The following is a 72,089-nucleotide window of genomic DNA, read 5'->3' as shown; positions in this document are numbered from 1 at the left end:
CACTTTCCTACACCAAAGGTTACTTGATCACTATCAATCCCAGACTGAATCTGGTCACATTAGAAAGAGAGGTAAGCAATCACAACAGCTCATGATGTGACACCAAGGATGAGGTTGGCAGCAGAATGCAGGTTATCACCCAACCATCCAAACCTAATAGGCAGCTGCTAGAACCCCAGTGAGCATAGGGGCTGTCCTGGGGATACAGCAGCACCTGGAAAGGTTTCAGAGGAGCTGGAGCAGGAAAGGAGGAGAGGAGCAGCATCCTGCAAAAGCAGGACCGCTGAGAAATTTACCCTCCGTCTCCCTCTGGTGGCTCAGCGCAGCTCGGTGACACGGAGTGTGAGGCTCGTACAGAATGCAGGTTGTCATCCAACTGTCCAAACCTTACAGGCAGCTGCTGGAACCCAACCGACCTTTTCACTTGCTTTTAGGGATCACAATTCCCAGCACTTCTACTCATCAATAAGCTTCAGGATGAAACTTGGGATCCTTAAGTGATTGCCTAATTAGTTTAGCTGGATGGTTTGTCCAGAGAGGCGGTGGATGCCCCGTACCTGGCGACACCCAAGGTCAGGCAGGACGGGGCTCCGAGCACCTGACCTAGTGTGGGTGTCCCTGCTCACTGCAGAGGAGATGGACCAAGACAGCCTTTAAGGGTCCCCTTCCAACTCAAACGATTCTAGGACTCTATGGAACTCTTAGGGGGAAATACCAAATAGGATGCAAGAACTGACAGGCTAGGGCCCAGCATTTAATTATGACTTTTGCTTATGGAAACAGCCCTCAAAGTGGATGAAAGAGGTTTGCAGTCTACTTGATTAGAGCCCATAATCCTGAATCCTCACAGTTTTGGGTCACAATCAAATCTCCAGGACTTAGACCAAAGCACAAACTAAACAGGAGATGGATTGACATAATTTGTCTAGAAGAGATTAATCTTATTCTAGGACTACAGGAATGATATATACTGGCACTAGAAAAGAAGTATGCCACAGGCCTATGCAAACACAAACAATATGGAGGGTATGGAGAACATTTGCTATTTCTCACGATGGAAGAGCCAATGGGAAAGGAGGTAGCAGGGGTTAAATTGCCAGGCAAACACATCTGAGACAAGCTGTGGGAAATATGGCTTTTTGTGTGGATAGCACGTACATTGAGGAACCAATTAGAGCAGTGGGGTCTGCTTAACATGATGATATAGATGCAGCCTCCAGTTCAGGAAGTTTTTAAAGCACTGATTGCTGAAAGCTGTGACAGTCTTATGGAATAAACACATTCATGAATAGCTTTCCCTATTCATTACTGATCAGCATGAGACACTTGATACTGGGCTGAACTGTTCCATGTGACCTCCTATTAAGGAATTTTTCTACAGTTACAGGTCTCATCATTACCTTCGCAGAATTTTAACCTCTTCCATGTCTCACAATTACCCAAAATGTAAGCTAGTCAAAGGAAAATGAATAACACTGACAGCCTGGGAATTACAGTGCCAGTCAAGACTGTGCCTAGACTGACCAGTTGCCTAACACAGGCACCAGCCAGATGACCAGAGAATCATACCAAGCTTCTGTTACTCAAGAGGCCAGGTGAGAAGGCTGCAGGAGTCTTTCCTGGCCTCATTATTCCAGTCCATGTGGAACAAAACGCTCACCTCTGAGCTTCTCACAGCTCTCTCTTCCACTTTGCAGTGCTGAACTCCTAACTAATCACAGAGGACACAGTGTTTGTGGCAGGGCCCACCTTTCATGCATTCAGTACATATGTTTGACCATATTAACGGCACAGATTGACAACAAAAGCAGCATGGGACCTGTTCTGCACAAGGATGTTTTAGGCCATGTTCCACTTACTCTCACTTTTGATCTTACTCCTTCAGAAAGGAACGCACAAGACTCACTCAGGCATGCTCCCTCTCCTCCAGCAGCCTCCAGTTCCACAGGATCAGCGATAGATTGTTTCTGGCACAGGTTTCTTCCCCAGGTTGGCAACTGAGGTTCTTGTAGCTAACAATCTATTAGCTGTAATTAAATACCAGATGCTGCCTCAGGAATAGGCCACCATAATCCATTGTAGCAAAATAATGAAACCACGTCACGCTTTGGAGATCTAAGCTAGATAGTGCAGGGTGGGTTACAAGTCAAGGGATAAGATTACAGAGCAACCTTCAGTAGATTCAATCGTATGGACGCACTGTTTTAGGGCTTGATTCAGATTGCAGAAGGCCGAATTAACACTAATTCACTATCAGCAGTACCAGACCAGATCGTGGTTGCTCTGCATTAAAATGAGAGCTGGGCACTGCCTGAACCCATGGCAATTTACAGCCCCTGACCTTCGGACATGATAGGCAAAGCACAGCCAAGAGCAGACCAGCCCAGAGGAAGACACTGGTGAGGCCAGCCTTAGCAACCCTGTCCCGTCACTTTCCCTCTGCTCAGTGAGACCAAGCTCCGTACTGAATCCTCCTCATTCAGAAAGATGGATCTCAAGAACTGCCAGCACATGCCTTTGGCAATAACGCTCTAACCTCTTACACCAGAACAAATTGATGGGCATCTGTAGTCACCAACAGCTGTAAACACAGTCCCTCTCACCACTGCTGCATTCACTTAATTGCATCATGCTGCCCCTCGGAGTGCACACGCTGTCTGCTCATTGAGCACAGGAAGGATGTGGTTCACCAAGAATCTTTTTCCAAATACATCCCAATTGCTCAATTAATTACCCTTCGGCTTTGACATGAGGAACCAGTTTCAACCTTCTGCAGCAAGTCTATTTTTAGTAAAGCATCAATTTTCTCTGTTTTGTTATCCCTTGCTGTGTTAGTCCTGCCCACACAACAAATCTGGCATTGATCGCTTGTGGTAGACAAATATTTTGGCTTAGGCAATGAAAGAGGCAAGACGAGGAGGGTAGAGAAAAGGAATCCGCATAACCAGAAAGAGCATTGCTGTGAATCAGAGTTCACATAGAGAAAGCAAACCTAATGGAAAAAAAATGGGGTGAAAAAAATTTACTATTAATATGTAGAAATGAATGTGTTTGAACATACAGCTACACAAGTGGCAATCAGCTCTCAAGCTTCTGCCAGTGCAAATTAAGATTAGTAAAATCCATGGGCATAGAAGGGATAGTTCAGTTGTGGGTGGTGTCCACAGTGTGGCAGAGACAGCTCTGTGTGCTAACTCAAATCATCCCTTCCTACCAAACTGTGGACCTCGATCAACAGGGGAGGGAACACCGATGGGTCGTTCTGTGAGCACTTTGCATCCTCATAACAACTGCAGACTCTGAACAGTTGCCAGAAAAGGGATTGATCTTATCAGAGATCTCACCTCTGTGCTAATTGCTTTCCTGCTTGCCTGAAATGAAAATAAGCACTGGGGGTACTAATGGCTCCCAGACGTGTTCAGGAAAATACTGCTCTGAATGCTGGTCCTGCTACTTGCACAGCAGAAGGGAGGAATTCAAAATGAGATGCCCTCCATACCAACATCCATCCAGCTTGCAATGACATTAACACCCAAAGTGATTTGAAGTGAACGGCTTTAAGGCACAATCCAGCTCTGCTTGTCACACTCCATGGGTGGCACCAGGTATCACACAGCTCCACCTTTTGCCACCCACCTTGCCATGAGTCTTTCAGGAATTGAGACTCATCTCTCAGAGCACACCCTCTTTCCTTTAGAGAAGGTCATAACACGAACCCAGAGCTAGACTAACACCTCCTGCTGTTTACTCTGCACCCATTTCCATGGCTGGAAGATGCAAGTGATGAAGCAGTCTGAATTGCTCAGTACCACAGTGACTCTGCTCCATCACCAGTTTCATCTTCACATCCCACCATCTGAGTCAGCTGAGGCTGCCTGAGCTGGGCAAGGCAAAATAAAGCCGTGTGATCTTGGAACTGAATGCCCCACAATGGCAAAGGGCAAATAATCTTGAAAACCATAAAAAGAGCTGGAAAGCGCAAAGCCTTATAAATCAAGGCCAAATTAGCAGCCAAGCCCAGCTTCCAGGGCTGCTGTCAGCAGTGGGAGGAACAGCCACAGAAGGATGTTGTGCTCCACCTCGAAGCCTGCCCCGCAGCCCCGGGCCAAGCTCTGTGCCATCCCCTCCCTAGGTGCGGCCCAACTGCGGTATCACCGACCCTCGCCAGCTCTGGGAAAGGTTGCTGTGCTCTGTGGGAGTCAAATAAATAAACAAAAAAATAAATCCAAGATAACAGCAGCACATTTTCAGTCTGGATTCTCAAGTTCCCAGGCTAGGAAATATCAGTTTGGCAGTTCTGTTTGTTTTTTTTTTTCCTCCACTTTAAGCAGAGAAAGACTGATCTGTACGGGATTCTGCAAAGAACTCAAGCCCACAGAAGGCAAGAGCAAAACTGCTCTGAGGAGCTCCACCCAGAGGATGAGTAAGTCTTCACAGGACAGAAGGAGGATTCTTTGTTTAAAGAAGGTTGTTCTGAAGCCTTCAATTGAAGTTCTCAACTATGGCCTCCCTAGGACTGTTGCCAGTTCCTCTTAGGTCCTGCTTTTCCCCACTCAAACACCTCATTCCTCCACACCCCTTTTGCCTGGCCAGACTGTACGCTCCACAGTTTGGATCTAGTAATGGCCTCAGTTAAGACTAGAGGAGGCTATGGGTTCACAGCAGAGCTGAGTTTAACCCAAGATAGCAAGAGAGGCAAAGAGTCCACTTGCAACTTGTTCATATTTGCACTTTGCTTGTTCCCAAAGAATGGCACCTATGCAGAGCTACTGCTGCGCTACCAACCGTTCACATGGTGCAATTTTCCCCTTGGATAATGAAGGTAAGGTTCTGGAAATGAGCCCCCCACCCCGCCCTGTGCTAATCAGCCCATCTCAGTGAGGCAGAGGCTCTGGCCTTTGCTTCCTCCACAGGCACCACACCTAGAATATAATTTCTATTTCAGAAGGTGGGGAATTTCTTTTATTTTTTTTTTCCTTTCTTTTTCCCCATTTTAATCTTTTGCAAGGGTGTGGAAAGAGAATAATTCCAGCTGAGCATTCCTTACCTAACACACTTACAGTTGGCTTCTTAATTAGGAATTTAATAAATGTAACTTAATTATCTCTTAACAAGATTACTTTATTAATGCTCACGGCCATAACCCTTCAGGGCTCTTGATCTTGTCAGATCCCAAAAACCAGGCTGAGTCAACATTTGAATAAGCAGCTGCCAATAACATATCTTGCACTGCCAGAGCTGGCATTTGCATTTGCAGATGATTCCCTTCCCAGGTTGAGCTCTGCATCTTCTAACACTACTCAGCTCTAGGAGGCTTCTTTTCTATGAGAGGTGCAAAGTGAAGAACTATCCAATTTCGACAAAGCTTGTAGCAGACTAGAAGTCTATTGGTCATGCCATAATCCTGCTGGACTAATTATAGTTCCTTTCACATACTCAAAAGAAACTTCAGTTTTCAGTAAGAACCATCTTTCTCCGCTTCTGAAGAGCTGTTGTGTAATGCTGCCATATATTGTTAAGACCTGTCTGCATGAGAGACTCTTGTACTCTTCCTAGGTACCCAAGGTACCTATAAAATGCTGCTTGGCCATCTAGCACCTCTATGCCATTAGTATATATTAGAAGAAAAACATGTATGGACAACTCTTTCTAAGGTCACCTAATCACATCTGTTCTCAAGCAGTTTTTTCCAGGCATGAGCAGCTTCATTAGACTTTAACCTTTTCAGCTGGAATTCTGCCCTTGGGTTGCTGTCTCATATTTTTGGAAGGTTTGGTTCAACTGTTTTTCAGTTTAAGGCAGTAAGTAGGCAAGGAAAATGCAACTGTTGCCATCATTTAAATGTTAAAATAAATATTCTGTCACCTCATCTTGAGCAATGCTTTACTTCATAGAGAGAACTTCTCACGTTGGCTCAGACAAGCACTTGTTAATTTTCCAGCAAAAACACATCTCAAATTAGCTGAATCACATCAATGCCTACTGAGCTAATCTACCCAGAATCTGCTATTTAAAATCCAGGAACAAATCCAGAGATGAGTCTCTTAGGCAATAACCACTCAATAGAAGCAGTGGTGATAGAGGTCCTGACCCCTTCAATGCTAGGAAAGACTCTGCAGAGCCTGCTCTTCTGAAAAGAGGAAGGCACTTTAAACGAAAGGTTGCATCCAACATCAGAAGAGAAAATGAGGGTGTCAGAGAACAGTCTGATCCTGGGAGCTCACCCATGGGTGTGGGGAAGCAACACAGTGAAGTTCCCTTCCTTGGTCCCAGGAAGAGATCTGCCTGTAGCAGATGGGCTTCACATGGACAGAGTAACGGGGATAGGGAGGAGCGGGTTACTGGAAACTGCTGTAGGGAAACTAAGGTGGTTCTTGGATCATCCCAAACCAGGAATAGGAAAAAGCAATGTTAGGATAAAGCAATATTCAGCTTTCTATCCAGATAGCTGATAGGGCCAAAGCACTTCTCAGCAATGGCTGCACCATGAAGGAAAAAAACATTTCCTTTCCCATAGTCTCCTCTTACTGCTAATGATCCCACTGGGGTCAGCTCAGCTGTAACACTTATGTGTGAAATGAACAATTTCCAACTTAAATATTTTGCTGTAGTTGAAAAACTGAAAAGCAAACAAGTTGGGCTATCAACTGAGTACAGAGCACTGCAGCAGAAGTAGCTGAATCAGCACAACAGAAAGCTGAATGAAGTGGATGCCCTTGTCATGGAGGACAACAAGAAGGTGGAGTTGCTGAACACTTTCATTGCTTCAGTCTTTACTGCTAAGACCGTCTCTTGGGAATTCCAGAGCCTGGAGATGAGAAAGAGTCTGGGGAATGGAATGCTCCTCCTTAATTAAGGAGGATCTGTTCGGAGAGTGTCTGGACAAATCCCCCCCACACAAATCCATGGGTCCCAATGGGATGCACCCATGTGTGCTGAGGGAGGTGGCAGAAGTGACTGCTCAACTACCCACCGTCATCTTTGAAAGGTCACAAAGAACAGGAGAGGTGCCTGAAGACTGAAGGATAGCCAACGTCACTCCAGTCTTTAAAAAGCACAAGGAGGACAAACTGGGTAACCACAGGCCAGTCACCTCGTTCCATCACCTTCCTGGGTGATCACCTATTCTGGATGTCATCTCCAAGCATTTGTAAGAGACGAAGGTTATCAGCAGTAGTCAACACAGATCCACCAAACAGAAATCATGCTTGACCAGTCCAGTAGCCTTCTATAATGCCATTACCTGCTTGGTAGAGGAGGGGAGAGCATTTGTGTACCTTGACTTCAGCAAGGAGATATTCAAAACCCACCTGGACACCTTCCTGTGTAATTTACTGTAGGGAACCTGCTTTAGCAGTAGGGTTTAACAAGATGATCTACAGAGGTCCTTTCCAACCCCTCTGATTCTGTGAAGCCACAGTATCCTCTGGAGAGGCAAAGCCAGAAAATTATTTGTATGAAAATCCACATATTCTCAGATCTTCTAGTCAGAATACCATCTATTGACTGTCCCTTCAAGGTATGCTGAGCCTCATATCACGTTCTCCCTCCTGTGATTCAAAATACCCAGCATTTCTTACACGCAAAAGAACTGGAGCCTTGTACACATTTTCTCCTGGCCTGCCACAAAATGAAGGCGTGTTTCCTGGCAGTGGGTTTGTTGTTCTTCCAAACCGCTCTGCAGGGTCTGTTCAGTGTCACAGCCAACGCAGCCTGCTGCGGAGCAGCAAACTGAGGAAATGTCCTGGAACGGTTTTATTTGGAGCTGACATCTCCAATGGGGAGCTGATGCCTTGTGGAAAGATGCGAAGCAAAACTAATGCTGCCTCCAGAGCACAGAAGCTTCTGTTCTCCCTCTTCCCCATCATGGATCGTTCTTCTTCTACAAAATTAACAGAAACCACATTGCTAGGGGAAGACAGAGGAGAGCAATAGTCTGGAAACCAGAGGCCCAGGCACTTCTCTAGACTTCCCCACGCTTGTCCTCCTCCTAAGTCAATTGCCACTTCATTCTGTGCACCATCTTTCCTTTCTAGCCCCAGTCCACCTACTCTGTACTGGTCACAAGCAAGCCCTTCAAGCAACGTGTATCCTCCCAATATATGTCAGCTTCCAGCCTGGTGCAATGGGGAGCACAGCTACGATATTTAAATATAACTGAAGATCAGCTAGTGAAAGCCACACTGTGCAGAAGGGGCTTGGCCAGCTTCTCTTCTTATCTATTTAAAGATTAAGTACTTCCTAGCACATTCAGTGTCAGCAATATTAAGGAAGTACCTCTTGTTCTTCTGTCCCAAGACCTCAAAAGCATGCATGGTTTGTCAGTGACAGACACAGAAGGATGAAAATTGAACCCTCACTGTTAAGGTGTTCCAGAGCACGGGCAGCACAGCTAGTGCTTGTCACACATCTTCAGCCACCTGCACTGAAGGAAAACAGTGGCCAGTGCTTCATCAGGAAGCAAGTTTCACTAGTGCACTTGACCCCTCTGTACCGCACCTGGGATGAATAAGATGCAGCCCTGCTCCCACCACCCTACAGCACTGCTTTGCCAGCTGCCTAGGCTCCTGCCTCCAAGCAGTCTTACAGGCAGGAAGAGAACCTGGTGCTCACCATCCCCCTGGCCTCATTCCCTGCCTATGCCCTCAGTACTCTTAAAGCTACAACACCATCCACTCACCCTCCCTTCAGCCACATGCTCAGAACAGCCCCAAGGGCAGGCAGCAGTGAAGACCTCACAAGCATCCAACCACTGGTGCACACAGGGAAGAGGAAGCTGTTATCAGACCCCAGTAATACAAAACAGCTGGTGCCGGGCTGGGGCAGCACTGCTCAGCCCTGCTGGAAGCAGAGCAGCAACTGTGGTCACAAAATTTTTAGCTCAGGCCCCCAGTGAATGAGGAGTCATTTCAGAGGAGGTTCAGTACAAGCAGTACTCAAAACCTTCCTTTTCCCAAACTGTTTCAGTAAGTCAGGCCAGACCCTAACCAGACTTCTTCTCAGCACACCCATATCTCTCTAGGTTCTGCTGGCTCAGTTACAGGTGATCCTGTAGCATATCCCCAACATAATGGCTGCAGCTAAAGCACAATGGTCAGTGTAATGTGATGAAAAATGCAGCAATAATAGAAGAGTAGCAAAGTCCCAGGCTGCAGCAAGTGAGGATAGGCTCAAGTACAGCAGCCATGAGCACAGAAACAAAGGAAAAACATCTGTTTACCTGTGGAAGGCCTCAGGTAGGTAGGGATCTCCAGCAAGACCCTTCTGGTCACTCAGGTGCACTGCATACACCTGAGCTCCCCTGGGTTGGCCCTGCCTTACCACCAGCTGCTCAATCACTGCCTCAGGGCATGACTTGCATTTCTGCTATAGTCAGGCACTTTGGAAACCGTGCAAGATACGTGGCTTCACAGCAGTGGACTTCTAGCTGAGGCACTTCAACTCCTGTTTGTCACATGGGCTGCTCCATGTGTCCCACGCCTGTTCCCAGCTCTACTATCACCAATCCTAGCTGGCATCACATGAAGGTAAGGGTCTCTAGTAAAGCCTGTATAAACACAAGGGAAAGAAAAAAGAGAGTAATCTGCACTGGGAAAGAAAAAAAAAAAATAGCCCTAGGCAAGGCTACTGCATCACTGGGAAGAGTAAAGAAAATGGGAGAGAGCTTGAAAACCACTTGCCCCAGAAGTAGTCCTGCACTTGCTCTTACAAGTGTGTCCCTGTGACCTCCTATCTCCCATGGGTTGTGTGTGGCCCAAGCCAAAGGCTGCTCAGAAATAGTTTTCGTGTTGTCAGAGTCTAAAATTGTCTATGTAAATATTTCAGGGGTAAGTTAACAATGCAGACTCAATCTCCACCCAACCCACACAGTATCTCAAGGCAGGCAGGTCAGTTCCAGCCTAGGTTTCAATTAAAGAGTACTTTGCGGTTAAAACTGTCCCTGCCTGCTTTTCCTTCAGGTTTAAAGTTCTTTTACAATACAGCTGCTTCTAATGTAGGCTTATTATTAGTCTCCATCTACATCACAACCTCCTCAGCTCACTGGAATGACCAGAAAACCCAACGAGAAAACAAACAGCACATGGCAGCCCTGGGAAAGGTAAACGGCCATTTGATAAGCAGAGTTTAGTTTTAATTAGTGGTGCTAAAGGGGTTTGGGAGTGCAATAACAGCTCAGAATAAGGAGTAGCCCTCCTGTAGCACCCTAGTAAGAAGAGGTCATCCCACTTGCAGCCACAGTGGGACCAAAGTCAGAATAACCCAGAAAAAGCCTTAAAACAGAGCTAGGAAAAGGACAACTTGATGAAGTGAGCCTTTACATGGCCCTATGACCACAAACTGGCTCTGTGACACTGCTACATGAACAATCAGAAAACCCCAGTATCTCCAGCTAGCAGCTTAAGTCAGCCAGGTAAGCTCTCTCCAGCACTAACATCGGGTACCTCAAATGCTTCTCTTCTGGATGTTAATCCCCTCTGCTGACACACAGCACGGCTGTGCACAAATGCCTGCAGAGGTGTGTTCTCTTTCATCTGGCCAGCAATCTTGTGCACCCTGAAGCACGAAGACTAATAGCCCTGCACAGTTGAAAAGATACTGTTATTCAAGGAAACACCTGGTCTTTCTTGTCCTTTACCATGCCCACAGTTCTCTTCAGCTGATCTGATCTCTCTCATCATTCAATACTTCTTTACAAGAGTTCTCAGGTCATCTTTCCAGCAGCCTTTCAGTACCCAAAGAGGGGCTGTAAAAAGGAAGGGGACAGACTCTTTAGCAGGGGCTGTCGTGACAGGACAAGGGGAAATGGTTTCAAACTAAAAGAGGGAAGATGTTGATTGGATATAAGAGAAAAGTTTTTAAAATAAGGGTGGGAACTGACACAAGTTGCCCATGGAGGCAGTAGGTGCCTCATCCTTGGAGATACTGACGGTGAGGCTGGACAGGCTCTGAGCATCTGATGTAGTGTAGGTGTCCCTGTTTGTTGCAAGGAAGTTGGACCAGATGGCCCTTAAAGGTCTATTCCAACTCAAACTACTCCACGATCCTATTCATCCTTAGGATTTGTCCTGTGCTGCAATAGCCCTTCAAAGCTTTGAACTCCCCTGGGCTGTTGCTCATTCCCTTGGGAGCTCATTACAGCCTGACAGCTCTCACTAACATTTTCCAGAACTCCCTGCTGATTAACAAAACTGCAAACACTCAAAGAAAAGGACACTCTCCTCTGCTCCATGCATGCTGATGGCAGAACTGAGGCTTATGGTGAAACACACAGGTTGTCCCCATGCAAGCCACATACATGTGCTGTCCATGTGGAGCCCTCCATCCCTTCCAGCCACTGCTCCCCTTCCCAATTTGGTTCACATGCGTGTGGTTTTAAAGCAATGAGATCATCTTTTGAAAAAGCTTTCTGCTTGGCTACAAACAAACCCCAGGGCTGCGTGTGATCTAGGAGAGGCGCAGAGGCTGTGTTAATGAGGTTTACCATTTCCTCCAAAACGGGATGCTCACTGCATGTCACAAATGGTGGGGGACCAGACTCCTCTCTTACAGAAGAGACCCTCATTTAGAAACATGTCAAATCAACAAGACAACAGCAATATAACTGCCTTCAACCCTTACAACATCCTTGCAATACACTTTGACCCAACAAATAGAACAGCGAGATAGAAGAACTGACTTTTATCCTACAGACTGGACAGCTTTCCCCTCTGAAATCTCTAGACATTGGTTTATAATGCACAGCAGTACTGCTGTCTCTCACTGTTGGGAATATTCACTGAGAGGCACATGGAGAGAACTAGTTCAAAGCCACCTTCTCCCAGGAACACGATAATGGCACTCTGTCCCAGGATTTTCTCATTCCATCTTATCTGCTCTTCCGAGTGAAGCATTCCACCACTGCAGTGGTACAGCACAAGAGGTACTTGAGCATCGGAATCACGAGTGCTTAAATCTTTACTGCTTCTGAGGTTGGAAAAAGGCAAACAAATAAATTAAAATGGCAACATGAGCCTCAGGAGAAAAAAATCAATACAAGACTTGTGCTTTCTTTCAATGGGAAAAACTCACACACAAGTACACGTACTTTTGCTCAAAATCAAAAGGTGGTAATGCTCAGTAAGAAAAGTTTTTAGGGCCCTGTCTGTGTGGTACGTGAACACAGCTTAGCTGCACTGACCGAAGGTGAGGCAAATTTCTCCAGAAGTGCACCTACAGCAAGGGGAGGCACGTGTGAGAAATCACAGCAGAACTTTGGGATTTTAATGCCCCTTTCTAGGTACCTTTGAAAACTCTCACCATGGAACTGTCGGTGTCCTTATTCATAGCAGGGGAGACAGCCTTTGAGGGTCCCTTCCCATTGAGGACATTCTATGATTCTAATCTGAATCTGAGTGTCTGAGATCTCCAATGAATTCTATTTTAATATTTGGTTATCTCCTGACCTGTTTTCCTTCCCATCTAGCTATGAATGGTCACCTCTAAACGTGAGCATTTTCAGGCTGACTGAACCTCTCATCCTTTCTTCTCCATCCCTTAGTTTCACAGGAGTTATGCTGGAGGATTTAACAGTGTTTACATTTACAAGCTTTGGGAATTTCATCTGCTTCCACTAAAGAACAGGAACCATTTGCCCAGGTTCACGACCCTCAAACCAACATAATTGCTTTCACTTGCCCCAGCTTGAAGGGGTTAAAACATGCGTTGCTTTCCACAAAGATAAGTTGTTTGCTTTTACAAACAGACTGCACATTCTTGTTCAAATAGTTTTAGCCCATTTATTGGGAGCAGCAGGATGTGGGGCAAGTTCTGTGCACCAGCAAAAGATCTCTCCTTCAAATCTAGTTGGTAATCCAAACAGAACTCCAGCCAAGGCACAAGCGAAGCATCTCCCAAGGCTAAGCAGGAAGCCCAAGATTAGGCAGAGCCTCTTTTCCCAGACCCTTTGGGGCTTCCCTGCCAGAGGCGTGCTGAGCAGGCAGGCTGCAGAAGAGCTGCCCCGCAGCACAGCCTGCTGGCACAGCTCAGTCAAAGCAGCGGTGCTCTCAGCACTCAATCATGCCCAGGAAGCACAGAAAGACAAGACTGTAAGAAACACAGAGCATAGGATAACGTGCTGCTACACCCTCCTGATCCACAGCTGGGCTGTTTGGACACAGGCTGGACAATTACACTGAACAGCATAAGCGTATTCACAGGAGATCAGGTTTATCTGGTCCAAAGATATTTGAGCACAAGAATGTTGGCCCAAAATGCTGTACAGCAAAGACCAGCTTTGCCCATGAGAAGCAGCCGTTCAGTAAAACCCACATATCAAAGCAGAGCCCTTGACCTACCTAGATATTCTAGCAGACAGGAGTCATCCTAGCTCTGGGTTATTCCTGCTGTTTTTTTCTAGAAAAGCACAGGCTTACAGGCCCTTATTTTGTGAAGGATGAGAGTATTTCCTTTTGAACACATAGACCAATTTCAGCCAAGCGTAACAAAGGTAATGAAGTTTCATGAGGCTTTGAGGCCATAGAGAAGAAACAACTAGAGCTGCCTTGGCTAGGGGAGATGCTGTTATTGTGAACTTGTATTTACTACATACCAGAAAACCCACAAAGGAAGAAATCCTTAGAAATGCTTCAGTAGGGCAGGGCTCAGGTTTCTTCCTTTAATGCCAGAAATGAGCAACCATGAGACAAATCCAGAGAAACCAATTGCACACATACCTGTTTCCAAAGCTTCCCATGTGTTTTTTTATTACCTCCATCAGCTGCTTTAAAAGATAACACTCTAGTCCAGCTTACACTCCCCTACTCTGGACACCACATGGCATATTATAAACCCACATGTTCAGTCTATAAGTCGTTCATTCTGATTTTTCCTTTAAACAGCTTAGTATTAGTTTATTCCTTTCTTCTCTGCCATCTAGAACAGCATACTTCTACAGGCAAGTAAATACTAGAGAGGTGGAACTAGAAGTAATGAAATCTAAATTTAATTCCAGGATGTTCCTGTGTTTTATCAAGAAAGAGGCCATGCAGCAGGCTGAAACCCAGTGTGCATCAAATACGCTATGCTTCACAGCAGCAGAGTGTTGTTTTTGGCAGATAGCATGGTAGGACCCTGACTATTGTTACACCAGGAATTCAGCAAGCAAACATTCAAAAGGTGTTGCATTTCCTTGTTTAACATACTTGCTGTTAACTACTGCAGCACTCTACCAAGAAAAAGGGATATGTTCTGGAAGGCAGGCTGTCACCCCAACAGAACAAATGGGTTTGAGGTAGAAACAGTTTGCTGTTGATGGCCTCCAACACATAAAGAGCCAGCAGGGAGGAAGCTCTCATACCTTCTGACCTGTGTATCAAGGCACTGCTAGAGCAGAGCCCTTCAGAGGACCCCATGTGCAACCCAGCTTCTACAGGCCCACTGCCCACCCCTCTCCCATGTCCATTGAGTAGCAGGATGCGAAAGCATTATAAAAGCAGCAAAGCTGCTAAATCTTTACAACTGGTTTCAATGTACAAGCCCCAAAATACACTTTGAGTTTTAGAGGCTATGCTCCAGACAATTATTTTTAATGCATTAACCGGTCTTGTCTCACAAACACTGGGATGCAAAGAACTTACTTGCTGCGTCACTGGCTGGCACTATGCTTTGAGGTCATTATGGTTTGCATGATGATCTCTATCTCGTATGTAAAATTGCACCAGGCAAGACATGCTCCAGTGCTCTGACTTGGAATAAAAACTTCAGTTTCTGCTGAGACAGTAATCCACAGCTGGAAGTGCCATTACTTCAGTAAGAACGAAACATGACAAACTGTGCCAGGATGCGAGGAGGAGAGCAAGATGTACACATACTTGGGGCTGTGGGAACTGCAAAAAGCTTCTGATGAGGAGTCACCTTCCTGTAGGAACCTGCCAAGAAGCCACAAGGATTTTTATGATAGTGGTTTCTTTCAGCTGCGATGCAGTTGTAACACCCTCATTCTGTCCATGAGAAACTCCTTCAGACTTGTAAATACAGTTGTAGCCCAAGTCCAACTCTCGTAATTATATCATACATACTTAAACTATCCCTGCAGGGCTTTGTTTGCGTTTTAATAAACAAACCCTAAGAAGTGTCTGTTTTTAGAAAAGAAAACAATCTTAAGCAGGCCCCTTTCTACTCTGAGAAATCAGTACAGGGCTCTAAAATCACTTTCAAGAGAAGAACAAATAATTAATGTAACTTTACAAGCTTCTGCTCCACTCCGCAGAATCTGGCATCTGACTTCTGTTCTTCTTCAATGAGGAGATCCACAGAGACCAACAGAAATAAGGCCATAGTTGGCGTGAAGTTCATCCAAAAAATCCTTTTTTCCAAGATCAGCTATTTCAATTCCAGTGATTACAAAGTTTGCCCTTGTGTAATGGCTCAGGTAACTTGAAAAAAAAAAATTACTACGTAACAGCTGCAACACCAACTCTTTATGCAGGAAGGCACTTCCTGCAGAGAAGAATTCACTCACACAGCAAGAGATTAAAACAGAGAGCATTATTAACTGGACTCACCCTACCTAAAAGCAAGCATCTATTTGAGACGTCTAAATGAGGAGAAAAAGTAGAGAATTGAATCCAAGGTAACACCCAGGTCCTTACTCAGGAGACAGCAGGGAGCTGAGACAGCTCTTATCTCAGTATCTTGAATACAGCGCAAAGACCACATGCTTAGGTCTGTGGTTAGTGACTCACCTGCTTAAGTCATGCAATTAAGGTGAAACCTGAGATCTCTATGTAAATATGTCTCTGGACTTCGTGGTTGTGGAGCATCTGCTTGACATCTGCTAATAGCTCAGAGCAGTCGTGCTGACTCCCAGGCATCTCAACTGGCTTCAATTCCCAAGCTATACTGAGGGACGTTCCCAACACTGCATCGGATGCATCAGTCCAGTTAAAAGAAATACAACGCACACTGATCTCGTGTTTTGCTAGCAGAATACATACCCCACTCAAATAAGAGTGAAATTAAACACTGAAGAATGTTTGCTGAAAAATCAAATGCTTTCTACTCTCTCTCAACTGCAGGTCTGAGATCAGCTGTGTGTACAGGTGCAGTAAGAGTTCCAGATGATCGGTGACTCTAAGCTGGTCCAGAATGCAAGAATGAGAAAGCTTGATGCTCCATTCACAGCAATTAATAAGCACACTAAATGTGTCTGCATACCTGGGCGAATGGCAGCATAACACCCTGAAAGAACAGAAGCCATACTTGGAAAGACGATCAGCATTTTCCACGACATGGTCACACCTCCAGTGCAGCCTTCTAAGACCTTGTAGTTGGAACATTCAAGCAGAGCTCATCTGCATAAGCCCCAAAAGGCCATTTGTCTGCTGCTAAGCTGGCAAGGACAGGAATGAAAACAGAAATGCAACAAGATATGCCCTTCCAGAGCCCCATTTATTGAATGAATACAAAAATAAGATCATGTAAATGTAGAGGCACAGTAATCTGCTCCATGGTGAAAAGATATCTTGGGTTAGCAGTGAACAGTGTTTACAATGCCTTGTAAACAGACCTCTTAATAAGCAAGAAGCGTACCGAAACATGACATTGGATTAGAAGCTCCCTGTTGTGGCAATACTCCACACTTCTCATCTAGTGATGTCAGAGCATTTTGTAAGAGCTGGGAGCATCCTTCACTTCATTTCCAGAGAGGAGCACACGAAGCCAATGAAACATGATGAACTCGCGCTCTAACAGTGCAAAAAGCACCACGTCATTTTCAGAGGACGTCGTCTTACCTCTTGATAGGTTAGCTTTGCAATGAAAAATAATGGCCAAAACTATTGTGCATTATGGAAAAGTTTTAAGAATGACTATTCTTAAAGCAATCTCTTGCAGTTGAATAAAAAAAATATATATATATATATATTTTTTTTTTCTTACTACAGTACATGGCATTTCTCCTAAATTGCACCAGAAGTAACTTTGGAAGCACTTTCAGTTTGTGTGATAGGCAAATGGGAAAGACAAAGTTGGGTAGGTTTTCAGTCTCCTTTCTGTCTCTCTTACCCATTACTTTATCCCCACCTTTTCACATCTCTGAGTCCACATACATTCCATTGATCAGGTAATCCACTTGCGTATAATCTTTCTTTTTGTAACTTTCATAAGCCTGCATGAGAAAAAGAACTATAACAGTTATTAAAAAAAAAGTACCAAATAAAAGCACTGCAAGAAGCAAACTCTTATCCACTAAGTACTGAGTCAGAGGCTCAGCAGCGATGAGAAGATATTCACTGTTCGTGCCCTGAGTCTCTGCAATGCTCAATGCTGTTGTACCAGGTGAGTTTGCTGGAGCTGTGGTTGTATGCTTAGTAGAGGGAACGTGAAATGTCGACCTTATTCCATGCTCAGTCATAGCTTCTGATGTAGGGCCAATAGTTAAAACTGTGGCACCTTTGGTAGAACCCTGAAAAGAAGATGATTCACTCAAGAATGTCGAGGCTTTACTTGTTTTTGGCAACGTTACAGCTGTTGGCTTCACAGAATGTGGACTCACAGAGGGGGTGAGTGCAGCAGAGGTCTGGGCATCCTGCTGGGTGGAGGTGTTTAATGGTGGGCTTGGTGTCTTCAGCCCAACTTCAACAGAAGTGAGGTTACTGGAGCGGGATGTGCTCGCTGGGTTAAACTGCTGTGTTTCACTCGTACCTGCTTCAGAAATGGCAGCAAGGGGAGAAGTAGAAGTGGAAGAAGGAGGCAGTATTGAACCAAAGCTACTATTTCCTAAGTTTTCAGTGGTGATCGGAAGCTCAGTGATGTTGCTGGAAGTGGAAGCAGTAACATTAACAGGAGAAGGAGAAAAGACAGTGGATGACATGGCTGTAGTCGGGAGACTTCCAGAGGCACTGGAAGCTTTGGTAGTTGTTTCAGAAGTCGCAGTGAGGACAGTCGTATTTGTGCCAGTCGATACGACTGTGGTAGTGCTGGCAGTCACTGCTGTGGTGGCACTGTTGCTTGCAGCTGTTGTTGCTCCCGTATTTGCTGAGTCAGCAGCAAGCAAATGCCTCAAGCGTATCCTGTAAGCCTGAGTGGTTGAAAAAAACAGGTTTTCTCTGTTGCGCTGTTCAACCTGTGCATTTACTGACCTCTTTTTTTCCTGTTGATAGCTTTGGTGGTGAAACAGGAGAGTTTCCCCGAAGACAACTTCTTTAAAGAGAAAGAAACAATGAGTTCCCTAAAAATAAAACTCTGAAGCCCAAATCTGACTTTACTCACACATGCTTGAGGTGACTTTTCAACTTTCTGCCTTGAAACTGCAATGTTACTAAGGCTGTGCTGATTGTATAAGCAGCCTCTGGCACAAAAATCCTGGCAATTCCAGGAAAAAAAAAGAAAAAAACAATGCCAAAATATTTTTCCTTTCTCTTAAAAAAAACCCAAGCAAGTACATCTGTTATGCCTTTATTTTTCAAAGGACAGAGTGTGGAATGCAAATGGCCTGAATGAATCATGCCTTTAAAATAGAGAGGCCAATAAAAGTTACCCATCATGCACACATAAATGCCAGAGCTGTTACCAGACAAGTATAACAATTCTTCCAGCTTACAGAATCATTATGCAGGTATTTTCACAACCCATCTCCCTTGCCAGTGATGGTCTTAATTTAAGGCAAAAGGATCAGATCTTGGATTTAGCAAGAGTTTGAAGTACAGCATTACCTCCCAGCAGATCTCTGATGTCTTGGTCTCCAGCATTCTGGCACACGCTTAGCTGGTCACACCGCAAGAGGACGCAGTGACTCTGGTAGGACACAGACCAGTTGCACTGATGGTTACCTAAAAACAGCAGGAGACAGGTAATTGCTTAATATTCCTGGTAAAACACACATAGAACCCTCAAAATCCTTCAGGCCAGAACAGACTTCACCTAAAGTCAGATTCTTCAAAAGCTTGCCTAGATCCCATTTAAATGCTAGCATCCAACTAGATGTCTTAATGAAGAAAAAAAAAGTGAGTTGCAGCTGAGATGACATCTGTCACTCACAGGAGATGGCTCTCATCTCAGTGCTTGAAGTTGCAAAGAAATTTATTCCTTAGCTGCTGAACCACGCACGATACCACTAGCCAGGAGAGGCTAGTCAACTGCTGGGCTGGAAGCCTGGGAGCTTATATACCCTCCATTAGTCCTTGAGCAGCCTGATCTACGCTGGTTCTGCTTTGACATGGCTTTGGACCAGAGATACATTCAACAGATCCCTTGGTGACTTAGCTATGCTGCAATTCTATGTTAATATCACCTACCAAGCGGTTCATTTCAGGGACTGGGAAATATCGCCTGTTGTAACAAGCAGCCACAGGAGAAGATAACAGAACACTCAGTTTGTGATGAATCATCACCAACTGACCACCCATCAGCAGATTAAAGAGAACTTAAATGTGCAGTAGCAGCAGCAGGTCATTTCTGTGTTCTATTACAAGTGTAAGAAAGGGCAAAGAACAGGCACATGTAGTACATATGGCACTTAAAGCTCTTATCTACCAGGAGAGTTACCTTCACTGAGAATATTAAGGATATCAGAGGCTTGAAGTTTTCATAATAAAACATTTACACTACCACTGTTACCAGAAGAATTTGGAGAAAAATTATGAGCTTGAAGAAATCCCTGTACCTACAGCTGAATGTGCCATTTCCCAATCTCACCTTCTGTTCTTCTCTTGATAAACTATGCTAGAAGAGAATCACAGACCATCTACCATTGGAAGTTGAATCATTTCTTGCTTCTTGGGTGAACAAAAAGCCATCACCATACTTGGCATTAGTATGTATCTAAGTCAGTTTAAATCAGTTCAAAATAGTTCAGAAAAGGATGGAGGGTCAGCACTGTTATAGCACTCTGACTTCTGCTACCATCAGAAATGCATCCAGCTGCCCCAGGACAACAAAGTACTCCTACAGAAGTGGACTGATGGGTGCTCCGCTCAACGAGAACCTGGAGCTGGAGACCGAGGCTCCAGCTGATGTTTCCAATGCAAGACTCTTGCCCCCCAGTCACTCCTCTTTGCTCACTTCCAATTAGGAGGCCTCAGGTAGAAAAAGCAGCAGAAACCAGAGGGACAACAAAAGCTGTACAGAGCCATTTTGAAAGGAAAGCAAGTAGGCAACAAACATCAAGATCTTGCCATACAAAAGTGGTTTATTTCATTTTTAAATCTGCTATCACTGGAAAGAAATCACAGATCCTCAAAGGCAAGCAGAAACCAAATACTGGTTTCTGTATTAAACCAAGTACTGGAGAAGCAGGGGGCGGGAATATTTGCTCTTGCAGACACATTGTATTTTCCCTCACCCAGAATGATGACCAGGTGGCACTGCTCCCTGAGCCAGGCTGTTCAGACACTGAGATTCCCAGCCCTGGACCAACCACCACAGAAACATTCTGGGAAAGTGCTAGAGTGTGGCCTGTGATGCAAAAGGAATAACAGAAGCTTATTTGCTTTCCAACACGGGTTCATCTTGCTCATCAGGAGTCCAGGAATCCCCAGCTGGCAGATCCTTGCCAAGAGCTCAAAACCTCTAGTTGTTAAAAGAAGGCATCCTTATGATGTTCCTATCAATCTCAGACATTAATTTACCATCTAATCTCTACCACAGCATCACTGACTCTTTGTAGGTGCTACAAGCTTTCACTAGATGGGACTAGATAAGTTAGGGTCCTTAACAAGGACACCTCTGAAATACTTGTTTAGAAGTTGAAGACTACTTTAGAAGTATAAAGACATCACAGAGGTAGACACCACAAAGCTCTTCCCTGGTCTTGTTTAATTCTGTGCTTGATAGCAGGATAATTAACATTATTATCATTTCTAAGGGGGAAAAAAAAACCCAAAACCACGAATATCAGTGAAAAAAGACTACTCATTCCAATGCAGCTGTCTACTCTATAGCTCTGTTCACTTGCACACATCTGGCAGCATGGAATTACCCTCCAAGTCAAGTGACCTAACACCATTTGCACGCTACTAGCGCATACTAAGTGCACATGAATGCTGTTTCTTACAAAAGCTAGAAAGGCCATAGGAAATGATTGTTCTGAATTCAATTTAACCAAAGCTGCCAGAAATTATTTAGCACCAAACTACTGCACAAAGAAGACATACTCGTAAATGCCTGTAAACAACTGGAGCTATGAAAAAAAAAAAAAAAAAAAAAAGGTTGTTATCAGGGCAGCAGAAGAAACCTTTAAGGAAGGGAAAAATCAGCTGGAATTCCTGCCCAAGGACAAGAACCTTACCTGAAGCAGCTGGGCCTTTACAAGCCTGCCTGCATTGCTTTTCAGTTGTCAGCCTGTTTATTTGCACTACATGCACACCTCTGGCTTTCAGGACAGAAAATCTGTTTTCGCATATACAGAAGGAGATCAGTAGGAAGAATACAACAGCAGTCCACATCTTCAGGGTTGGCCTTGCAGGCAGCTCTCTTTCCAGGAGCCTGCAGTACAGGGAAATGCTTTCTTATATCAGCTTCAGATCAGCTGCAGTATCCCTACAAAAGAAAAAGAAAACAACTGATTTATATGAAAAGGATAAAAAAAAAAGCACAAAAGGCAAGTTGGTATCATTGTACAACACACAAGCAATGAAGCAGAGGCAGGAACAGAAAAGCCTATTCCCAAGTTCAGTGTCTTTCTTTGGAAACGCAGCACTTTGCTCTCCCTTTCTCGGACTCCAATAGAGAACAACTCAACTCAAAAGCTAAAAGTATAACTAAAGTTATACTTCATTTCTTTATTTTCCTTAACATTCAAAGGTGAAAAATCTTTAAGGATGTGAAATTTATCTTCTACAGTCAACATCTCCACAAAGAGCAGGAAGAGCTTTGCTACCTATTGCTCTGATTTCAGCTGGCAGAGTTTGTCTGTCTGTTGTCAAATACTCAGAATGTACAAAGCCAAACTTAACGCCCATAGCAGCACAGATACGGTGCCTTTGGACTCAGTCTGGAATCCTTCATCTGTCCCCAGACTCAGCAGACATGCTTTCACCAGCCTGAGCATACTGGTAATACAGGGATCTACAGATCTTGCATATACGCAGAACCCAGCCCTGCCTTAGTGCCAAGTCAATCACAATCAAGCATCAGGATTGGTTCATTCCTGCTTTGATTTTCCTGCTGATGGCCAAAATTGTTGATTCAAAACAAGCAAGAGCCAGTAATTCATACTGTAAGACACACCAGCTATTGCTGAAGGAGATTCACACCCATTGCAAGGCTCCTCTTCTCCACACAAAGCAACTAATAGGCAATGCCTCTTCTTTGTTACCAATGCACACAAGAGAGTCCCAACAGATGGGATCTCATCCTTACAGTCACTGAGCAGCTCCCATTAGACTTCGGAGCAGATCATCAGCTTCCATCTGGACTCACTGGTTGTTTCCATTTTTTTCCCCCACCAAGTTTTATATGAACAGCCTGAACCAGACTAAATGCTGACTTCTTCCCTAAGTAGCTTTTAAAGGCAACTCTCTTTCTCACCCCTAAAACAAAAGTTTGTCCTCATCCTACAGTTATGATAAGACATATCACGTGCTTCAAGAAGTGTCATGATGCAACTTTGCCTGACGTCTCAGAGGTGCACACGACTACTGCACTTGAAGACACAAACAGACCATAGCACAGAGGATGAGCTGCATGTGTGAATGGTATAAATAAGCACAGCAGAAAGCATCCAACAATCCAACAGCCCACAATCTCGATTCCACCACACATGCAAGGTTTACCTTGAGCTCTGAACTCTAGTCCCAGCCACATTTGGGTATTTAAGAACTTGCATTAGAGCCCTCCACCCACCAACCAGGAAAGCCCATGATAATATTTATGACTAATTCTAGATTGTGACATTTTGATGCCTTAATGAAATTTCCTGCATTTTCTCTTTACTCCAGTTTCCAAAGTCCTGACCAGGGTAACAGAAGTTTAAACTCAAAACTACCCTCCCTGAAAAAGGGTGAAACATCAACAGCTATTCCAGACTATGCTGGGCTGCCAATAAGTCAAAGGTAGGAACAAATCTTGACCGTAAGTTGCAGTGCATCAAATTCAGCATCCCTAGTCACTCTGTAAGTTCTATGAGGAAGTGCCACGTGCTTCCCAATGCACCCTTCCTGCTTACCTCATATTTATCCTAGTTATAAAAAGAGTTTTTTTCCAAGTAGGTTTCTCACTCCTGCCAGAAGTTCATGCTGGGTTGTCCCACCTGGCAGTTGGAAGCATTTCAAGCCCCGGCAGGGAACGGCAGCTCACCAGCCCCATCTAGTCCTGCCAGCCCAGTTCTGCTAAGGGGAGAGTTGTGCATTGCACAACAACAGCCCTGTGCAACAATCAGGTGATCACTGCTTATCAGCTTGTCACCTTACACAGAACAGTTGCAGGTTTTTTGCCGTTTTTTTTTTTTTTGCTTGTTTGTTTCACAGGTCACCAGCAGAGATTCAGCAAGCAGTACTTGGCTCACAGAAAAAAGATGTTAAAGAGTAAGCTTTATATTTTAAAGAGAGTCCTGCTTATGTTTGCACTACCCTCTCAAGGTAAGAAGGTGTAAGAAGGCTTACAAAAAATTATATTTTATAGCCTAAAAAGGGTCAACAGGAGTGAGCAGGTTCTGCAATAATACATGCATTTACTCCTTTGTCCAGGCCAGAGAATGAAGGGGGCTCAAGGGTGACCTTATTCCTCTCTACAGTGACATAAAAAGAGGTGGAGGTTGGCATCTTCTCCCTGATAACAGTGACAGGACAAGATGGAATGGCCTCAAGTTGCACCAAGAAGTTTCAGGTTGGATATCACGAAACTTCTTCTCAGAAAGAGTGGTGACGCAGTGGCACAGACTGCCCAGAGAGGTGGTACAGTCACCATCCCTGAAGGTTTCCAAGAAACCTTTAGATGTGGTACTAAGAGACACACTGAGGATGGGTTAGTGGTCAGACTTGGTGATCTTTGTGGTCATTTCCAGCCCTAATGATTCTATGATTCTAAACATGGCTGGCGCCCAGCAGTCATTGGACCCGATGACCAAAAGGTTCTGGGAGAGCTCTGATCACAGCACTAATAGGGGATTAAGAATAGATAGTATGAACATACTTACATGGCACAAATGCAGGTGCTCAGGAGGTGGTAAATACGGGTGGTGTGGTGGCAAGACTACACACACATTAATCAAGCCTTCACACAATCCCATACATCCATAGCAAGAGGCAAAATTACTTACAGATCACTCTTCCAACTTAACCACCGCCTGTTATAAGTACAAGCAATAGGCTTTATTTCTTCATTCCCCTCATGCTTCTAACCCATCCCATATGGTTCCATTTGTACTCCAACTCCAAGAAACTCCACTGAGCACTCACCCCACACAGCTACGTCCCAGAAGAGCACTTGCTAAAGCTTCCCCTCCCAGTTCTGTTGCTCCCCAGATTACACCATCCTCTGCTTTAGTCAGAAACAACAAAAATCAACACTAGCACTATCAGAAGCAATTTTGAGAAATCAGGGCACAATTCATTCTTTGAGCACTACCTTTTCCATATGTAAAGCATCCCCCAAGGAAATTAAAAGTCAAAACAAACCACAAAAGACAGCGAAGGAATAAAATCTGGGGGAAAAAAAACTACACTCTGAGAAGCGTAAAATTTACTTTTACCATCTGTGGCTACAAATCAACAGGGAACAAGCACACTGGAAAACCAGAATAACTTTGAGTCAACAACTAAATGACTGATGGCTTTGCAATGTACACAGACATCCAGAGGGCACTGCCTGCTGGGTTTCAGAAGTGTTCCTCCATTCTTGCTGATTTCCCTGAACTCAAGCAAAGGAATTATGATGGGGGAGGAGGGAGGAGAAGATAAATAAAATCAAAGTGTTATTTCAAGCAACATCCATTTGAATGGGTTGATGTTGAATACGAACCCTTGGCTCCGTGCCCTCTCGGTCAGCCTTTTGCTCTTGGTTAAGCAGCTGCAAGGTACGTGCACCGCCTGAACACAGCATGGCAAAAGGAATGAGGTACAATTAGACCAATATGTGGAAGGAGGGAAGGAGTGTGTTAGAGATCACAGCTGCAAAGTGAGCAAACAAAGCAAGTCATTTAGGGCAGTATGCGCTGTTTTGAGCAGTCAGCACATACTGGTCCAAAACTCATACTAACAAGTGCATGTGCGTGGACTAGGCATGAAATAAGGTCAGAGAGCTGCAAATAAATCATCTTCCGTTCCCCTGGAGCACGTCTGCCTGTTTCTGACAGAAGGTGCAAAGAAACTTTGAGGTTTAGCACAGTTTTAGGTAGGAAGGTGCACAGCAGGTGGTGTATAGCACAGAACTGCTCCAAAGGAATCCAAGTAAAAGAACATGGCACACAACTGCAGGGACCACGATCTCTTTCTTCACTGCAAGAAAGGCATTCATGCAGTTCATGCTCCCACAGGCCAGGCCAGAGCAGAATGGAACTCAGCAAGGCTCCTCATGCTGCAGGGAAATAATGTGAGGACACGCTACAGGATCCTGGTGTCCTCAGAACAACAACAACACAGAGAAAACAAGGGTGGAATGCACTCTATAAACAACGAGGCTATTTCTCGCATTAAGCTGAAAAGACAGAAGGCCTGGCTTCAACTTGCTATTGCTGCTAAATATTGTGTGTGTTGTCAGCTATCAGAACAAGTGTACATTTTACCTTCTAGAAAACAATTAAACCAGGCTTTGCTAAGGAAAGACATGCACATATTGTCCTGCAAATCAAGGCCAGAACATAGGAGGCAAAGAATCTGTTCTGCAATCTTGAGAAGCATTTGGCTTTCCAAGCTTGTCCCTGAAGTGGCATACACGGGCAGGTCTGGGAACAGAAGGGGCAGCACCCAAGTAAATGAGGCTGACTTCTGAATCACAGTTGCATCAGTGGGTGAGAGGGAGAGATGAGGATAATGGCAGGGAACTACTTATCCCATCAAGAAAGCTTTACTTTGGTCCTGATTTGTATCTACAACAGTGTCTGCCACATATATCAGGTTGAGGATGTGCAAGAACACCACTTTGTTACTTTGCCAGAGGAAAAAACAAACAAACAAAAAAACAGCTGGCCCTTTAGATTGTTTTCAGATGATTTTAACTACATTATGTAAAGAACTTGCCCCAGAGCAAGTAAATACAGTTTGAAAGGCAAGTTCGACACCTCCATTAATATGTCCTCCCCAAGATCTCCCACTGAGCACTACCCATGGCTAGCTGAGCACAGCCAGAGCAACTTGCATCACTCTCTGAGCAGCACCCTTGGAGTCATTAAGTTCCCTTAGTTCCTGAGGAGGGTTAATGACAAATTACACAGCTGTTTCTACAAAATGTCCCCTGCTATAAACAACAAAGGACAAACTGATCAGACGTGGTGAAGCAGGAGTGCTGTGGATCACAGGGCAGAAAATGTACTGCTGATGACTGGGTAGGAGGTCATAAAATCATAGAAGAGTTTGGGTTGGAAGGGACCTTAAAACCAGTTCCAATCCCCTGCTGTGGGTAGGGCTGCCCCCCACCAGATCAGGCTGCCAAAGGCCCCATCCAGCCCAGCTTTGAATGCCTCCAGGGATGGGCACCCACAACCTCTCTGGACAACCAGATCTCAGGTCTGAGCTCAATTCCTTCATTTCCAAGACATTTACGCTGTGTGAAGCAGCCTACTTCCTTAACAAAGCCAGGCTATTGCAGTCAAATGTTTATTTGCTGTTCTAATGCAAACTCTCCCCATCACTCCCAGTATTAACAAAATATTCCACTGGGAGAATGACTAAAGTAAAATCTGCAGAGCTCTTGTACTCCCCAAGAGAATCTTCATGAAAGACACACCTAGAAGTCAGCCATGGATATGCCAGCCAGGCTAGTCTGCTGCCTGGCAAGCTGTATCTGATAACCACTGGGAGATGATGTGACCCAGAGCGGCTCACAAACTTTCTAGTAGCTCACCATAAGGACAGAGATGTATAAAACCCACTCATTTTCTACAAGAATTGCCTAGAATGTTTAACAGCATTGAATCATTACATCCACAGAAGTAACTTCCACAGAAATGTTCTTGGGTGAACATCTCCCTGCTCCTTGCCAGGAGTGAGGCCTTTCCACAAAGAGAAGTACCATCTGCTGCTACACCAGGACACAAGTTGCATGTGTGCTGAAATAAGATGCTGGTATGAGTCAGGAAGAATGTCATTTATATTCCTTCTCCTATCACACAGCTTCTTCAGAGCGTAGCACCACACAGCTGGCCATGTATTGCAGAGGAGCTGGCACTCATCTGCATCAGCAGGCACTCCTCACTGCAGCAGGCAGAACAGAACAGAACAGAGCGTTTGATGGATACCAGCGTGGTGCCCTCTGTGGTGCTGCCTCTGCTGGGCTTTCTCCCCACCTATGTCCACAAGGAAGGCAAAACCAATCCTACAAAGCCAGAGCCCACAAAGACTCCACCACATTTGATTCTTAAGGACAGCCTCCAGTGAGGCTTCTTGAGCTGCTACAAGCTCTGAAGCCTGCTGTGGAAACGGTGATCTACAAAAGAAGTTTGCAGCTGCTGCAGCAAGCATGTGTCCAGCTGCCCCCTATGACTACCTGCAAGAAAATCCATTCTGCTGCTTGTAAATGGCCAAACAGTTAATGCAACCAGACCTTACAAAATACTCTGGTGTAATTGGAACAAACACTTCAAAGGCTCTTCAAAGGGTGGTGGGAGCTCCAAGTTTGGCAGAGAAGCTCTGTGATCACATGCAGACTTGGCTGACACACACACATTCTCCATGTAAAAAGCACTTTAGGCTCCATGCTGACCAACGTATGACACATGAAACGGGGCCAAGGCTACGCTCTGCAAAGCTCTCTGGTAACAGCAACAGGGAGCAGAAGCAGGAGCTTGGAACTAGATGACACCCAGAGGTCCCCTCCAGCTCCCCGCAGTCCAGCAAAAAGAATGGGAATCTATTTCCATGTAACAGATGGACTAATTGCAGGACCTGAATGGCAGACTTCATTCCCACGATGACGTGTTATACCCTTCAGGCTCCAGATTATCAGCAACTCACTTGATCTTCCTTTCCCAACAGAGAACCCAGAGAAGAAAGAGGTTTTAGTGGTTAGAGCCCATGTCTGGCAGCTGACAAAACTAGAGCTCAGGTTCTTTCTCTACCTCCAGCTTCCTGTGAGAGTGATGCAGTGCTACTGACTCAGTCTGTGGCAGATAGAGCAGCAGTGGTTTTTGCGGTTGGCTTTGTTTCAGTTGGTTTTGTTTTGAATGTCCATCAGCTTTATCCACGTCCCATGTCACAGAGCATCTCAGCTCCCACCTGCCCTCACCATTTCCATCACTGAGCATAAGGCAGTTTGCACAGTTCTTACTTAACTAATGAGGACAGTGCAATGCACTGAGGCTTCACGCCTATCACACATCAAGCCTTGCCTCCAACAAAAACAAATGTCAAAGTCTAAAACACAAGAAGCCCTCCCAACAACACCCACTGTCCTTCCTCACCCATGTTCACCCCCATGTTCTGTACTTAACATGGTGAGAACTACTACTCAACCGGGCTTCTCCTGTGAAAAATGACTGGACAGCTGTTTCATTTGTGAAAATGCAGCTTGTTTCAGAATATGTGAAACAATTCCATTTTCATATGAAGAGAGATGAACTGCCAAAGGGTAACTGTATAAAGCTGGGAACAGACAATAAATCTGTCAACACAAATTCTTCCAAGCAATGAAAATGTGCAGTACAGCAGAAATGCAACCTTGCCTGTTCTGACCCATACCCAAAGAAGATACCAAATGTTCAGGTTCACTGTTGTCTCACAGGAACAGGAGCATTTGACGACACATGCTTCTAATTAAACAGCTTTCAGCAGTTACCCCCAGAGAAACCACCCCAGTAGGCTCCCACTTAAACAGAAAAGCTTTGTCCAAAAACAAGGTTCTGCAGGTTAAGCCTGTGCATGACTTTGAGCAGGGCTATGCAAAGACATGACGGTACCCTACACTACAAAAGCATAAGGCAACACCATGGAGAGCTGAGGAACAGAGAAGAAAGTTCTCCTTTCCCATTCAGTCATTGCATTAGGATCTTTTTGCTCAGCCCTAAAAAATAGGACTAAGGAGAGCGATGCTGGATCTCTCTTTTCTCTAAGGATGGAGGATCTTTGTGCAAATCCCTGAAATGCAGAAAATTGAATCAAAAGCGATCTGCCTCCACTGTAGGTCATCATCAAAATCAACCAAAAAAACTCCTATAATCTAGGAGTCTTTTTTATTCTTCCCTGTTTAATCTTGTTAAAAAACAAAAGTTGCTTTATAGAGAACAACTGCCAGGTGAGATGCAGCAAGAAGACATTCCAGCTTATCACAGGCCAATAAACTCCCAAGATATTTTCACCATACGTACGTTTGCACAAATCAAAAGATTATGTCCAAAATCTCCAAGCCAGTGTGACGTTTACAGCAATCACAAATGAAGGTTGCTGGCCACACACCTCCATGCTTTGTGATTTTGATAACTTGAAGGACATGGAAATCACCATGCGTGGTGGGGGGGGAAGATTAGCAAAGTCTATTTTTCTAAACAAAAGGAGAATCAAACACAGTAGCAGCTCTTCTAGCCCCTGCTGGCATTTCTATGGTAGGTCCCTCACAGATTTCTGTAAGCCATATACCAAGCTAAACTTAAACCATTAGAACATACAAGAAAACATCCTTCCCTCTCCTTACTCTCAGTGATTTCTGTGGCTGCCAAGGCAGCACAGCTAACCAGCAGAGGTTAACAACTACTGCAAATATCACTTTGACTTTGTACCAAAAGCACAGAGGTGAAAAGTTGCATTATTCCTGTAACTTGTCTTTCACGTTCCGTACAGGGTCAAATACAGAATTTTTTTACAGCACCCTCAGATGCTTCTGTGCTTACCACAGTCTCAATTTTTACCCAGCAGTACAGCAACAGAAAATAAAGGTTTCATTTCTGAAACTTTATCTGCGTTATCTTCCCATCTATATTATTTGATCAAATAAGACACCACCTTCATTTCCAAGTTTTGCCAACATCCCTTTCAGGGTGCATGGGAACTGCTGAATCACAGCCTGAACCTCTGATTGATCACCTGAGGCGAGCACCGAGTCAGCCTCGGGAGCACAGGTGAAGGCAATTCACCTGTGCTGCTGGAAGGGGTGAGCCTGGCTGCACCTCTCCTAGACCCATTTAAGAGCTGGCTACCAGTAATGAAGGATCTCTTCTAGAGATCCCTCTTCTGGAGTTTTGCAGTGACTCCAGGACATGGGTAAGCTTTCTATCTATTCTCTTTTTGTTATTATAATTTGCTTAGCTAAACTCTCTGATTTATTTCATAATTATAACATCTTTATATTCATTGATTATACACAGGGGTACTCATCCTTTCATGTGTATGTTTTTCCAAAACTGAAATCTCTGAGTTGTAAGTCCTCTCTCAACTTATAACACCTGGACTGGAAGCTACAGTAGGCACTTAGTCCCACTCTTCCAGATGTTGTGAACTGTGAAAAGCAGCTGACAGACTGAACCCCTTAAAAAGTCTTAGCCATTGATTTTTATGCCAAAGGTATTCTGTAACAAGGGGAACACTGGACTAGAAATACCAAAAGAGTAACAAGAACAGCCCTGACTCAGGTCAGCATGCACTAATTATCTGAGTCAAGAGACTGTCAGACATAGGCTGCCCAAACATGGACAACAAAAACAGAAATAAGGACAAACCTGTGAAAGTCACACTACATTTAGAATCATCTGAGTTGGAAGGGACCTTTAAAGGTCATCTAGCCAGTCTCCCCTGCAATAAACAGAGATACATACTGCTAGATCAAGTAGAATCTCCTGTCACCCTTGTCAGGATGCTGAACAGTGTTCAGTAGAATTCAGCTCCAGCCTAATCAAATATGAATCTGTCTAATTCCGTATGTAATGGCCCAAGGCCATTATAAGCCAAGAATCAACAAGTGGAACAGGCTGCAACTGAATTAAATCAAACACATTGCAAGTGGCATGCCAAGAATTAAATAATTTGCATTTGAATTAACGTGTACCTCCTGCCTTCTAAATGCCATCTTTGCTCCAAAATCAGTTTGCTGTAGGAGTATCTGCAAACCTAGAATGAGAAGAGGCTATAAATATTGATGAGTGAGGATACAGGCAGTTAACATTGAGGAACAATGCTTCTCCTTCTCAAAGCAAGTGTAAGAGCCTCAGAACTACACATCAGACAAATTCAACTCACGGGCTGGGAAGTCTCACCAAATGGTTCTCATGACCTCTGCTCACAAATCTACCCCTTGCCCTCTTGGCAGCTCTTGCTCCCATTACGGATTGTTCAGCCATGCACAACACAGCAGTGAGTTGCATCAGAGAGCTGCACTAGCTGAGGAACAGATACACAAGGTGAGCTGGCACCAATTCATGTTTCCTTGATTCAGTAAGATGCAGCTAATGGTAAAACTTCTGTAATTCCGAAGTTTGTATTTTTACAAACAAAACCCAGCCCTGAGGCCAGCACGTAGACCTAGGTCAATCTACTCACTGCAGACAGGTAGACTGAATGCTGAAGCACTTCTTTAAAAGATGCACTTTGACCTTTCACAGAAATCTGCCTTTAGATTTACACAGCAGGACCCAACCTACCAAGGATGAAGTCCTACTAAACCTCTCATGGTACCAGAAGAAGGTGCATTTTATTTGAATGTAGAATAGACAGGACGTGCTTCACTTTACTGTTTACACTTAGTTCTAACATCTTTGCTCCTTCAGCACCTTCATCTTGTTATTAGAGTGGCAATATATGTAAGGAAATACATAAACACAGTAAACAACTTTGTGCATGAATTGTATTTACAAATTCTCTTTTACATCCAGTCATGAAGATGAATCACTGCTATAGGAAATCCAGCATCAGCCCTGTGTTCATTGGATATGTTCAGTGGTAGCAACTGTAAACGTGAATGCTTGAGTGTACTGTGGGATATACCTAATGGATCACAACTGTGGAGCAGGTACTTTAAAGCTGGAAGGAACCTTTAATAACAGTACATTTCTGCAAATCAATGGATTTATTCCAAGACATGTAATAAACTAAAAGCTCATTTAACAAAATGGTTTTCAGTTCCCAGTCAACCCCCAGGGGACCATTTGCCCACTCTGCTTTGCATTACATCTGCTTCCAGTTTCAGAGGGGTCAAAGACCAAGTGTAGAACATACAAAGCAGAAGGAACAACGTGCTAATAGCACCAAGACCTACAGCAGCAAGGCAGAGAAAGAACAGCCCCCATCCCATTAGCACTTTCTATTTCCATTTTATTCCAAAACTCTCATTCAGATATCCCTTATGAAGATGGGTAATCAATACAGGAAATAAACTTCTGTTACAGTTGAATGTTCACTGAATAGACTCCATTGCATCCTGCTCAGGAGCAGCTGTAATCATGCATGCTTTGGGTGCAACATGGTATATATTTAACAAGTATTGTACACAAGGGTCTTCTACTACCACTGACAGTACTTACCATTTTTAAGGGCAGTTTTTCAAAGCAGCAGCCACAGAAACACAAATCCAACTTCTGGATATAACGAGATTTCTGAGTTCAATAAACTCCCTTCACAACAGACAGAAGAACGAGTGGGAATCTACAAATACACCCGATCCAGTCAAAAGCTGCTCTCTAAAATAGAAATTAACTCAGTACCGTGCAACCCTACTTCCATCTGGCAGCGAAGCCATCTGTGTTACAGATCCATGCAGGCTCTGTGCTTCTTTAAAATTCAAGCAGCAAGTGACCCTAAAGAAAGTTATCGGGTGTTTCCGTGCCAGCTACCTGCCTTCAGCACCAGTTCTTCAAACATACAAAGTTAAACAAATAACTTCATGCATGAGAGAGTAAGTCTAGCAGAACCAATGGAACTTGTGACCTACACAAAATGAAGTCACACAGATGCTGGCAGGCTGATGATATTGCACTTCCATATCAATATTCCTTTAACCAAAACTCAACAAAAAAGTCAACATTTTCTCCTTCATCAGAGATGAAGCTGCTTGCATTTCAACAGAGTGGGCACCACCAGTCCACATAGATCCTTGCCAGCTGACAAAGTTGCCCAAGGGTATGGATCAACATGGCATCATCCTAACAACTCAGCATAAACCATTCTAGACAAGTTCACATACTGGGTTCGCTGCCCAAAATAAGCTCACCTGAGACACATATACACCAGATGTTGACAAAAGCATGATTTCAACCACAGCACATGCCTGCTCCAACAGTCTGGAATCTCAGAGATGGTCACCACAGCCAGAATTCAGAGGTCTTGCCATGTCTATGCAGCAAATACAAATTGTAGGCGACTCTCTGCAGGGATGAAAATCAACACCCAAAATAATCACATCTGGCTTCAAGGCTTCAGGAAGAGTTAGCACAGCTTCTGTAACAGGAAATTGTCTTTGATATCCGAGAAATCTCCGAAGCTATTCATTACATGGGAACTAAAAAAATTTAAGATGTTCCAAAGGAGAAAGGACAGGAAGGCACACTGCTCCGTTATTAAGCTTCTTCAGGTCAAAGAGTGACAAAAACTCAGATAAAGATTCAGAGAAGTTACTGGACAATCCTAGAGACAACATCATTTTTTCCAGATCAGCTGAGACTCTGTTCAGAAACAAAAGGACATGATAACCTAAGAGAAAACTGAGGAAAGAAAAGTCCTGAATCAGCACCATTGAGAAAAGCATAAAAATGTTTACAGCAACACTTTCTGTTTATTAAGTTAGCAATTAGGCCAAAAATCAGAAGACAGTCAGTAGATAACTAGGGAAAAAATAGGGATGCTCTTTGCTCTAATGTGGGGAATTTTAACTTATCATTGAACATTTCTCAACCATTAGAAAGCCTCATCCTCTACTTGCTAAGTAAGTCCACCTCCTGTTTGTCATTGGGTGAAAAATTAGAGAGATCTTCCATGGCATTTTCCAACAGGCTCTCCATTTTGAGTAGATATAGGAACCTAAGTCCAGATACCGCCCCCCCCCCAGAGAGGGAATGTGTAACTAAGCCAGCAAAAAGAGAAGCAGATAACATAAAAGGTTTCCACACACACAGCACATACATGTACAGAAAGGTCATCTTTGTAACACAGGTCAGCCTACAGCCAACACTGCATCAGTTCAGAAGAGCAGAGCCAGGATGGATTGGTCACCCCTTATCTCATGGGGTGGAGCAGGAGGCACGGGAAGACTGAACAGTCTGCCTATAGCTGTAAGGGGAACTGGCCAGAGTTCCCCTTCTAATGGACTTGTTTCACTGTAGAAACCATACTGAGGGTAGAAATCACACAATCATTTGTAACCAGGACTTGCTGTCAAGAGTTCTCAGGCCTTTAAAAGAAGCAAAAGCCAGTAAAAGCCAGCATACAAATGACTACAGCTGAAAGCATGGGAAAAAAAAAAAAAAAAAAAGTGTAAAATATGATTGTATGCAACCACTCCCCTGAGACTGTCAAAGCATTTTCCCAAAGAGATGGTAGAGCACAGAGGTTTATCCTGAGCACAGAGGTTTATCCTGCTATTTAATACAAAAGAAAGATAGAGAAGATGACTGGGCTAAGGAACATGTTTAATCCTATTAAATTTAATGAGATTTCAGCCTGGTCTTCACATACAAGTTGTATTCGGAGTTTAAGTAAATGGATTTAAAGCCAGATTTATTTAAAGCAGTGCAAAATCCTCCCCATGCCCAAGAAATATAAATCTAACACAAATATACACACAGAATTCAATGAGAACATTCATCTGTTTCACCGAATTTTCTTCTCTAACTTTTATTATTATTATTTCAAGCAAATTTTAAAACCTTCCATCTTCTCTGTCTGAAGTGTACACTGAAGATCTTCTGCCCAAGCACTTCTCCATGCTGAGCATCATCTCCCTGGCACTTCAGGAAGGCAATCCCAATGCCTTCCTTCTGCAGTTCATCCTCTCCACTGGTACAAGGATGCATCTCCCACATACCAAGCCAGGCAAATGTTCCCTGTCATGCTTTGTACCACACAGCAGTCTGTCTAAAGGACTCAGCAAGGCCTGTCACGCTGTTGAGTCACTCCAATGCACATCCACCTAACAGGCATAGGAAGAGGGTTGTCCTTAGAAGAAGCAGTGATGGTTGTGAAGAGGGTTCAGAGAAGAAGAAATATGGCATTTGTACACTGATAACCTCCCCTGTCAAGGTGACCCAACAGTCCCACCCGGTGACATTCAGCAGCAGCTGTAGCAGTGCAACAGCACCTCCACTTCTCAGCACCAAAAGTCAAAATCAGATCACAGAGGCAAAGCCCACAGCAGCAGAGAAAAGCAAAGCCATCAAAGGTAGTAAAAAGGCTGCCAGGACTTCTGGCACCTGCACTGCCTGAATTCAAAATGGACCCAAGGAGGCCTCATTGCAGGCCTACCCAAGGTAATGCCAAACCAGAGCCATCAGCTTCCACAGTCACCCCAAGACACACAGCCCTGCAGCATGGACTCCACTGGAAGGAGACAGCACTTGGCCAAGGACACTTTGTTGCAGGCACTACCCTATGCCACCTGCCAGGCAGCCTTCTTGGAGTACCAGCAGCCAAGAGCTGGAGGAGCTGTGAGTGACATTTGCACAGCACACAGCTAGCTTCTGCCAGTTTCATTTCCAGCATCGCTGTCATGCCCATAGTGCCAGCAGCATCCTTACAACTACAGCTGTCAAACTCACAAGCTTCACTAATTCCTCCAAATCTTGTTCACAAAATGAAAATGGTAAATTCAGTCCAAAGCAACATGACAGATAGGAGGAAAAAAAAGCATGAAGTGCTTGTAAATTCCGTGCAGTTCAGAATAGACTCAAGGAATATCGCACAGTTAACCTTGGAAGACTTCTTGGCTTTCCAGCCAACAAACTCAACAGCCCTTTGGGAGCTATCCTCAACATCCTGAACATGCAGGGTATCAGTAGCAGGGTGGCTATCATGAATCAGAATGAACTGAGACCTCTCCAAGCTAAGAACGCACAGTTTGGCTTCCAGCACAGCACAAACCTAAAATACCATCCAGCAATCACTGTGCAGAGTGGGGGTTCTCTCACCTGCCAAAGAAATAAACTTTGTGCCAGGTACATGTGTTAATGGGATGAACATCCTCTTCAAAAAGTCACCTGGCATTGATGGAAGCCTTTCAAAGGGCGGGCAGTCAGCTGGCATGGGCTGCCATGGTTCTGCACAGCAGCTGTAGCAACTTGCTGCAGTTGAGGATCTGCACAGAAGCGCTGAAGGAGGAAGCAGTGGGTTCTTCAGCTTTCCCATTGCATAATTGCTCTTAATGTTAAGAGTTTGTACCAAACCTCAAGTAACAGCTCAAGGGGAAGGATGAACTAAAACAGCACATTGGCTGAACACGGCCATGACAGCAGATTTCCAACCCAGTAACAAGTCAGAGCAGAAGGGCTGCAGCACACCTGTAAAGGGAACACCAAATACTTTAACACCAAGCACAGCACTGCTCCAAGCTCACAATGTGCACATCAACCAGGATGAAGCAGCCTCTGCCACACACCTGCTTCTCTAGTGTATGAACACACAGCTTCAGGTTCATTCCTCCTACTTCCATGCTCATTTCTTACTTTAAACACACTGGCGTGAACTCTTGTTGGGCTTGCTTTATAGTGCTTTCCATTTATGAAACTGGTTCAAGTGTGAATGACAGTACACAGGACATGTGTTTGCTTAATGCTACACACCAGAGCTCAGGAGGATGTCAGCAGGACTGTGTACTAAAAAAAAAAAAAAAAAAAAAAAAGTTTCCTATGGGCCATCCAGGGACCAAGGGAGGCAAAAACCTACCCCCAAACCAATCCATTCTTCAGAGTTTCATCAGGCAAAGTTTTGGACATTCCCTGCACACACCACCTAAACCAAATATCTCCATTCTCTAACATCCCTGCAACATTCTCCTTTAAAAACTTTGTCACCCACTGCTGAAGAAGACAGCTATTACATTTAAAAGGGCACTTGCCTTATAATCCAGGCTGCCCAGCAAGAGATTTTAAAACACATTATCAGGCCTTCTGCATGGACAGTTTTCATCACTGAAGCTTGAAATTTCAGTTGCAAATTTACTTTTATCACCTTTGAAAAGTCTGCGCCAGGAGACTTCATTTGGAAGGCTGAGGCTGCGGGTTGCACAGAGGTTCCAATTAGAATTTCATTAGCAGATAACCAGATGCAAAGTCTGCTTTCTGGCAGATGATTTCACAAATCCAGCAGGGAATTTACAACTAGAACAAAAAATGCCTGCACCTACAAGTTAAGGGACACGTAGTCCAAACTTTTTCCCCATGAAAATACAAAAGGGATGTGTGCCTGTAAATGTGTATGATGCATTTCAACAATAACCAAGCAGGATATGCACACAGCAAGTGCACTGATCTACTTTAGACATGAAAGCTAATAAAAATGGAAAGATCCCTTGTAAACCTCCTATTACTATGTAATGGACTGCACTAACATACCTATAGCTGATGATTATGGTGAATGAATGGAATTAACAGGGAAGTGCACACTCTCTTGAGAGCGACACCACATCAACACAGACCTCATAGACTCACTGTCAACCAGCCACAAGCCTCTGAGATTTAAAGGGCGCATGGTGCTCGCTATCAGGGAGTTCACCCAGCTCAACAAGGCTGCAGGTTAGCTCAGGCAGGGAGGGTCGATGCTTCCATGGTGTGCCTTCGATAAGCAGCCAAGTAACTCAGCTAGTTGGGAAAGAGTGCTGCTGCATGACCAAGGGGGTGAGTCAGCCAATGCACAGGCATCACCTACCCTGTGCAAAAGGACACTGAGACAGGATTTGTCTTCCTACAAGACAAAGTTTGGGAGACTGAGGAGAGGTGCTGAGGGATGCCCTGACCCCAGCCCCCAGGATGCTGCACTGGGAACTCAGAGCCTCCTTCCTGCACCACGGCAATGCCCAGGGGACAGCTAAGCCTGCTGAGAACCTTCCTCTAAGGTATGAAAAGATAAGAGGCTCCATTAGGACGCCAAAGTGGAACGTGCTTACAAAGGTGATCTCAGTTCCACACATCCTGCATTATTTATTCAGACAGGAGGTGCCTGGGCACATCTCTTCAACCTCTTGCAAGCATCACTGCCACTTCAAGTCGGGGATGGTCTACGGGACAACCAGAGGAACCGCTGGGTAGGCTTAGGAGTCACACGGGACAAAGAGAGGTGACCAAGAAAGCACCGCCGCTCCCGAGCTCCCCCAGAACACAGTTAGGTCTGAGCGCGATGTCCCGGCGCCCCGACCCGCGGCAGCTGCCCTCTACCCGAGCACTGAGGCCGGTGTCGGTCGTTCCCAGCCCTCCACACACGCGGGGCCGCATCTCCCCCGACCACCCCAGTAGCTCCCCGCTCCCCACGCACGTCGCGTCACCTCCAGCCCCGCAGGACGAGCACCCGACACCGGCCCTCCCCAGCGGTCCCACCGCAGCCTGCGGTTCGCTCCCTCAGGCCTAGGAGCCCGGCATCGGACCGGAAGAGACACTCACCCCGGCGAAGACGGCCGCATAGCCGGCGCTAGCACTGCCCCGGGGGAAGGACCACGACCCCGAGCCGCTGCGCCCCGCCACATGCCTCGGCCGCGCCCCGCCCCACTACCGCATCTGCCCCCGCCCCTCATCTCTTCCCATTGGCCCGTCGGCATTCGGCCCCGCCTTCTCCGCCACGACCACGCCTCCTTCCTCTAGCCACGCCCCATCCTGTAACGGTGGGGAGGAGCCTCCGCTGCGCAGGCAGAGCGGCTCACGCCGGAAACCACGAGCGGAGAGAGCCACGCGTCTGCGGAAGTGACGTATGCGGAGCGTAGCGGGCAGCAGCGGGCTGCCTGCGCTCGGGCTGCGTGCTGGGGTCTGTATAGGCGGTGTCGTGTGAGCAGCGCTGCATAGTTGCAGCCGGCACCGTGACATGGCACGAGCACAGCTTCCTCTAAGCTGTAGGTGCTCGATTTAGAGCTGTCTCCCTTCTGCGTTCAGCGACTTCGGGTTGTTTCCAGATTGTCTTCAAAAAGCGGTGCAGGGGTCAGCTATGTGTACAGAGGCACAGTCGGTATTGCATTGTGCTTTGTTCTGTGCTTGTGCCGTTGATGAGGTGAAGAAGGAGCCCCTGATGCCTCAAATCAATGAAGATTTCAGCTGCTAATTGCCATAAATGACAGTGATGCTGAAACCATTCACGCATTCTGATGTAATTTTAGAACGCAAATTTTCTTTTATAAGTGAGCAGTGAGGAGGAGGAGTTGATACCATGATCCATCAGATAATTAAAAACAGATGAAATGCAGAGCTCCACATTTAGGACTCAATTTAAAACATGTCTGCCTACATCTATTGTATAGACGGATCATTCCATCTTCCGTGTAAGATACTGACATATACTGAAATATTCCTTCCCCTCTTTCCCAGGGAAGGGGGAAGGAAGGAAGAAACTCAGTTATTCAGGAGAATTAAAAGAGACAGCTGAAACTGGGGGGAAGGACTGTGTGCTGTAGAGCAGATTATCTGACAGGACCAAACACAGTGATGGAGGAAAAGCAGGGCAGCACATAGCCTCTAGGGTTGGTGTAGTGGGGAACAAGAGCATTTCTCACAGAAACAGTCTCAGAAAACAAAAACAAAAACAAAAACGTATGAAGAAGGCCAGAAGTGAAATAGGAAAATACAGGTACTGAAGAAAAGCTGTGATCATGCAAACGAATAGAACGTCATGCCATGAGCATGCCCTGCTCATGCACAGGGCACGCCTGCTGCTGCTCAGGCTGTTTCTTTTGAGTATCACAGAGGACATCATTTTGAAAGGTGTTTAAACATCTTTGCAACTTTATGTGCCCCCTGTGAAAGGTTGGGGTGCTGAGACATGCTGGCGATAGCAAATTTTCAGAGCATACAAATGAGGGCTAAGCCACTCCTGATTTTCCTGTTGGTTAGTATTTATTATAGATTGTCAGGAGAGCAGAGATTATGGGATGCACTGAAATGCTGTCAGAGGGGATTGGGCTGGAGGTGCAGGAAGGAAGGCTTCAGGATCATAGTTTAAACAGACATGGCTCCAATATAGTCAAGTAATGTCCTAGATGTTAACCCATTCAGGGTTTTTCACTGACTGAGAGAGAACAAAGAGCAATTCTGTGTTTAAGAAATAAAAATATTCTTTTTTTTTTCTTTTCTTTCAGAACAGATGGTGATTAGGATCAGGAATATTTGCTTTTCTGAATTACTCAAATAAACGTCACGTGAGGCAATGCAAAAAATAGTCATGCATTTCTTATTACATTGAAGAAGAGGTGGAATTACATCCCTTCAAACATGTGGAAGGCTAAACCTGCCTGCTCTACACTATGGCCCTTTTAGTGCAGTGCCAAGGCAGACCTGTGGAGGAGAGCTGTCCCTTAGGGGCACGGGGACCACCAGACACTCTGTGTATTATGTAAAAGCTCCTGTACCAGAGTTTAACCTGCTGTGGGCCATATTGTCTTCTGGTGTAACTCCAGTCAAATTATCCAGAAACTTATTTAGCCTGCTATCATTTTTTATTTTTTCCCTATAACCATGTTTGCACAGAGGACATGCCTCTGCCAACTCTCAAGCAGCAATTAGGGAAGAGACTGGTTAGAACTGTTGACAATATGTTTGCAGAGTCCTAAATACCATTGAATATGATCTATAAATATTGATGCTTGGAGGAAGAGATTTGCTCTTTGCATAGTTTTCATGTTGGCATCTGCTAGGCTGAGTAAATGACTAATGAAAATCACATTGTGAGGAGAGGAAAAAAAGCCCATAGTGATGCTTTGGAGTTCCTTTCTAGTCTTGCAACTTGCACTGCCTTGATTTCAGTCCCACCAAATTGTGAGTCTTACCAGATCTTGCAGTTGGGTCTTTTCAGAACCTTCTGGCTTTCTCAGTCAAGAGGAATGAGAATCTTGACTGTCATTTCAAAATGGATTTGGTGTTTGCATGGAAATGTGAAAATATGTAACAAGTGTCCCTACAAGTGGAAATGCAGATAAGCAAATTGCAATTTCAGTGAGCTAACCCCCTCCTATCTGAGCATAGGGGTTTCCATCCACTGCAAGCAGTTACCTAGAAGTCAAATTCTGTAATTAAAATTCCATAATTAAAATTCAAAATACTCTTCATAAACTTATTTTAAAGCCAAGATTCTCATGTAGTACCATGTTTGTAGCAATGTTAACCTAATTAAGGAATTGGTCACAGTGACAGAGCATCCAAATGATTGCATTTTGAGCTATTATGAAGAATGAAATCTGTGCAAACAGCTAAAAAAGATTGGCTCTGTGCGTTCACTTAACTATGGATATAACATTACTCACAACCCATCAGGATGCTCCAGTTATGTTCAAACTCGGTTGTCCCACTGGCATCATGTTACTGCAGCTTCATCATGAAAAATGGATCTCGTGCTCCGCCAGCAGTGCTGCCTTTCTGAAGCCATGGCAATCCCTGAAGCACAAGTGAAAGCCTGCATTAACTCCTCACAGCTCAGAAGCAGCACAGAAGATAGTTCTAGCAGTGCATTATCAGACACATATTGAACCTGACACATGACACTATTTACTGTAACATCCAGTACCCAACCAGCATTCTCGGCACTGACTAGCATTGCTTTCACGTGCAGTTCCTTGCAAGGCCCATTGCCTTTGACAGAGATAAAGAGAAATGTGGGCCAGGGGTGGAGAAAGCCTGGGCTCAAAACAGTCAGGGATTGCAAGAGGTAGGGCAGAAATGGGGTACCCACCAACTTAAAATGAGGTCCAGGGAGCCCACAATGCCTGGTGTTTTGTTTTTCCAGCACAGCCTTTGGGCATAAGACAGAAGTTTCTAACCACAGTCCTATGACATCACCCTGCTACCACAACCTGGAAAATCTCTTAGCTGAGTACAAATGAATGGCTCATCTGTGGCATGTCAGTCCAAAGCAGACAGGTTTTGCCTTTATTGATGGCAGTGGAAGAGGAGAAGGGACAAGTTTTCAATGTGTAAACTGATCAGTTCTCCATACAGGAAAGCAAAACATGACCAATCAATACAACCTGCCTTGTCCACAACTAGGATTTTAAGCACACCTTTCCTTCTGAGATTGCTGTGGCCATACATGGAAGTAGAATGTTTGGGAAAGAAGCAGAACAGAAATGCCATGACAGGAGTATAGCTAAGTTTTCATGAGAACTGCTGTTGACCTGGTTTCTGCACTGCTGTGTTTAGCTCATCCATGAGGACTTCTGAGTCATGCCAGAATGCTATGCACTAGCTATGCATTTTGTTGAAGGAATGTCTAAATGATGCAAAGGGTGTTTTGGGGAAGAAGAGGCAATCCCTTCAGAAAGCAAGGCTGGAAGAGAAATATAAGAAAAAATCCAAACAGTAAGAAAAGTGGTTGCTCAGAAGGATGGCAGAGAACAGGGAGAATCCAGCCAGGAGAAACAAAGTAATGACAGAAGTCACCAAATCCCATCCTTGCCTATAGCCTCTTGAGGGGAGTTATAACTTGGAGGGATTGAAGTGCTTAAAAGTAATAACCTGGAATTTAAGCCTAGATGCTTTTTGCTGAAAGGTAGGTTTGTCCTGCTAGAAGAGGAGAGCCGTGAGAAGGAATCAAGCTCCCTCTCCAATCAAATAGCAGGCTTTGCACGTCACCTGATTTGGAGTGTAATGTATTCAAGTGAAAATGTGTTTCTTGCTTCGAACCTCCTCCTCACACCACAGAACAGGATCTTAATTCTATGCCAAGAGCACCTGAGGATTTTGTGCTGTTGAAACTGGGGCTGACTGAACGCTCTGTAAACAGTACTGCAGAGGTTTTGCTTTTTCCAGTCTAAGTGTGTGCAGACAATGCATTTGCTGATGAATTTTGAATTGTTTTCTCTCTGCTCTCTGCCTTAACAGTGGCATCCATTGAAACACCAGCATTCTGGCCTTAGACAGGCACAGAATGAAGACACTGTAGCTACTGGCGTAACTCAAAGACACAAAGATTATTCCAGCAACGCCTGGCAGTGCTGCTGCCAGCCTCATGTCTAGAGGCACTTTTACAAGACACCATTCTTACCACCATCTTTCCACCTCAGGTTTTATCATTTTTGTATTAAAAAACTCAGTGTGGTACGTGGTGCTAAAAAAAACCAAGTTATTTTAAAACAAACCTTTTGACTGAATTCAGACAAGCTCTAAGGCTGTATTAACAAGCTTGCAGACGCTGTAATTGATGTTTTTTTTTTTCTTTGTGTTGCTATTTAAAACAAATAAATAAAACAACCCGCACAAATCGCACCCAGTTTCAACAATGGAGGAAGAATGGGGTAGCTGCTCTAATAGCAGCAGCACCAACACCTACTTCTTTACAGATGGGGAACGGTGCAGTGCCACCAGAAGACAAGGAACAGTGCTGTGCAGTGCCTTTATCCTGCTGCTGACATCAGATACTGCCAGTGCAAGAGAGGGTGGTTAACCAGTAACATACATTCTGGCAACTGTTTGGGAAAGTAAACTGTTTAACATTAACGGAGCTGATTGTGGATTTTCCCCTGCCATGTGGGGGATATATCCTGGGCAAGGAGATTCGGAAACCACCCTGGGGCTGGCAAGGGAAAGGGCAGCAGGAAGAAGCAATTATAGAGGCCATGCCAGATGCCCCAACAGACATTTCTCACTGGCCTGCTAGAACTCTGTTGATTCCTCAGCCTTCATCTAGGGAATCCCAGGGCTGCTAAAAGAGTCAAAGAAGGAGTGGGATGGTAGAAGCTGGTTGCACAAACACCCTTGAGGAGCAGGACTGACTGGAAAGCAGGCAGACAAGGAGGGACAATTACACATCCAAGGGTGGCTCAGAGACCAGCTCCCTTTTCAAGAGCTTGTGAGGAAACAAGAAGGGTTAAAGCTCCTTCCCTTCACTGCTTTTTTTTTTTTTTTCCTTTTTTTTTTTTTTTTTTTTTCTGCTTAATTAACCTACTGCAGTCATGTCAGCCAAAATTAGCATCTTTGATAGAAGCTGGCCCTCACGCCACTTTGATAATAGCAGAATAAAACCAAAGGAGGGGCAGAGCTGAACTGGGTCCCTAATGCCCCAACACCAGCACTCACTCGGATCGCTTCAGGCTTTCTTCCATGTTCTCTTCCACACTCAGAAGCAGAACAACAACGTTCAAAACACGCATATGCCACATCGCATCTACAGCTGAGGGGCACTGGCCCTCCTGCTAGCGTCAGCCGGTAGGGAACGTGCCCCACGTCGTACAGAGCTTCACACTGAGGCTGAGCCTCCCTCAACTGGAGGAGGTTGGTCACACCCGGTGGCCTCTTGGCAGTCTCACCGGTAGATGGCAATACGGAGACAGAGAAACACGCCCGTAACCCAGAGAGGCAGGAAGAGGCGCTGGGCGTAGAGAGTGAAGGAGCGAAGGCAATGCTGGGCAAATTTGCGGGGCTTCCAGCTCTCCTGCCCCTCCAGAATGAGTGCTGTTCTTCTCCTACCCTGAAGTCACACGTTTTTAGAGACAGCTCTAGCAAGAAGAAAAAAAGAAAACACAAAAGAAAACAAGACTCTCTCTCAAAAAAATAAGATGTCCACGTCCCTAAATTATCAGCAGGCAAATATTTGCCCTTTGTTTCAAGTGCTTTATTTTCTTTAAGATGACAGGCTGAAAGTGAATGCTGAAGCACTGCCTAACACAACAGCACGCTACAAAAGTTTGCAAGTGTCTACGTTAATGGAACAAAATATCTCTTGTTCTTTATATGCTGCCTACATTTTGCTTCCTAAATGATAGTAAAATGTATGTTCTTATATTGGAAGACAGTCCATCCAAGACACATTCACTAAAACAGAAATCACCATCTGTCAGCCTCTGTGCTGAGGACATCACAGCCTCCCTTCAAAACAGAAAACAACAACTGCTTGGCAAACACTGAATCACGTCAACCCTACTTGTTCTGCTTGTCCAGCCCTCTAATGCAGTTTGCATTTATGCAGAGACCAGCCCATCAGAGCTCTTTACATGGTCATTTCTTTATTCATGTGGGGCACTCCTGTCTCTGTGCTGTTCTGTTTATATCTAGGTTTAAAATGGACTTGAAATTGCTGGTCCTATTGGCTCCTTGCCTGAACGGTTTTAGCTCTACCATTCCAGCCCAAAACCCCTGCCAGCCTGGAAGAGGAGGTCTGTTGTGGCAATGTAGCGTGGTAATGTCATACCTAAACTTTTTGATTGAATGCTGCCATCAGTAAAAAAAAAATTGAGCATGCATTCCACCCCAAAATATGTATATTTATCTGTTTATACATTCTATACATGTACACCCGATGTTCTAATATTTTCTTCCTGCATCCCAATGGATCATCTTGTGCACCTCCTGGGATATCTGCACCATACTTTGGAGACCACTGATTTGTACAACAGCTCTTCCTGCCTCGTGCTCTGGGCTGAGCCTTTTTGTAATCCCTCAGTTCTAAATTAGAAGAGTGGAAACTCTTCTGTACAGGTTCGCTCTTCAGCAGTGCTGTTGGCTTGCTCAAAGGGTATTTGCTAGAGGTGAGAGGGGAACTGCTAAAGAGAGAAGTAAGAGTCTTCAGGTATGGGGAGGAGAGAGGAAAGGAGAGTTTAAGCAGAAGCTGTTGAATGGTTCCGTAAGAATTATTCTTACTGTCTCTCCAAGTCTCACAGGAACATTGTGGTACTCAGACTAATTCTGTTTTAAGGAAGACAAAAGATGACAGAGAGGGAAAAAAGGGATGTAAATAATAATAATCATGTTCTACATCCAACGGCTGTGCCCAGGAGCAGTGCCATACTCCCAGGTGAGGTCCTGCAAAATATCTTACTGAATACAGGGGAGTATCTGCCATCACTCTGGCATGGCAGGATCTGGGTTACTTAGCCATAAACCCACTTAATCAAAATGCTTTCTAATACAACCATGTGGAAGGACAAACACCATGAAATAAAAAGTTTTGGTCCAAGCTTACAAGAGGTTTGAAGTAGAGAAAGGCACAGGATGTGTCTCAGACAGGGATATGGTAAACGTGATAAAATAAAAGCTGAATACAAACACAGAGAGCCTTCCAAAAGTCTTAGCAAAAACAGCCAATACAACTTTGGGGTGCGTTAAGAGGGGAAGAATGAGGATTGATGTGATTTTATCTTCCACATACAGCACTGCCAAGGTCCACAATAAAATGCTATGGCATCTTCTATTCCTGTTTTTATGAAGAATGTTGACTAACTGTAGTCAGCTGTATTCTCTGTTGGCATAGAAGAAAAACTTTTTTTATCAGGTGCTAAGAACAAGCTTTGGGCTGGCAGAAGCTGTATGGATTGATTACTCTAAAGGGATGAAGGAACGGGACACAAAACCGACAATTCAAACAAAGCTTCTTTTATTTCCTTTTACCCTCATGACTTTTCCCTATTTAAAGGAAAAAACCCCAAACCACCAAGTAAGTGACTAGTCTCTCTATTTCCCTAGCTCCTTTTCTTGCAAATAATAATCCAGTTCAGCAGCTGTTGGGTTCTTGGGGCCAGTAACCTTAGCCAGGCATTTCATGCCAAGAGACAAAAAGCAGCAGGTGAGGCAGTAGCAGGTGGTGCTACTGGCTTGGGAGCTCATATCAAAGGTCTGTACACCCTAGAGTTGTCTATAGGGAAAGCACAGGAAGAGAAATCTGGGAATTATTCATGGCTGGTAACCGGCAATTATATTCATAGTCCAGAGATATATCTGTACATTTGTCTCCACTTAGGTACCTTCCAAGTATTCCATCAATAGTGAGAAATACAAGAGAGGATTTGACATCTCTGGTATTGCAAAAGCCCAGAAAAAAAAAAAAAAAAAAAAAAAAAAAGCATAATCACATCAGGAAAGAAAAACCCTTAAGCAAACAAATATACTTGCAGGCTTCTTTTCTCTGTCAGTATGAAGCAACATGGACAAATGCCACTTCTCTGATCCTTTGGCCATCAGAAAGAACTCAAGCATCAGAAGTTTCATCACTAATTCTATCCATACAAAATGTTCACAGCTGTTGGCATAGAGAACAATGTGAACGAACCACTGACACTGCACGAGGTCCTTAGTTCCACTCCATCTGAGGCTTTCAGCATGCTGTTTGAATAAAGGCGGCACTGGGTGCAGACCTTATAAAACTGGAGTGGTTGCATAACGCCCCGAGTAACAACTTAACATACTGAAAATACCTATCTATGTTAATGTTAATATGCTGGCAGCATATTAACAGAATGAGTGAGATATATGGCCTTCCATTCATTAATGACTAAGTGCAGCAATTGTTTTTTGCTACATCGCTCGAGCTACGTCAGATCTGAAGCAGACCAAACAAGTTAGAAAATACTTCACACAGCCTACACAATTACCAAAACTACTAGAGAAAACTCCCTGGATTTTTAACAGATTACAAACCATTTTTAGTAGTTTTGAAACTTACCTGTAGTAGAATATGTTCTCTGGTAATTTTAATAGACTGGAGTGCAGAAAGGGAAATGAAAGGTCCTGCGATAAGAGGGCTAGCACCCTTCGAAGTCCCTATCACAGATCATGTTCATGCATCACTACCATGGGTCACAGCTTTCCCTTTGAAAGGGCTAGAACCTCTGCAAGAGGCAGGGAAAACACTGTGCTCACTGGGTATCTTCTACAAAGAAAGGCATTGCTCCGATCCTGTGCTTACTCCAATGATATCCATTCCTTTACAAGGCTGCAGGAGCAGCAGGTGTGCTTCAGGGGTGATCTCAATTATAAAACCTCAACTGCTATAGACTTATCTTTTGAAAGCAGCATAATAGGGCAGTTCTGGGCATAAATCCAATATGATGTAGTTCTGACTCTGGAGGTTTCTACATTTTTTTCTTATGGAGGCTACCTTCACCTTGAGAGCACTGAGAAGGGCAGAGTGATGGAAACACAGTGGTGAGATTCCCATGACCTCCACTCTAGCCTGGCCACTGTTTTCCTTTGGTTACCTTTACCATGCCATGCTTCTTGCAGTCCCAGCAGTGTTGAAATAGTGCAATGCTGAATTTGCATGTAATTTTATATCATGAGAGAAGAGGATACAGTAGATACCAATACCTATCGCATGACACCCTGAGCGATGCACAGGACTTGGACTAGGAATCAAATTCAGTCAGGTAGCTCTGCTCTGTGGTATGTGTGAAGATAACTGCCTACATATAAGGTTTTCTGAATTGTTTGTGGCCCCCTCAGGCCTGTGGATGACTTCGTTAATACAGCTGCCACAGTAAATACTGTAATATTTTCAGATATTAGCAAAACAGTTTAATTTGTACCCACTACACTAATTCAAAACTCAGTAAATCTGAGTTTAGTTCCCAACACTGCTGCAGACCTCTTCTGTAATCTTCCACTTACCTTTCATGCCAAGCATTTTGAAGGGATCAGAGAGAGACTCCAGCTGCCAGTTAAAGGTACCTCCAACATGCCTGGTTCTCAGAGAATGGGCACTCAATACAAACACAGCAAAGTGTTTTGGGGCCACCTCACTGTGCCCCAGCTCTCTGCTGCTCACCATCTCACTTCTTTATACCGTAAGATTTCCAAGGCAAAGAGTTTTCAGAGCAAGATCCTCCTTCAGCTTGGAGCCTCGGACTCCAGCTGATTAGCACATTTATTAACAAAGGTGAGAGTTTTAAAAGGGCTGCAGAATCTATGAGCCAACACAAACAGTCTGTCACTGTGGATGGCCAGATAAACCTAAACTAACTGATTGCTAAATAATTCTCTGTTCAGCTGACTGTACAGTTCTCTCTACCCTGGGATCTCAGTCACACTGCATAACTGGGCAGCACTCCCTGCTGCCAAGACCAGCACCATGGTTGCCCACCCACTGAGCACCAGAAAGGGTGAGTTATGATTTTAACTTGTATTGGGAAGTACTTTCAGGCTGCAGAATTATCACCTGCTGACGTCACTGCAGAGCGTGGCATTATTCAGCCTCCTCTCTGACTTCTGCTAGCTTGACATCGACAGCTTGCTAGCTGCCAGCAGACATTGCTCATCACATAAGAATTAAAATTGTTATTGGCCATATTTTTCCAGCTGGGCTTTCAGACTGGTTTCACTTTGCCAACGGTTTGCAGAAGAAAGCAGCATTAGGCAAGTGAGCATACATGAAAGGGAAGTGGAAAGGCACAGAGGCCCTTCCACAGGGCTGAACAAAAAGCAGCAACTTCAGCCTAGAATGGGCTCCCCTGTACCTCCAGATAGTGCAAGCAGATGCTGCTCCCACACCTCAGCAGCCCCATTGGGAAGCAATCCCTGGTATGAATGCCTTCGTACTCCCTAACCTTCTGCAGACATCTAAGGCTTGAAGTCACTTAATGAAATCTCCAGCCAGGCTTTCAGCTGGCTCCTTCCAACCAGGTTTTCCCATCTCCACTCCATAAGGCTCCAGTCCTTCACAATCAAGGCACAGCTGAGCTAAGCCTTTTATTGCTCTCTCTGCATCCAACAAATTGTGTAGGTAGAGCAGAGCAATGATTTGATCCCTAATTAATGCTCTCTTGGTTAGAAAATATTAGTACACAAATTACAATTGGTATCTAACCCACACTTTGACAACTGCACTCACTGTCATAGGAGGGCTAAAAGCTCCAAAGCCAACAGTGACAGAAAAGTCTTGCTGTGCACTCAGAAATAATTCCTCCCCCCATTGCAGCTCACGTCCTGATGTCTTTATTGGTCCATGGAGTCACTTCGTATTCTATCCAAACCCAGTGCTGTTTTTACAGCTGTTTCTGCCTGACTCTGACAATATTCATGCATGGCCATGCATTTCAGATGTGTAACGTAGCATACCTGTATGCACTACAGGTTGCTGGTTCCTGCCAATGCCAACCCATATGGGATTACTCAAGGGCAAAATAGCTGAAAGTTTGACCTCTAACCTACGAACATTTCAATTTCCAAGTGAACCTTTCAAAGTGTTTCTTCTGATTTGGAGGTGACAAATGGTCTGCTCCCATCCTCTGCCTCCCCAGACATCAAAAGAAATATTAATGGATAGGTCAAGTTCAGAATTCACCTTGCAGGTGAGCTGAGTCAGCAGCAATGTAAAAAAACCCACGTTCCAGCTCAGCTAGCAAGGTCTCCTCCTCAGGTCTGGAACCGCAGTGGCTGTCAGAGAAGAACAGAATGGTTTGAAAGGCTGCAGCAATACTATCAAACTCACTCTTTGCTAGCCGGCCTCTTCCTTCTTTGCCATTCACTAGTGCGGATTTAGCATCAGTTGACAGTGAAATGAGCAAAATGTGCAAGGTCAGAGATTCCTGGATTTCCTATGATCTCAAGCCTGCGGGATTTTCTTGGCTGTAATCTCAGGTGTAATCAGTTGCTCCTGGAACCATTCTTCTTAGTGCTATGTTACAGGTAATCACTGCCCCTCTTAAGGCAGGGAGCTTTCACCAATGGAAACAGCCACAGCAACAGACAACCTTCCACACAGCTCAGATTGCAGTGTTGGTTGCTGGATTAGGAAGGACAACTGACTGCTGGAAATCTCTGCATAAACAGAGGCTCCTCATGGATGAATAATGTATAGAGGAGCATGTGGGCTCTTTCATTGCAGACTGGGCTGTGTTTACACATGAGATTTAGGAGGCAAGATAGCTCCCTGCCTAGAAAACAGTCCACGCCTCCAAACCTAGATGTTGCTCTCATTTTGTAACTACTACAATAAATGGCAAAATGTCTTCTTTCCCTTTAAAAGTTACCACGGGAAATAATAACTAACTCTTTGTATACATACATAAAATACCTGGACCTAACAAGTTCACATCTTACACTTGAGTTTACAGTCCATCCCTGTCAGCTGGAACTGATTCATCACTGCAGGATTCCACCGATTGAATTAAAGGCCCTATCACTGAATGATACATGAATGAATCACAGCTCTTGTACCACATCAGTGTGGTTTTGCAAATACGGCCTTGGTTATGCTGCAGACAGAAAATGTCCACTTGGCACCATTAGGAGTGCCAGTGCAGTACAGGTGAATGCAAGGTCTGCTCAGACCTCAGACAAACACAGGGAAGCATCTGCCAAGGACACGCAAGAGAGAAAACAAATGAGTCTGCAAGATTTTAGAGAGTGTGAGAAGGAAATGGGAGGCAGAAGGGGAAGAATGCCAAACCTTATGTAAGTGTGGTGGCTCACAAACTGCTTTGAGAGAAATTTTCTCCTGGAGGATGCCCCAGGTTTTGTTTTTCTGAGGGGAGTGAGGGGTGAGACATGGTATTTATGGACAAAAAAATCCCACACCATGTAAACGCAGCAGATATTTGGCTTAAAAGCAAAAAGAAGGATTGGGCAGGAAAAGGCATCACTGGTTTGCTGACATTTCCCACCTCATTTGTCATCCTTTGCTGATTCCTGCTGACATAAGTCTAGTCCAAAGATGATTAAACAGTTCCCAAGAGGTGCAGTGTTCCCGATAAAAGACGGCAGAATGAGAGATGCTGAAACCTTCCTTTGGGAATGGACAGGCCTCTCTCTTCCTCTGCCTTTATTGTGGTATTACCACAGGGCAACATTTCTCCTCCAGAACTTTGCCTTTTTCCCCCTCCTCAACATACCAACAGCAGGTGTCCGCCACGCATCTCTCTCTCCCCACAGCTTCCTGCTCTGATTGTGACAGCTCAACTCAGAGCTCCCTCATGCTGATGCTGCTCAGCAGCGCTGCGAGTAGGGGAGGAGCAGCACAGGCTGCTGAGGTACCTGCAGCACATCCCCTTCTATCTTGGATGTGGCTGTGCCCAGAAGAGAATGCACTCTCTGCAGAAGGACAAGAAGTGGAGGCTCTACAGAGTGGTAGACAGCCCTCTTTTGCAAATATTTCCTTGCTTTGTTACACTGAAGTGTTCTGCAGATGCGGAACAGACTGGCTCCATTCACATATTGGTGTTCAGATGTAAATGGGAGTATTGCAGAGCAAGAGCTAGAGTGATCCAGAAGGGGAGGACACTACAAGCAGTTCCTGAGTCTGCTTGCAAACCAGCACAAAGCATTTTGGAGAGCCTGCACTCGCATTCCTGCAAACTGAGAAATCAAGGACCCAGGGACCACCTTTAAAGGACAGGCATGTGCCACAGCAGCATGGGCATCCCTCAGCCTATGGGGCTCCTGCTACAGCTCCTCTCTGCTATTTCCCTTAGATCATTAATTCCAGATGCTTCAAGCTTTCAATGCTGCATTCTGCCTTGCTGTTTGCTACCACCTTTCATTGCATCTGCCACAGTCTTGTCATTACTCATCTCTTTTCCTCCTGCCAACTCTACTGCTACAGAAATGGTGACATTCATGTAGCACCTGGGTTTGTCCCAAGCTGCACACACACACACTGGCCAGAAGAAGAGCAGAGCAGGAGGTGCAGCAGTGCAGGGGTTAAGCTGTTCTATGTACTGAGGCTGAGCAGGCAGGCACAGTGCATCGCTCCCCTTTCACCTTCTCCAGTGAAATAATCAGCGCATTTTAGCCCCATGGGCACGTGGAGGGGGTCCAGCTGCTCTTGTGCAGGCAGTATCCTCAAAGCTGCTGGGGACTGGCTGTCTGAAGGAATTATCTCCAGGGCCCCATCAAGAGTTGAAGAATAAAATTTAAAGTACAAAAAGGCAGAGAGAATGCAGAGAGGTGCAGCTTGCTCCTGCGTCATTTAAAATGGAGACCACAATCTTGCTGTTTGTATCTCCATAAGCTCTCAAGCAGCATTTTGTAGAGGGCAGGAGTTGTTTTCCAAAAGCTCTGACTTCAATAAATAAATAAAATATTAAAAAATACTACTCTCTGTGGAGAAGAGTAGAGCGCAGCTGAATATCCCCCTGCTTCAAACTGCATTCTCAAAGGGTGGTTCAGGAGATAGGTAGCAGGTAAAGACATGGACAGAAAAACTGCATTTTTCAGCATCAGGTCACTGCAAGCAGTGAGATGTGATTGGATTTGATTTGCCTCACTGGCTTGGCAACCAGCCAGCCTAGGATAAGGCAAGAGATGTTGTGGTTTTACAGTGCTAGTAGCTTCCTTTTCTCTGGAAGTCTAACAGTTGCAAGACTGGAAAGAAGTATCTGCCTGAGTACCTCCATCTCTTTTTTTTATACCATGAAATTCCAAAATCTGCTGTTTCAAAGGAAGAGAGAAGATACAGAGTCTTCTACCAAAGCACTCCATGTTGACTGACTGCAGTGATCAGAGTACACAGTCTGCCACCTTTCACCATCCTATGCCTGTTGACATGATTTCAGTGGTTTGAGATGGTACGGGAAATACAGAGATAAGTAACCACTGCCTCCACTGATACAAAAGAATGAATGGTTTAGTGCTGCTTAGTACTGAGCCAAGTGTAGCATCTGCGTCCTGGTGGATTTGTCTTTCTTGAGCCTATGTAGTCTTTCCTGTCCAGCATCCACCACATCCTGATGTGGGCAGTTCTGCAGCTTCATTGCCCATCCTGACTGTGTTGAATCTGCCATCTGTTATCTTCATTTGAGCCTGCTGAACTTTTGTATCAATAATAACTGTATCGCTGCTGGGACTCACTGCTGTTACCATTGCTGCACTGCTCACCCAGCTCAGGAACTTTGGGATTGTGCCTGCTAATGAAAGTGCTATGGCCCTGCATACACTTGAGACTTAGAACCAACTGTAATGGGAGTGTATATACCAAGAGACTAGATTCTGTCCTTTCTTAGCTCTGCTGGAGCCAGATGCTGCTGGCTCGCAGCAAAGCTGTGTTATTTCTTGGAGTGGGCACAAGGAAAAGCAACCAGTGGCTGCCAGCCTTAAAGCAGAGGATGTTGAGAAAAGCCAGAGTGGTTTCTGAGGGCAACAGGGCTCTGAAGGGGATTAGAGCCCCGGAGCTGAATCTGCAGCAAAGTTTGGTCTTTCAGTCTGACATGAGAAAAGGATTTGGGGGTGCTGTTCAATGCTTGCTGATCATGAGCTAGCAGTGTGTCGAGGTGGCCAAGAAGGCCATCAGCATCCTGGCTCGTATCAGCAATAGAGCAGCCAGCAGGAGCAGGGAGGTGATTCTCTCCCTATACTCAGCTGTGGTGGGGCTGCACCTTGAGTGCTATGTTCAGTTTGGGCCCCTCACTACAAGAAAGACAGTGAGGCCCTGCAGAGGGGCCAGTCTTCCAGAAAAGGGCAATGGAGCTGCTGCAAAGTACAAGTTTTTTTGGGAAATGCCTGGGGGAACTGGGATTGTTCCGTTTGGAGAAGACTGGGGAGGCTTGGGGGAGACCTTATCTCTCTCTACAATGACTTATAAGGAGGTTGTAATGAGGTGGGGGTTGGCCTCCTCTCCTGGGTAACAGTGATAGAACAAAAGCAAATGGCATCAAGTTGCACCAGGGGAAGTGCAGGATGGATATTAGGAAACATTTATTCTTAGAAATTGGTGGGGTGTTGGAACAGACTGCCCTGGGAGGTAGTGCAGTCACCATCCCTGCAAGTTTCAGGAAAGGATAGATGCAGTTCTGAGGGACATGGTTTAGTGAGCAATGTTGCTGGTAGCTGGACAGGTGGACTAGATAATCTTAGGTATCTTTTCCAACTTTAATGGTTCTATGACTCTGTGAGATGCCCCACAGGAAGACTGGGCACTAGACCTACACTAGTTCTGCATTGGTTTGGGACACTTCACCAATGCTGGATCGCTTTAATTAGACCATTCAGCCAGGCAAGATGATAAAGCTGCATTTCACACATAGGGATAGTGTTTACCAGAGGCAGCAGTTTGTCTTTTGTTTTGATTTCAGACATCAACAGCACCCACAGATGCTCCTTTATCATCAACAGGTCCCTGTATGTTGTGGATAGGTCTTGGAGCCTGTAATCTTGCCAGGACTTCCTGCTGTGCACAACACAGCTGCTGGAACAGATCATCTTGTGGCTGTTTCGCCTAATGCATTTAGCTTCACTAGTGCTTCCCTGAGACTGGCAGTCTTGCTCTTTTTTCTTTTTCTTTTTCTTTTTCTTTTTCTTTTTCTTTTTTTTTTTTAAAGTCTGCTGACAACTGACATCTCAGCTGAAGTTTTGGAAAGCTGAACACTTTTTTTTCCCCTCCTGAACGGGGTCAGGAGTGCTTGGAAAAGTCAAGACCTTTAACCTGAAGGTCATCAACAGGCATCACACAACTGGGTGTAAGGTACTAGAGGAAGTCTTGAGTTAATCAGAGTAGAAACGGCCCTCCAGACTGAAAGAAAGGATGGATATAGAGTGGGATGGCACTTTTCAGGGATATGCTCTGCTGCCGACAGAAGCAAAGGCTTAATTCCCAGGGCAAGATCCTCAGCCCTTCCCTTGTGCCCTACCTGACAGGGAGTGCCTGTCCTGTTTTTGTCTCCACAGGGAGCCCAGTGCTTGATGATCCAGCACTGCACGCTGCTATTTGCACCCAGTGGGATCCCACAAGCCCATGGAGATAGGATGCAGTATTGTCCAGAGCTCAAAGCACCAGTTTCCAAAATATCAAGGAAAGGAGGATCAGACCCAGATCCTTTGGCACATACCAGTTGTTCCTCAGCGGCACGTGGCCACACATTGAGACTGCAGCAATGTAACTGAGCCTAAGCACTCTGCAGTGCTTAGGCTTTGTCTTTTACGCTGTGTTCTGTGCTGCACAACTCACCTTGGGGAAAACATTTAGAGAAAAGAGCCAGCCATGCTTAATTCTTTCTACATAAACAGTGATCACCTGCTAGTGTACAAAGGTATGTGTACAGAGAAAGGCTGAACTGCAGCCTAGGGAAAATGGATTAGGGCTGTTTAGATTTCCTTTCTGCTCCTTGTACTCACAGACTGACAGCAGAAGACAGACACGATTGATAACAGTCCACACATGCCTGAGCTCAGCCCTGTAACAGGCCAGGATGGATACTGCACCATTTGCACTGCAGCAAACAGACGCATTTCCCTTGTGGTTCCTTTCCAGGCTCCAGCTCAACAGAGCTGCCTCAGCTTCTCTTTAAAACAGAATAATGATATGCAAATTGCAACACCACCACACTGTATTTTCTAGCAGTTGGCACAGCAAACGGAAGTAGAGAAAGAGCTGAGGGGAGGGAATTGCTCAGCAAAGCATTGCTTGGTCAGAAAACGTCAGCTCATCAGAGGTTCCTGTGCTCTCACTGCAAATGATTCACTATTTGTCATCTCAAACTTTAGTCCTTGATCAGAGTCTGGGAATAGTAGGGAATAGTGAGGGAAACTCCTGCGCCAGAGGAGAAAACCATTTCCCTGTCCCTTCTTCCAAGGGCTGATGGGCTCTGGCTGGCATCACCATTAATTCAACCACTACCTAAGATAAGGAAAGGGAATTAAAGGAAAGAGTCACCTTCCTACCAGCATCACAGGAAATATGGCAGAGCCCACTGTTCACGTGAGGGAAGCCAGGAAGTTTTTCAGATGTACCCTTCCATGGGTGTCCTCATCTCTCAACAAAAACAATACCAGGAATAGAAAATGCCCTTAAAATACTAAAATGCCAAAAAAAGACAAGTGAAGTAATTAAGAAATAAATCTTAATAATCACGAATGTGGTGTCTTGGCAACATTCCTTTGATATTTGCTCAGTAAAAGCATTAACAAAGTTATGAGGTAAAGAAAGAAGAACCATCTTTGAAGATTCAGTTTTACAAAAAATGAGCCAGGAAGCTGCCCACACAGCAGGTAAATCTTCTCACGGTCTAAGTAAGCTACTTCATCTAGGCTGAAGCTGCAACATGGAACCAGGCTCAGAACGATACTTCATGGCAAGTGATGCTCACAGTAATCTCTGAGTAAGTGCTTCTGTTCTTCACATGGTATTTAAGAGGAAGATTGGGTTGTGAGGACACGCAGCTCTGGAAAGAGATGTAAATCCATTCATGGATGAAGGCTGCCTGCACAATGTGGTGCACATATTCCAGAGATCAGGCTATGCTCCCAGATAAGAATCACAGGTCCTAAGGATCATAGCTTAGACATTTGTTTTGCTGCTTTTCAAAGGAAAAAGGAGTTGCTGCGTGTGAGACTGGAATTTTATTGTTTTGTTGGAACAAGGAGGAGCAGTAAAGGCCAGTCCTGATTGTACATGACTGGAGTTATTACTGCCTGCTGGCAAGACATAATGCATGTTCACTGGGTGTTTCTGCCAAGGAAGCAGAGAGAGGAGGCACACAGCCAAAGCTATGGCAGGGGCCCACTGCTTGGAGAGTCCTAGATCCTGGTGGCAGAGACTTCCTTCCTCCAGAGAGCTGTCTGTGTCTCTGGTGAGTCCTGAGGACCACACATCAAAGAGACAGCATGCAGCTTCAGTTAAGCAAGAAAAAGTCAGTAAGAACACTGTGGTTAAACTATATCAACCCTGTAGTTAGGCAAACATCTTGACAAAAAAGGCCAGACAAGTATGCCTACTCCCAGGAGTTCACTCTGCTGATAAAGCAGTTTGCAGGTTCTACAATATAAAAACCAAGGTGGTGAAACCAATTGCTGGCCTTCAGTTCAGGAAAAGGTCCAGCAGGTCTGGGCACGAAGCGGTTGTGAAAGGCTTGAGCCTGTGAGGGGAGCTGATCAGTGATCTGCATCTTTGCACAGTGATAAATTCCCAGCCTTAATGGCTTCAGGTTTGCTGACTGTTGTTAGATCACTGGTAATCTAAGAGGTGGTGACAGGCAATTTATTATGTTTGCAGCATGCCTTGCATTGTCATTGTAATAAAAGTGAATATTAGTAATAAGATCAAGCCTTCCCTCAGGTCCTCAGTACAGCAGGGTGGCGGATTTGTGTGATGTTCTTTTCTCACCTCTCACTTTCTTCTTTCTCCTTCTATCACTGCTTGAGCAAAAGAAGAATCTCCCTGAGCAGTTTGCAGTATGGAACATGTGACAAAGACAAGCAGCCTGGCCTCTCTGAGAAGCCGTGATCCAGCGGTAAGCACACACATACATAGGTGCAAAGCTTTCTGCAGCTATTAAGCTACAAGCAGCACCTCACATCATCTTATCAGAGTTCCCTTAGAAAGTTAAATGGTGCACGCTTTATTTGTAATTGGATGCAAATTAAAATATCACTCACGAGAAGGCTGAAATCCTGAAAGGGTAGACTGCATACATTAAACCTCAGGATCTGAATAATGTCAGAGGATATGTTGTTACTTTATTAGCATTTGCTTCAGTCCTCTGCCACCCCAGTGATGTGAATAAATCAATTTCTTCCTCCATCCCGGAAAGTGAAAGGGGGAGAGTCAACATCTGCTGATGAGAGCATTTGAGTCATTCACAATCTGCTCAGTCCAAAGTCTGAAAGGTAGGACAGCAGCAGATCCACCAGCCTGGGAGCGTGGACAGCATAGGGCATACGGCGACCAGTCTGCTCTGGCCTGCCACATCCTAAGTGGGTAGGGAAAAACAGTAGATTTGCCCTGGAATTCAGCTACGAAGAGGTAGGCAGTGCAGGGAAAAAAGCCACTTTCCTTGTGCTTGAAGTGAGGCATTACCCTGACAGAGATGGGCAGTGCTAAGATGCAGGTGTCACTCAGAGCTTCTAGATAGTCTTTTTGGCCAATAAGCATTATCCTTCTGCCTCTGTCACACATGCACCAAAGGTGCTCCAAATCCACAGACATCACATCCTCCCGCCTCAATCCTCTGGCTGGACTTGTCAGCTAAGACCTGCGTCCAGCCCAGTGCAATCAGTCACCTGCTGGCAGAGGCTGTATTCTTCCATAATAACTGGACTACATCATGGAGGGTGGGATACCACTGCTGTGTTTTGATTCTCTTGGGAAGAGATTAGCAGGAAATGAGAAAAACATAGATGAGGAAGGAGAGAAAGACAATGTAATACAGGTTAACTGTCCTTCACTGGAAGCTGCGACAGAAGGCCAAGGCCCTTTACAAATATAAATTTAGCCTCAAAAGTGATCCAGGCAGTAGCAGTACCACGACTTCCCATTCCATCCTGCTGCTCAGCCAGCCTTGGTTTTCCTACTGCTTTGCTCAGGAAGGTATTGGAAGCTGATGCTGCAGAGGCAGCTTCTAGAGCCTTAGCCCTTCTCTGCTCCATCAACATTAAATCAGCACTGTGTTGGCTCCTGCCAATGTGCTGCTGTTTTTCCCAGCTCAAGCACAGCACAGAGGCACCATTACAACAAGACCTGTGTTAGTGAATGGGAGCTAGCAGGGAGGAGATGGGAATGCAGGATCGTTATCACACAAGTGTCAGGTGTATAGATGGAGCTGTTTAGTTTGTTTTCCCTCTTGATGCACAATGCAGACAGACAGAGAGATGCCTGTTGCACTGCTTCTGCAGAACAACTATCAGCTAAGTCCTGAGCTTTTTCTAAAGAAAAATTAGTAAAATGGTGTTTGTGTCCTTCATTATACAAGCATTTAGGCAAAAGCTGAGAAGAGGACGTAGCACCAGTAACAGCAGGTGGCTCATACTCATAGATGTCAGAGGCAAACAACAGATTTGCTCTACCCGCCACCTTCGCCCAGTCAGCTTCATATAACAAGTACAGTGCCACCAGCTTTGTTCTTTTACCTGTACTACCTTTGCAGAATTGCCTTTGCAGTGCCAGCAAAGCCACACGCAGCCCTTCTCTCTGAGCAGGATATGTTCTCAGAGTCAGTGTCAGTTTCCATATTTGTGTCCTCCATTCTTTTCTGTCCAGAATTCCAAAGATTTAGGACTGAAACTGCTTTGAGCCCTTATCTAGTACAACCAACAAATCCTATGGCTGTAATCAGTTTTGATAACTGAATAAACAGTGCTAGCTGAGTAAATTAACTAAATTTCAGAATCCCAACTGGATACTGGAACATCTGAGGACAGAGGTGTTCTCACTATCTGCAAGGACATGAATAACACCTGAAAAACAAAGACCTAAGTTAGATCTGAAGTGCTACTATAAATCACAGGTAACAACTTTCCAGCAGTCTATCAGAAAACCATCAGACAGATGCAGGCCGTGCCACAGTCCCATGTTACACCTTATGGCATGATAGGAAGAGATTGTTCACCAGGTAGCACTGAAAGAACCAACTGTAGTTGGTTTATCCTAGAGGAATTGCTGGGAAGTTTAGCCATTTAGAATCTTCACGTTTTTATCCAGGATTTTAAATAAGCAGATAATTTTTCCACTTTTTTTTTTTTTTTTTTTTTTGGCATGGTATGTGAACCAGAACATGAGTTAATGCTCTGAAGATAACGTCTAGCCCTGGGCTAATTGTTAATGCTGTTACAAAGAAAACTAAAGCAGAAAATGCCACTGCAGAAGAGCTGCAAAAATCACACTGCAATCCACAAACGAGGAGATGAATTTGCATAGCCCTGGGTTACTTTCACAGCTCTTTACTTTTCCCTATGGCTTCACAGAGATGCCAAACGTTATTATTTCATTCAAAGTTTTCAACTGGAAGAGTAAAATGTAGAGGGGTTGCTAGATACCAGTCTGCAAATAGTTCATAGGTATAAATAGGCTGATCACAAAAAGAAAAAATACTTCCTAATATTTTTGCTAGCACTGAAACACCATTTCTAGAGAGGCAGACGGAAGGTTCCTTGGGCACTTATTTGTCTGATCTTAATAATAGTGTTGCACATGAAGAAGATCTGGACATTCTGAGAACAAGACGTGTGGGGTTTTCTGCTGGTTGCTTGAGAGCTGACAGATCTTTCCCTTCCTAAAGTTCCTCTGGAGCTACCTGGCTGCCTTCCCCAAGGAGGCACTGGTTATCTGAGCTGATCTCCTTTGTGTTATGAACTTTTCTGAAACATTATACATGATACTATATTTTGTGAGCTGTACAAAGAGCCTCTCAAGAGTGGCAGCGCCAAATTCTATTACGGGGTTTGGGGCAAAACTCTACTCTGATTTTATTTCTTCTGCTCTAAAGAGAGATGCCCTAGTGCACTGAGTTCTGGTAGTTGAGCAATCACACAGCTTCAGGAGGTACATGGTTTTCATGGGCAAAGACGGTTCCAGTTAATCAATGGTTTCATTATCCAGAAGAGTTTAGAATGTCCTAACTCTTACTCCAGTCTAAAAGCTTTCATGGTTCCAGCATCATCTACTTGAAGATCTCAAAACAGTTTATTTTATTACCTGCTGTCTTGGAGATTATCTTCTTTCCCCATTGTGAGAACAAAGCCAGATTTCCCATAGGAATCCATCATTTTGGGGTTCTGACGTTTTGGCTACCTTTTGGCAAATGTTTTGGTTTCCAGAGCTACAGAATCTTCTCACAAATTAAAAGGACTGCAGAGGTCTAGTAGTTATAAAAATCAAAATCCATATACTCTAAGTTTGCCATTAGGAGGAGCTAAAGATGATATAAAACTGGCTTGAAAAAATTCAGAAAATGTCCAGGATTAGAAATAAAGCATGGCACCAGATCTGAGTGCCATAGTCTGAGGTTAGGTTTACACAGAACCCAGTGAAAACTCTGTGTCCAGTCATCAACTATCAACTCCCTTTGGAGTCCATGGAGGTTTGCTTTGGAAAAACTTTTCAGGGATGTCTTTAGAAATAGACTGAAGGCTCCATTGGAAGTGATATCAGCATCCTGGCAGCATATTCCAGATGCACAGGATAGGAGTTTGAGGGTGTATTTTCTCCAAGCTTCAGTCCCAGAGTGCTGTGGTTCTTCTACCCTGACTAGGAAGAATATGAATACATGTTCCGTCCATCATTTCCCTGGAGTGATTGCACAACAGACTGCAGTGACTCAGGATCAGCTGGAGAAAACATGTATTCAGGACCAAAATGCTCCTGGCCTCCACTCTGGGGCATGATTTTAAATAGGAATGCAACTGATACTCAGATCCTGTCCCTTAAGCTCTGCCATCCAATCCTTTAATTTCTTGGGCCTCCATTTTCACCTGTCTACTCCTTTTGCATGGAGTTATGTGTTCAAGATAGGATGGAGGGATAATCAGTTTGGGACATGTGGTCCCAGATTAGCAGCTGAGGGATTCGCTCATGCTCACCAGTTCATTAACGTGCAGCATTAAGTCTGGTGCTAATGGGCCTCTCCCCTCCACAGAGCTTGGAATGGATTTTTTCAAATGGATCTGTGTTCAAAACACCAATCAGAAGGAATATGTGTGTGAATTCTCAGATCTCAGAAACACAGATTTTCTCAACAGATCTGAACAAGTTATTCAGATAAAAAATGGAAGACGGCTCATTTCACAACTAGAATGTAGAACCCTTACACAGTCTCTTGGCATAACAATCAATTTGCCATGAAATTTAAAAACTAGCTTGCAGAGTTTATGCTTCCCTATAATAAATATCTGTGTTAGGATTTTCATCCTGAAACACTGGGCAGTATTTATTTGAAATTTTAACTTGCTTGATTCATCCTAAGACAATCCTCACGATCAACAAACTGGCAGAAAAACTCTTCAACAGATAGAACTTAGTACAAAATAGTGGTGACTCTGAAGCAAACTGCATTAAGTCTGAAACCAGGAGTTGGAACTGTAACACTTGCATGTTGCAAGCTGTGGATGCAGTGATCATTATATTACGGGAGGAGCTGTGGTGGTTCTGGTTTTAAATGTGCTCGTTTTTTAATGATTAGCTGAATAATCACCAGGTTCGTGGTCATCATCTTGGATTAATGATCACACTGAGGTGAAAACAGGCTGCTGCAGAAATGGCTCCATGTGCTGCTCGAGCCACCAGCCAGCTCAGTATGCTGAGTGCCCCCCTTGCATAAGACAGCAAGAAGAAGGGAGGCTCTTCCCATCCTGAGGCCAGTACAGAATTGTCCTCCAGAGATAATTCTGGAAAAAGGGAGAAGACCACAGCCTCAGCCTTTGAAAAATGTCAATTGGTGGTTTTCCTTTTGCTCTGCCAATGATCTCCACTCTGTGCTGAATTCCACTAGATTATAGTCCACAGCACATCAGGAGGATAGCACAACAGCCATCTTCTCCAATGCAATAAAAAACACGACAGAGGACATACAGTGCTTCTGTGCTGGGGACACTGAGCAGCTGTTACATCCCCTCTGCCCGCACCCAGTCCCTGCTGCACAGGGCTGCATTTCAGCAAGGCAGCCCCTGCAGGTGCCTCTGCCTCCTCAGCACAGCATCAGGGGATGCAGGGCAGCCTACCCTGCATTTCCTTCCACCCTAACTCAAATCTGCACATTGGCCTGGCATGCTTCTTTTTATTTCCCTCAGTGTTGCTGCTCTTTACAGCCTTGGGGAGAAGCCAGCCTGCAAACCAGTTTATAGATGAGTAAGAGTCCTGCCTGTGTCTTCCCATGTAGTAAATACAGATAAAGGCTTTGTGTGATCTTGTTTTCTCTGCAGGGTCACAGAGTAACTCATTTTTCTCTCTCAGCTCTGTTTTACATGTACATACTTGTGAAAAAAAAAAAAAAAAAAAGAAGCCAGGGAAACCACATGGCATTTTCAGTTGCCATTGCGCCAGCGATATATCTGTAATTAAAGAGGAGGTAAACTCATTTCTTTGTTGATTCAGGTCAGGCAGGGAGGAGCAGGCTGACTCTCTATTGCCCAGATTAGAATTGGGTAAATCTCATCCACTGATATCATCACTGAAGAGTAAGTGAATTTTCCATGAATAAAAGCTTCTCCTGTTTGAGTCTGCCCTCTCTCTGGTCTCCCAGCACTCCCAGGGCTCCTCCTGCAGTCCTCTGCCCTGGCTCTCATTTGACAGACAGGCTGGGGAACTCACTGCAGTCCCAATCTGCCTGCTGCCCTCCTAATTCCCTCCCAGCCCCAGAGCTCCTCAACTCAACACCTCCCAGCATCCTCCAGCCTGCAGCACACATTGCTCTTGAGACAGCAGCAAGGAGCCTGAAAACACGATCATTCCAACAAAGCAGCCAGCATTTAGGAGAGCTCTGAGTTGATAAATTCTACTTTTTGGCAACATGAAGTTACAATATGTTGTTTCTTCAAGCCTCAGCTGGGGGGGAACTCTGTCCTACAAATCAAACTTGTTCCAAATTACGGGCTTAATCCTTAATGCCACAGGGCAGTCTGAATCATGTGAGTCTTTTGGTCCAAAGAATATGCAGGGCTGCAGATAAAGATGGACAGATCCTATTACAAGTGAAATCCTCCACTGCTCATTGCTGTCTTCTAGGTTGGAGGATATGCACAAGGGCAGCTCTGCAGAAGGATGAAGCAAGGGAGGAATCTGTGGTTTTGAGGGTCTAGTTAAGGTACAGTTAGCAAGTAACCTCCATAACTTAACAGCTCATTTGTTTGCTCGACTCACAACTGTCAGCATAATACACGAACCCATGATCCTTTACATACGGGTTGCAAGTTCCTGGGATCATGCTTGTAAGAGGTCCTGAAAAGCAGCACAGAAAGCCACTCCTACTGTCAGGAGCCTCAATTCACATCACTGCAATCCACCCATCCCCTGGGAAAATATCCCCAAGTGGAAAGGCCAGGAAATGGCTGACATTAACTCATACTAGTTCTGGCTTACAAATATACATATATATATGGTTGTATCTAACATGGTACTGCTCTGTCTCTTCCTTTCTTATTACTGCTTCCCTTTGCTCTGAGAGAAGAGTAGCCTTCTCCTCAACTGCACACACATATCCCTGATAAGAAACACATGCAGCATTACCCAGCTAAGGATGAGACAACAGGTGGGTAGGACAGATGGGGGACAGCAAGGTAACAGCGAGGTAATGAGGATTAGAACCATGAACAGCGGTCAGCAAACATTACGAGACATTTGCATGAAAATTGGATCTTTGCTTATGCTTCGCTGCTCTCTGCTGTTCTCACCAAAAAAAAAAAACATGTTACTTTGACATCACAGTTGGTTGCTATGGGGATGCTGATGCTACCAAAGATAGGACTGAGCTGAAGGGCTATAAAAAGTCCTGGGGTTCCAGCTGAGTCCATACGCATTTGGGAAGGGCCACCGCAGCATTTATTTTTGGCAGTAGCACAGCCGCCCATGAGTGTGACAGAATGTGGCACCAAATTCAGATAAAAGGGACGTCACAACACAACAGAGAGCCGTGCTGCCACGGGAGGGGTGGTTTGGGACAGGGAGGGAGGAAGTCGGCACCACCCTGGCAATAAAGAACAAAGCTCCCAAAAAAGGAAGCAAGTTTCAGAAAGAGGAAATGCCAAAAATAGATCTTTTCTGTTCCCCGAAAGATGTCATGGGCTTTAACAGCCTTGTGAGATATGGCCACTAACTAATTTTAAGTCTCAGTAAACATGACCTTGCTAACAAACACTATCGTGGTTATTTACAGCTGAGCTGTCAGTCAGTCCTCATCTTGTACTACTTCTAGACCTGGTTTAAAAAAAAGCATCCTTCCATTTTCAACTTTCCTTTTTCTTTTTTGACTGAATACACAAAAACAACCTCAACATTCCTGCCTCCTCACTGCTGAAAAATGAGCAGCAGTATTCCGAGTAAAATTTATCAAGCACCACTGTTAGATATCTGAAGGAGATCAATACAAAATCATTGCCTCCATGAGATGACTTTACTAGGGGGACAGGATGATTCCTAGTGTTTTTGAAATCTGTAACATGAATGTGGTTTTCAGAGTAAAATTGTTGTCAGAGGAGCCTCCTTGGTTAAGTGTGCCTTGATTTGTGTGTGGCTGGATTTGTGCGTGGCTGAAACTGAGCAGAAGATTTGCCTTCACTAAGTCCAGTGCCAGTACTCCCACTAAAATGCTCCTCAAGCCAGCAGCACGGATGCCATTTTCTCTCCAGTATTACACATCTTCAGTAGACACAAAGACTCATTAATGATGTTCTACACCCCATCCAAAAAGCAGGGCAGAGTTTTCTTCAGATATTGGTTTGCTCAGTACTGAACATGAAGGAATATAAGAACAGAAGGCTCTGCTTGGGTTTATGAGCACCATTCCAGGTTTTTAAAGGCAAATCCATCCTATTCTTCATGCACCAGGTAGGCATCATTTAGGCTAGGCAAAGCAGAGGGATGTGCTGTGCTCGGGGAGGGTGTTTCTGTAGTTAATAAAACATACTTTGCCTGTCATGCCTTTGGCTGAGCAAATATGATACAGATGATGCATAAAAGTTCATCCTGTCTCCTCTTCCATTTTGTTTCATGCCACAGCAGCTTTGCTAGCACAGAAACAACTCTGCCTGTCATACTGCACATAAACAGGGAGTCTAGGACAAAGCAAGATGAGAAAAAGTAGAACAAAAACCAGTTTCTTCATTTTAGAACTACTTGCAAGCTTCAGCGCTGGATGAAATCATGAAAGAACACAAACTACTCCATGCGTCTGCTGGAAATATTTTGGGACATGTGCTCTCCTTCCTCAGAGGGGGAAACAAATAATGCCTTTATTGTAGGCCTTGGAAGGAAACAGCAAGGGCTTTTATTCTAAAACCCATTGCCCAGCAGCTGAGGAATCCCTGGAACAGCCAACAGCCTTCTAACTTCTTGTTCAGGTCTATACATACCCTCTCTATATCCCAGTTAAACTTGTTGGGTTTTGTGCCAACATCAGTCATTAGTTTAACTTTCTCTTCTTTCTGCCTGTGTTTACACAGGTGTTGCATTTAAAGGCAGGAATCATCTCTCCTTCTCCATTCCAGACTACCTGGCTGAGCAGCCACAGCCCTCCTGATTTTTTCCACTCAAAATAAGATCCTCATCCCTCGATTGTCTTTGCAACATTTTCTTGTACGCATCCATTCCAGCATGAATTACTCTTTTTTGGCAGTGGGCACTCCAAACAAAACACAGTACTGCTGGTGCAACTGCAGCAGTGTTTGGATAGTTTAATGGCATTAATTCTGCCTTCACCTGCCACCCATGGCACTGTAACAACATGGTGTCTCAAACCACATCAACCCATAATCAATCACACATTCATCACACCCATTTTCCATGGTAGGCCTCTCTGCTTTGGACAAGGGCAAGTTTCACTGACATACACACAGAGGTGCCCGAGGGGATTTCATCTCAATATTAACCCAGCCTTTGCTGCTATTAAAGTGGGAACTTTCCCCAAGTACATCCCTGCTCAGTACTCTCACCTCTGCAGTGAGAGCATGGCTTCACTTGCCCACACTGTGTGCTATGCAACACGTCAGGGAAGAGTCAAATCAATGCTTTCAGCACAGTTACCCACTTCACAGGCAGAATGTCCCTGCAAGAAAAGTTGAGAACAATAATTGACAACTTAATGCTTATGTCCTATTCCTCCCTTTCCCTAGGAACAAGTCTTCAGGGAGAAGGGAGTAATGCCTCACTGTGCCACAGTTTTCTTGAATATAAAGCTGCATATAGCACTTGGCTTCCTGCATCCTTAGAACTAAGTGCCCGGGAATCATCAATCTTTCTTCTCACCTTATGCTAGAGGATGTTATGCTAGAGGACCTGAAAAGAAATTGCATCACACCATTTCCTACAGAGGCAATGACTTTACCCTTAGTCCTGAAAAAGGCAAATGCCAATTATTAGCCATATATGAGCTGTCATAATGATTTGGGTGGCAGAGAATGGCAAAAGTGTAGGAGAACCTGGCTGGATAAGACGACAGACAGATCTTTTATTATTTCCACCTCAAAATTGCAGTGATTCATTCAGAATGAAAAATGGAGTTGCCTGATTTAAACAGGAACCTGTCTGACTGCAGTGGAGAGAGAAATGAGTCTGAAACGAAGCTGAAGTTGTTGTTTCTTTCTCCTCCTCCTTTCCTCCCCTCCCTGTCCTGTTGACCTATGAAGTCACACAGTGCAAGTTCATTTATTGCTTGGTCTCATTTGCTGTCAAGTCTGCCTGACTTTTAGGCGATGTGTGAGATAGATAACAGCAGAGCTATTACCAGAGCATGGCAGTTTAAACAAGAGCAGTAGAACCGTCAGCCGCTCCCTACCCTTGATGCATCTGGCCTCAAGTCTGCCTACCAGCACAGGCAGTCCCAGCTGCTCCTGCAAGGTGCAGGGAGCCCTGACCTCAGTTAGATGGTGATTCATCTTCCTCACACAGCACACGGCAACCCTGTCTGCTCTGACAGAAGAGAACCATGAATTCAGGTTTGCAAAGCTTGCAGAGTAAGGCCCCTAAGCACCCATCCAAGCTAAGCATGGGAGTCAACTTTTCAGGGAACTCCCTGCAGGGCACCTTACAGATGAGTGCTCTCCTTCCCTTCTCCTTCCCTGGCACCAGGGGAAGTAGAAGGGTTGTGCTGGCATGGAACAAGGTGCCAGTTCCTGCCCAGGAAGGACATGCAACTCCACCCATGCATAGCTTGGGCCAGTTTTTTTTAAATAGAAAAATACCAAACAAAATTTCCTTGTGTCCATTGTGGATTCCTGTTCTCTAAATCTTTCTCAACTTCCCATTGATGCTTCTTCAGCCCTTAGACAGAGAAATGAGCTACTTCTGGACCTGCTAGTTGAACAGAACAGACTGGCTCCAAGCTCTGGCTAGAAACGATGCAGATTTTGTCCTAGAGGCATACAGAGATGTACAGAACCAACTGAGGCAGAGTTGGTGGAGTTGACTTATGGCTCTCTTTGATCCAACCTGAGACAAGGTGGAAGGATCCTTCTTTAGGAACCTGCAACAACTCTGCAGAAGTATAAAATGCTTATTGTGCTTTAAGTAATGGTCATGTTGCCATTGTTTCTGCAATTCTTTTTAGACAGAGATCTAAGCAAGCTTTACCAGTAACAGTCAATTGAATCTCACTCCCCTAATTCATCTGAGAACCAGAAAGTGTGTTAACTTTATACTGCAGTTACTCTAATTCACAAGCTATCAAGATATAGCCCCCCAAAAAATCACTCAGCAGCTGAGAATTACAAGATTGAGGATCACTGAGAAGAATTTACTTTCTATAGCTTGCTCTGTTGTTGCCATAATATGGGCAAGTCTATGGAGACTGCAAGTTTACAAAGGTAAATTTCTAGAGAGGAAATCTGACATCACACAAATACTCACTGGGACAACCTACCAGGCAGAGCACAAAACAGTGCAGACAATTTGAGAACAGAGAGCCAAATGTGTTCTGCCAGGCTCCTTAGAGCCATTACTGCTGCATTTCATAGTGCTCAGCCCTCAACTGTGTGATTGTGAAGCCAAACAAACGGTATCTGCTTGAACAGCAAGGCTGATCTCCGGAAGAAACTTTAATTAGAAATTGGAATTATGTGCAAAATTAACAAAACTTCCTTCTTGATAGCATGCAAAACCTGGAACCTCTCCAATCTTCTCTTGTCAGAAGCCAGGATTTCCAATCCTATAGCATCCTATCAGCCTGAGAAATTTCCCCCCATGAATCAGATTCCCCATCCACCTTTCATACCTATGACATGGTACTTAAGGTAGCTGGGACAAGCACTTACTGCTGTGTTCCTGTGTCACTGTCTTTTGTCACTGTGTCAAAGTCATATCAAAACAAATTAGATTTAAAGATAGTGAGTGTGAGTGCTACAAAAATGGTTGTACGGCCTATTTTAGGGTGCAACACTTTCTTCTGAAATAAACACGCTCTTGGGATATATTGTAAGATGGTACTAAATTTTAGGTCATTTTCCCAACTTGAATGTGTGGGAATACATACACATAGGTTTTAAAGAAAAAAAATGGAAAATATTTTGCAGCCCACTTCCTGATGTCTCATAGAGCGCAGATTAAGAAATGCTGTTCTCTATCAAACTAAACTGTTTTTTAGATCCCATTTGAAGTTTCCCCTTTCACTTGAAAGCCTGTAAAGATATCAAACTGCAACAGATAAAACACCAGAAGCCTTCAGGTTGCTCGAAGATAATGGCAAGCATGTTATAATCCTTCACCCAGGGATTTTCAGCCAATTTTACCAATCTGCTTATCCTACAATTTCTTCTAGATGAGCCCATGGAACAGGTTGTCAGTCTTGCGTGCACATAATGCTACCATAGCTGAGACAAGATGAGCAAACAAACTGAAAAAGAGACACAAATTGTGACATACGGATGCGTGTGACTTCATAACTCCTCTGGATTTTCAAAACAGAGACTATGAAAGTGCAAAGCACAACAAAACAGTGGGCTGCAGGACATTGAGGAGGACTTGGAGAGGTATGGTCAGAAATAGAGCAGTTCACCCAAAACCAATAAATGCTTTGCAATCCCTGAGTTGCAACACAGGTCCTGCCTAGTAATGATAAATACGTATGGCAGCATATGCTCCATATGTTGATGCACAGTCTGTACCATGACTAACAGTTTTTTTCAGATTGTATGTTCAATATGGCCCAAGCCTTTACATTCTCTAGCATTTTTCTTCTAAGAACAGTCTCATCATCCTAGATAAGCGATTTTCTTCTTTGGAATTGGTATTCAACCTTGTTTGGTTCAAGTTTCTTAAGCTCTCACAATTTCCAGTCCTATCCCTCCAGTTGTCTTTGACACCACAGGCCCCTGTTAACTAGTTTGTTAAGCTACCAGGGCAGGTTTTCTTCTCTTCTAGAAATACCACCTGGGCTCATTATTCTGTTGCCAGAGGAACTGTACTGAATATACTCAAAAAGCCCATTTAAGAATGCAATATCTGCCAAATAGTGCTGTCGAAGTATGGATCTTGGAGCACATTGTGTTCAAGGTGATCTGTTAAAATCCTGCCACTGCATTCAATTGACTTAATAATTTGGCTCATGTCATCTCGGAATTGATTTCATTTTTATGGAAAACTAAAACCAACCCTTTCCATTTGTTCTGAGTGTTGGTTTTTGGTGTTTTGGGTTTGTTTTTTTTGGAGTTCTTATGGAGTCCTACATCTGTTCTTTCCGCAATCCCTACAGAATATACATGATCTAATGGTTTTTTTACTCTTCACCACACTGCACAACTTTTCTTCCAGCCTCCTTTCTAAAACTTGCACCAACTGACATGCAGCACACCTTCTGTCCTTCTGAAGCCCAGTAGCAGGTAGCTTCTTCATCAGACTGAGGGACCTATGTGCTTAGCTCCATGCTAGATGACTTGTATCTTGATCCCTGTGCATCTTCCCCTTCTATTTGAATGGCAGCATGCAGTATCCCAGCTATGGCACTGTTCTAAATAAAAGTTGTCCGCAGATAATTGAACTGTTCCATTTGGACATATTTGTCTAATACTGCCTGTGCCATTGCCAGTATTGGGTGGTTTGCAACTGTTGATTGGAAAATCCTTTTCATTTTGCTAAATTATGTTTCAGTCTTTAAAAAAAAAATCTCATCACATGAGGAATCCCTCTCCTCCCTTGCTGTGCACATTTTTCTGCACATTGTCAATGTTTCAAAATGACGGTTTGGGTCTTTTACAACTTCCACATACTTCCTCCATCATTTGTGCTGATTGCTACCTCACTGCTATTGCCTTTTTCTGCTTTCCACCAATTTCCATTCTGTTCACCATTTCCTAACCGATACAGCTACATGCACTCAGGGACCCTTTCAGCATCCTTACCTTGGACTTCTATTTGCAATCGATCTTTTGACTTAGTGTATTCACACTGTCCTTTTCCAGTGCCAAACTCAGAGTAGCTGTTTATGAATTTTGTTACTGCTGTGCTGTGTGACCATCTGGTCAGCAGGCTTTTTATATCCCTTACTGGTAGAAACACCCTCCCAGTCCCTTGCAAATCCCTGTACTATTTTCCCTTTGCTCTGTGCAGTCACCTTGAGCCCTTCCATAGCAAATACATAATTTTTTTACAAGGATACACAATCTTCTGATACTTCCAACACTTCCAAGACATGCTCTGCCTTATCTCCTGCCACCTTTACTGAGTTCAATGTCCTTATCTCACACTTCTGGGTTTGTACTGTTGCAGTCTTTTCTATGTCTCCAGTTTAACTGTACCAGTAGCTTTTTAATTTCCATCTCATGCTTTTCCTTCAGTGCATTCCCTAGTTTTCAGGGCTGCACAGACTCAGCATCA

General features: G+C 44.5%; 1 protein-coding gene across 4 annotated transcripts; it reads right to left on the bottom strand.

Moving 5' to 3' along the window:
- Positions 1-16,397: 16,397 nt before the first annotated feature.
- Positions 16,398-38,711, bottom strand: CUNH11orf24 (chromosome unknown C11orf24 homolog). Of its 4 annotated transcripts, none has more exons than XM_042814145.1 (5): positions 38,633-38,705; positions 36,170-36,538; positions 21,266-21,516; positions 18,693-18,809; positions 16,398-18,180 (listed from the first exon to the last, which is right to left on the bottom strand). In XM_042814145.1, exons 3-5 carry the CDS (start codon positions 21,420-21,422, stop codon positions 17,066-17,068), a joined length of 1,389 nt encoding a protein of 462 aa, XP_042670079.1. In that variant the 5' UTR covers positions 21,423-21,516; positions 36,170-36,538; positions 38,633-38,705; the 3' UTR covers positions 16,398-17,065. The 4 variants fall into 4 exon arrangements, with proteins under 4 accessions (XP_042670079.1, XP_042670080.1, XP_042670078.1 ...); XM_042814146.1 differs by lacking the exon at positions 36,170-36,538 and adding an exon at positions 33,262-33,415 and having other exon boundaries at positions 38,633-38,689; XM_042814144.1 differs by lacking the exon at positions 36,170-36,538 and having other exon boundaries at positions 38,633-38,711.
- Positions 38,712-72,089: the final 33,378 nt, after the last annotated feature.

The sequence above is a fragment of the Centrocercus urophasianus genome, unplaced genomic scaffold (assembly GCF_019232065.1).
Source record: "Centrocercus urophasianus isolate 14NV4802_14NV808 unplaced genomic scaffold, USGS_Curo_1.0 seq_14, whole genome shotgun sequence".
Classification (NCBI taxonomy): Eukaryota; Metazoa; Chordata; class Aves; order Galliformes; family Phasianidae; genus Centrocercus; species Centrocercus urophasianus.
This window is presented reverse-complemented; position numbering and strand designations above follow the sequence as displayed.

Excerpts from the sequence above, each read along its gene's own strand:
- CUNH11orf24 (XM_042814144.1), bottom strand. The coding sequence starts at position 21,422 with ATGTGGACTGCTGTTGTATTCTTCCTACTGATCTCCTTCTGTATATGC. Across the intron at positions 18,810-21,265 it reads TAAAGGCCCAGCTGCTTCAG|GTAACCATCAGTGCAACTGG; the intron begins GTAAGGTTCTTG and ends TGCTGTTTTTAG. Across the intron at positions 18,181-18,692 it reads CATCAGAGATCTGCTGGGAG|AAGTTGTCTTCGGGGAAACT; the intron begins GTAATGCTGTAC and ends TTCTCTTTAAAG.